Source organism: Schistocerca americana, unplaced genomic scaffold (assembly GCF_021461395.2).
Source record: "Schistocerca americana isolate TAMUIC-IGC-003095 unplaced genomic scaffold, iqSchAmer2.1 HiC_scaffold_13, whole genome shotgun sequence".
Lineage (NCBI taxonomy): Eukaryota > Metazoa > Arthropoda > Insecta > Orthoptera > Acrididae > Schistocerca > Schistocerca americana.
Window position 1 is genome coordinate 11,906,405 of NW_025725371.1, and position 72,089 is coordinate 11,978,493.

Consider the following 72,089-nt stretch of genomic DNA (forward strand, 5'->3'; position numbering starts at 1 on the left):
GACGATGAAACACAGAAATCGCATCGGAATTAAATACAAAAGGCGCAATGCCGCCTTCAGTACAAGAATAGAGGCTCTTCTTACAGTCGGTGCTTTGAGCATTCCCTGTGAGACCAATATTAGGTTCTGATACACCACTGCTGGTTCAATGTAATTCTTGGACCTTCACATTGACGATGAAACACAGATATCGCATCGGAATTAATTACAAAAGGCGCAATGCCTCCTTAAGTCAAGAATAGAGACTCTTCCTACTGTCGGTGCATTGAGCACCCCCTGTGAGACCAGTATTAGTTTCTGATACATCACTGCAGGTTCAATGTATTTCTTGGACCTTCACATTGACTATGAAACACAGAAATCGCCTCGGAGTTAAATACAAAAGGCACAATGCCGTCATAAGTACAAGAATAAAGACTCTTCTTACAGTCGGTGCTTTGAGCATTCCCTGTGAGACCAGTATTAGTTTCTGATACACCACTGCAGGTTCAATGTATTCCTTGGACTTTCACATTGACGATGAAACATAGAAATCGCATCGGAGTTAAATACAAAAGGCACAATGCCGAGTAAGGTGCAGGTTCAATGTATTCCTTGGACCTTCACATTGACGATGATACACAAAAATCGCATCGGAGTTAAATACAAAAGGCACAATTCCGCCTTAAATACAAGAATAGAGACTCTTCTTACTGTCGGTGCTTTGAGCATTCCCTGTGAGACCAGTATTAGTTTCTGATACACCACTGCAGGTTCAATGTATTCCTTCAACCTTCACATTGGCGATGAAACACAGAAATCGCATCGAAATTAGGTACACAAGGCACAATGCCGTCGTAAGTACAAGAATAGAGACTCTTCTTACAGTCGGTGTTTTGAGCATTCCCTGTGAGACCAGTATTAGTTTCCGATACACCACTGCAGGTTCAATGTATTCCTTGGACCTTCACATTGACGATGAAACAAAGAAATCGCATCGGAATTAAATACAAAAGGCGCAATGCCGCCTTAAGTACAAGAATAGAGACTCTTCTTACAGTCGGTGTTTTGAGCATTCCCTGTGAGACCAGTATTAGTTTCCGATACACCACTGCAGGTTCAATGAATTCCTTGGACCTTCACATTGACGGTGAAACACAGAAATCGCATCGTAATTAAATACAAAAGGCGGAATGCCGCCTTAAGTACAAGAATAGAGACTCTTCTTACAGTCGGTGCTTTGAGCATTCCCTGTGAGACCAGTATTAGGATCTGATATACCACTGCAGGTTCAATGTATTCCTTGGACTTTCACATTGACGATGAAACACAGAAATCGCGTCGGAGTTAAATACAAAAGGCACAATGGTGCCTGAGGTACAAGAAAAGAGATTCTTCTTACTTTCGGTGTTTTGAGCATTCCCTGTGAGACCAGTATTAGTTTCCGTAACACCACTGCAGGTTCAATGTATTCCTTGGACCTTCACATTGACGTTGAAACACAGAAATCGCATCGGAATGAAATACAAAAGGCACAATGCCGCCTTAAGTGCAGGTTCAATGTATTCCTTGGACCTTCACATTGACGAAGATACACAGAAATCGCATCGGAGTTAAATACAAAAGGCACAATGCCGCCTTAAGTACAAGAATAGTGACTCTTCTTACTGTCGGTGCTTTGAGCATTCCCTGTGAGACCAGTATTAGTTTCTGATACACCACTGCAGGTTTAATGTATTCCTTCTACCTTCACATTGACGATGAAACACAGAAATCGCATCGAAATTAAATACACAAGGCACAATGCCGTCATAAGTACAAGAATAGAGACACTTCTTACAGTCGGTGTTTTGAGCATTCCCTGTGAGACCGGTATTTGTTTCCGATACACCACTGCAGGTTCAATGTATTCCTTGGACCTTCACATTGACGATGAAACACAGAAATCGCATCGGAATTAAATACAAAAGGCGCAATGCCACCTTAAGTACAAGAATAGAGACTCTTCTTACTGTCGGTGTTTTGAGCATTCCCTGTGAGACCGGTATTAGTTTCCGATACACCACTGCAGGCTCCATGTATTCCTTGGACCTACACATTGACGATGAAACATAGAGATTGCATCGGAATTAAATACAAAAGGCGCAATGCCGCCTTAAGTACAAGAATAGAGACTCTTCTTGCAGTCGGTGTTTTAAGCATTCCCTGTAAGACCTGTATTAGTTTCCGATACACCACTGCAGGTTCAATGAATTCCTTGGACCTTCACATTGACGATGAAACACAGAAATCGCATCGGAATTAAATACAAAAGGCGCAATGCCGCCTTCAGTACAAGAATAGAGACTCTTCTTACAGTCGGTGCTTAGAGGATTCCCTGTGAGACCAGTATTAGGTTCTGATACACCACTGCTGGTTCAATGTAATTCTTGGACCTTCACATTGACGATGAAACACAGATATCGCATCGGAATTAATTACAAAAGGCGCAATGCCACCTTAAGTACAAGAATAGAGACTCTTCCTACTGTCGGTGCATTGAGCACTCCCTGTGAGACCAGTATTAGTTTCTGATACATCACTGCAGGTTCAATGTATTTCTTGGACCTTCACATTGACTATGAAACACAGAAATCGCCTCGGAGTTAAATACAAAAGGCACAATGCCGTCATAAGTACAAGAATAAAGACTCTTCTTACAGTCGGTGCTTTGAGCATTCCCTGTGAGACCAGTATTAGTTTCTGATACACCACTGCAGGTTCAATGTGTTCCTTGGACTTTCACATTGACGATGAAACATAGAAATCGCACCGGAGTTAAATACAAAAGGCACAATGCCGAGTAAGGTGCAGGTTCAATGTATTCCTTGGACCTTCACATTGACGATGATACACAAAAATCGCATCGGAGTTAAATACAAAAGGCACAATGCCGCCTTAAATACAAGAATAGAGACTCTTCTTACTGTCGGTGCTTTGAGCATTCCCTGTGAGACCAGTATTAGTTACTGATACACCACTGCAGGTTCAATGTATTCCTTCTACCTTCACATTGGCGATGAAACACAGAAATCGCATCGAAATTAAGTACACAAGGCACAATGCCGTCGTAAGTACAAGAATAGAGACTCTTCTTACAGTCGGTGTTTTGAGCATTCCCTGTGAGACCAGTATTAGTTTCCGATACACCACTGCAGGTTCAATGTATTCCTTGGACCTTCACATTGACGATGAAACACAGAAATCGCATCGGAATTAAATACAAAAGGCGCAATGCCGCCTTAAGTACAAGAATAGAGACTCTTCTTACGGTCGGTGTTTTGAGCATTCCCTGTGAGACCAGTATTAGTTTCCGATACACCACTGCAGGTTCAATGAATTCCTTGGACCTTCACATTGACGGTGAAACACAGAAATCGCATCGTAATTAAATACAAAAGGCGGAATGCCGCCTTAAGTACAAGGATAGAGACTCTTCTTAAGGTCGGTGCTTTGAGCATTCCCTGTGAGACCAGTATTAGGTTCTGATATACCACTGCAGGTTCAATGTATTCCTTGGACCTTCACATTGACGATGAAACACAGAAATCGCGTCGGAGTTAAATACAAAAGGCACAATGGTGCCTGAGGTACAAGAATAGAGATTCTTCTTACTGTCGGTGTTTTGAGCATTCCCTGTGAGACCAGTATTAGTTTCCGTAACACCACTGCAGGTTCAATGTATTCCTTGGACCTTCACATTGACGTTGAAACACAGAAATCGCATCGGAATGAAATACAAAAGGCACAATGCCGCCTTAAGTGCAGGTTCAATGCATTCCTTGGACCTTCACATTGACGATGATACACAGAAATCGCATCGGAGTTAAATACAAAAGGCACAATGCCGCCTTAAGTACAAGAATAGAGACTCTTCTTACTGTCGGTGCTTTGAGCATTCCCTGTGAGACCAGTATTAGTTTCTGATACACCACTGCAGGTTTAATGTATTCCTTCTACCTTCACATTGACGATGAAACACAGAAATCGCATCGAAATTAAATACACAAGGCACAATGCCGTCATAAGTACAAGAATAGAGACTCTTCTTACAGTCGGTGTTTTGAGCATTCCCTGTGAGACCGGTATTTGTTTCCGATACACCACTGCAGGTTCAATGTATTCCTTGGACCTTCACATTGACGATGAAACACAGAAATCGCATCGGAATTAAATACAAAAGGCGCAATGCCACCTTAAGTACAAGAATAGAGACTCTTCTTACTGTCGGTAATTTGAGCATTCCCTGTGAGACCGGTATTAGTTTCCGATACACCACTGCAGGTTCCATGTATTCCTTGGACCTACACATTGACGATGAAACATAGAGATCGCATCGGAATTAAATACAAAAGGCGCAATGCCGCCTTAAGTACAAGAATAGAGACTCTTCTTGCAGTCGGTGTTTTGAGCATTCCCTGTAAGACCTGTATTAGTTTCCGATACACCACAGCAGGTTCAATGAATTCCTTGGACCTTCACATTGACGATGAAACACAGAAATCGCATCGGAATTTAATACAAATGGCGCAATGCCGCCTTCAGTACAAGAATAGAGACTCTTCTTACAGTCGGTGCTTTGAGCATTCCCTGTGAGACCAGTATTAGGTTCTGATACACCACTGCTGGTTCAATGTAATTCTTGGACCTTCACATTGACGATGAAACACAGATATCGCATCGGAATTAATTACAAAAGGCGCAATGCCACCTTAAGTACAAGAATAGAGACTCTTCCTACTGTCGGTGCATTGAGCACTCCCTGTGAGACCAGTATTAGTTTTTGATACATCACTGCAGGTTCAATGTATTTCTTGGACCTTCACATTGACTATGAAACACAGAAATCGCCTCGGAGTTAAATACAAAAGGCACAATGCCGTCATAAGTACAAGAATAAAGACTCTTCTTACAGTCGGTGCTTTGAGCATTCCCTGTGAGACCAGTATTAGTTTCTGATACACCACTGCAGGTTCAATGTGTTCCTTGGACTTTCACATTGACGATGAAACATAGAAATCGCATCGGAGTTAAATACAAAAGGCACAATGCCGAGTAAGGTGCAGGTTCAATGTATTCCTTGGACCTTCACATTGACGATGATACACAAAAATCGCATCGGAGTTAAATACAAAAGGCACAATGCCGCCTTAAATACAAGAATAGAGACCCTTCTTACTGTCGGTGCTTTGAGCATTCCCTGTGAGACCAGTATTAGTTTCTGATACACCACTGCAGGTTCAATGTATTCCTTCTACCTTCACATTGGCGATGAAACACAGAAATCGCATCGAAATTAAGTACACAAGGCACAATGCCGTCGTAAGTACAAGAATAGAGACTCTTCTTACAGTCGGTGTTTTGAGCATTCCCTGTGAGACCAGTATTAGTTTCCGATACACCACTGCAGGTTCAATGTATTCCTTGGACCTTCACATTGACGATGAAACACAGAAATCGCATCGGAATTAAATACAAAAGGCGCAATGCCGCCTTAAGTACAAGAATAGAGACTCTTCTTACAGTAGGTATTTTGAGCATTCCCTGTGAGACCAGTATTAGTTTCCGATACACCACTGCAGGTTCAATGAATTCCTTGGACCTTCACATTGACGGTGAAACACAGAAATCGCATCGTAAATAAATACAAAAGGCGGAATGCCGCCTTAAGTACAAGAATAGAGACTCTTCTTACAGTCGGCATTTTGAGCATTCCCTGTGAGACCAGTATTAGGTTCTGATACACCACTGCAGGGTCAATGTATTCCTTGGACCTTCACATTGACGATGAAACACAGAAATCGCATCGGAGTTAAATACAAAATGCACAATGGTGCCTGAGGTACAAGAATAGAGACTCTTCTTACTGTCGGTGCTTTGAGAATTCCCTGTGAGACCAGTATTAGTTTCCGATACACCACTGCAGGTTCAATGTATTCCTTGAAACTTCACATTGAAGTTGAAACACAGAAATCGCATCGGAATTATATACAAAAGGCGCAATTCCGCCTTAAGTACAAGAATTGAGACTCTTATTACAGACTCTTAATGCTTTAAGCATTCCCTGTGAGACCAGTATTAGGTTCTGATACACCACTGCAGGTTCAATGTATTCCTTGGACCTTCACATTGACGATGAAACACAGAAATCGCATCGGAGTTAAATACAAAATGCACTATGGTGCCTGAGGTACAAGAATAGAGACTCTTCTTACTGTCGGTGCTTTGAGAATTCCCTGTGAGACCAGTATTAGTTTCCGATACACCACTGCAGGTTCAATGTATTCCTTGGACCTTCACATTGACGACGTAACACAGAAATCGCATCGGAATTAAATACAAAATGCGCAATGCCGCCTTAAGTACAAGAATAGAGACTTTTCTTACAGTCGGTATTTTGAGCATTCCCTGTGAGACCAGTATTAGTTTCCGATACACCACTGCAGGTTCAATGAATTCCTTGGACCTTCACATTGACGATGAAACACAGAAATCGCATCGGAATTAATTACAAAAGGCACAATGCCGTCATAAGTACAAGAATAGAGACTATCTTACAGTCGGTGCTTTGAGCATTCCCTGTGAGACCGTTATTACTTTCCGATACACCACTGCAGGTTCAGTGTATTCCTTGGACCTTCACATTGACGATGAAACCCAGAAATCGCATCGGAATTAAATACAAAAGGCGCAATGCCGCCTTAAGTACAAGATTAGAGACTCGTCTTACTGTCTGTGCTTTGAGCATTCCCTGTGAGACCAGTGGTAGTTTCCGATACACCACTGCAGGTTCAATGTATTCCTTGGACCTTCACATTGACGATGAAACATAGAAATCGCATCGGAATTAAATACAAAAGGCGCAATGCCGCCTTAAGTACAAGAATAGAGACTCTTCTTGCAGTCGGTGTTTTGAGCATTCCCTGTAAGACCTGTATTAGTTTCCGATACACCACAGCAGGTTCAATGAATTCCTTGGACCTTCACATTGACGATGAAACACAGAAATCGCATCGGAATTTAATACAAATGGCGCAATGCCGCCTTCAGTACAAGAATAGAGACTCTTCTTACAGTCGGTGCTTTGAGCATTCCCTGTGAGACCAGTATTAGGTTCTGATACACCACTGCTGGTTCAATGTAATTCTTGGACCTTCACATTGACGATGAAACACAGATATCGCATCGGAATTAATTACAAAAGGCGCAATGCCACCTTAAGTACAAGAATAGAGACTCTTCCTACTGTCGGTGCATTGAGCACTCCCTGTGAGACCAGTATTAGTTTTTGATACATCACTGCAGGTTCAATGTATTTCTTGGACCTTCACATTGACTATGAAACACAGAAATCGCCTCGGAGTTAAATACAAAAGGCACAATGCCGTCATAAGTACAAGAATAAAGACTCTTCTTACAGTCGGTGCTTTGAGCATTCCCTGTGAGACCAGTATTAGTTTCTGATACACCACTGCAGGTTCAATGTGTTCCTTGGACTTTCACATTGACGATGAAACATAGAAATCGCATCGGAGTTAAATACAAAAGGCACAATGCCGAGTAAGGTGCAGGTTCAATGTATTCCTTGGACCTTCACATTGACGATGATACACAAAAATCGCATCGGAGTTAAATACAAAAGGCACAATGCCGCCTTAAATACAAGAATAGAGACCCTTCTTACTGTCGGTGCTTTGAGCATTCCCTGTGAGACCAGTATTAGTTTCTGATACACCACTGCAGGTTCAATGTATTCCTTCTACCTTCACATTGGCGATGAAACACAGAAATCGCATCGAAATTAAGTACACAAGGCACAATGCCGTCGTAAGTACAAGAATAGAGACTCTTCTTACAGTCGGTGTTTTGAGCATTCCCTGTGAGACCAGTATTAGTTTCCGATACACCACTGCAGGTTCAATGTATTCCTTGGACCTTCACATTGACGATGAAACACAGAAATCGCATCGGAATTAAATACAAAAGGCGCAATGCCGCCTTAAGTACAAGAATAGAGACTCTTCTTACAGTAGGTATTTTGAGCATTCCCTGTGAGACCAGTATTAGTTTCCGATACACCACTGCAGGTTCAATGAATTCCTTGGACCTTCACATTGACGGTGAAACACAGAAATCGCATCGTAAATAAATACAAAAGGCGGAATGCCGCCTTAAGTACAAGAATAGAGACTCTTCTTACAGTCGGCATTTTGAGCATTCCCTGTGAGACCAGTATTAGGTTCTGATACACCACTGCAGGGTCAATGTATTCCTTGGACCTTCACATTGACGATGAAACACAGAAATCGCATCGGAGTTAAATACAAAATGCACAATGGTGCCTGAGGTACAAGAATAGAGACTCTTCTTACTGTCGGTGCTTTGAGAATTCCCTGTGAGACCAGTATTAGTTTCCGATACACCACTGCAGGTTCAATGTATTCCTTGAAACTTCACATTGAAGTTGAAACACAGAAATCGCATCGGAATTATATACAAAAGGCGCAATTCCGCCTTAAGTACAAGAATTGAGACTCTTATTACAGACTCTTAATGCTTTAAGCATTCCCTGTGAGACCAGTATTAGGTTCTGATACACCACTGCAGGTTCAATGTATTCCTTGGACCTTCACATTGACGATGAAACACAGAAATCGCATCGGAGTTAAATACAAAATGCACTATGGTGCCTGAGGTACAAGAATAGAGACTCTTCTTACTGTCGGTGCTTTGAGAATTCCCTGTGAGACCAGTATTAGTTTCCGATACACCACTGCAGGTTCAATGTATTCCTTGGACCTTCACATTGACGACGTAACACAGAAATCGCATCGGAATTAAATACAAAATGCGCAATGCCGCCTTAAGTACAAGAATAGAGACTTTTCTTACAGTCGGTATTTTGAGCATTCCCTGTGAGACCAGTATTAGTTTCCGATACACCACTGCAGGTTCAATGAATTCCTTGGACCTTCACATTGACGATGAAACACAGAAATCGCATCGGAATTAATTACAAAAGGCACAATGCCGTCATAAGTACAAGAATAGAGACTATCTTACAGTCGGTGCTTTGAGCATTCCCTGTGAGACCGTTATTACTTTCCGATACACCACTGCAGGTTCAGTGTATTCCTTGGACCTTCACATTGACGATGAAACCCAGAAATCGCATCGGAATTAAATACAAAAGGCGCAATGCCGCCTTAAGTACAAGATTAGAGACTCGTCTTACTGTCTGTGCTTTGAGCATTCCCTGTGAGACCAGTGGTAGTTTCCGATACACCACTGCAGGTTCAATGTATTCCTTGGACCTTCACATTGACGATGAAACATAGAAATCGCATCGGAATTAAATACAAAAGGCGCAATGCCACCTTACGTACAAGAATAGAGACCCTTCTTACAGTTGGTGCTTTGAGCATTACCTGTGAGACCAGTATTAGTTTCTGATACACCACTGCTGGTTCAATGTAACCCTTGGACCTTCACATTGTAGATGAAACACAGAAATCGCATCGGAATTAAATACAAAAGGCCCAATGCCGTCTTAAGTACAAGAATAGAGACTCTTCTTACAGTCGGTGCTATGAGCATACCCTGTGAGACCAGTATTAGTTTCCGATACACCACTGAAGGTTCAATGTATTCCTTGGACCTTCATATTGACGATGAAACCCAGAAATCGCATCGGAATTAAATTCAAAAGGCACAATGCCGCCTTAAGTACAAGAATAGAGACCATTCTTACAGTCGGTGCTTTGAGCATTCCCTGTGAGACCTGTATTAGTTTCCGAAACACCACTGCAGGTTCAATGTATTCCTTGGACGTTGACATTGACGATGAAACACAGAAATCGCATCGGAATTAAGTACAAAAGGCACAATGCCGCCTTATGTACAAGAATAGAGACTCTTCTTACGGTCGGTGCTTTGAACATTCCCTGTGAGACCAGTATTAGTTTCGATACACCACTGCAGATACAATATATTCCTTGGACCTTCACATAGGCGATGAAACACAGAAATCGCATCGGAATTAAATACAAAAGGCACAATGCCGCCTTAAGTACAAGAATAGAAGCAATTCTTACAGTCGGTGCTTTGAGCATTCCCTGTGAGACCAGTATTAGTTTCCGATACACCACTGCAGGTTCAATGTATTCCTTGGACATACACATTGACGACGAAACACTGAAATTACATCGGAATTAAATACAAAAGACTCAATGGCGCCTTAAGTACAAGAGGAGTGAGACTTCTTACAGTCTGTGCTTTTATCCTTTCATGTGAGACCAGTAATAGTTTCCGATACACCACTGCAAGTTCAATATATTCCTTGGTCCTTCACATTGAGGATGAAATATAGAAATCGAATCGGAATTAAATACAAAAGGCACAATGCCGCCTTAGGTACAAGAATATAGACTCTTCTTACAGTCGGTGCTTTGAGCATTCCCTGTGAGACCAGTATTAGTTTCTGATACGCCACTGCAGGTTCAATGTATACCTTGGATCTTCACATTGACGATGAAAAAGAGAAAACGCATCGGAATTAAATACAAAAGGCACAATGTTGCCTCAAGTACAAGAATAGAGACTCTTCTTACAGTCGGTGCTTTGAGCATTCCCTGTGAGACCAGTATTAGTTTCCAATAAACCACTGCAGGTTCAGTGTATTCCTTGGACCTTCACATTGACGATGAAAGACAGAAATCGCTTCGGAATTAAGTACAAAAGGCACAATGCCACCATAAGTACAAGAATAGAGACTCTTCTTACAGTCGGTGCTTTGAGCATTCCCTGTGAGACCAGTATTAGTTTCCGATAGACCACTGCAGGTTCAATGTATTCCTTGGAGACACACATTGACGATGAAACACTGGAATTACATCGGAATTAAATACAAAAGACTCAATGCCGCCTTAAGTACAAGAAGAGTGAGACTTCTTAGAGTCTGTGTTTTTATCGTTTCCTGTGAGACCAGTATTAGTTTCCGATACACCACTGCAGGTTCAATATATTCCTTGGTCCTTCACATTGACGATGAAACACAGAAATCGCATCGGAATTAAATACAAAAGGCACAATGCAGCCTTAAGAACAAGAATTGAGACTCTTCTTACAGTCGGTGATTTGAGCATTCCCTGTGAGACCAGTATTAGTTTCCGATACACCACTGCAGGTTCAATGTATTCCTTGGACATACACATTGACGATGGAACAGTGAAATTACATCGGAATTAAATACAAAAGGCGAAATGCTGCCTTAAGTACAAGAATAGAGACTCTTCTTACGGTCGGTGCTATGAGCATTCCCTGTGAGACCAGTATTAGTTTCTGATACACAACTGCAGGTTCAATGTGTTCCTTGGACCTTCACATTGACGATGAAACACAGAAATCGCATCGGAGTTAATTACAAAAGGCACAATGCCGCCTTAAGTACAAGAATAGAGACTCTTCTTACTGTCGGTGCTTTGAGCATTCCCTGTGAGACCAGTATTAGTTTCCGATACACCACTGCCGGTTCATTGTATTCCTTGGACCTTCTCATTGACGATGAAACACAGAAATCGCATCGGAATTAAATACAAAAGGCGAAATGCCGCATTAAGTACAAGAATAGAGACTCTTCCTACTGTCGGTGCTTTGAGCATTCCCTGTGAGACCAGTATTAGTTTCTGATACACCACTGCAGGTTCAATGTATTCCTTCTACCGTCATATTGAGGATGAAACACAGAAATCGCATCGAAACTAAATACACAAGGCAGAATGCCGTCATAAGTACAAGAATAGAGACTCTTCTCACAGTCGGTGTTTTGAGCATTCCCTGTGAGACCAGTATTCGTTTCCGATACACCACTGCAGGTTCAATTTCTTCCTTGGACCATCACATTGACGATGAAACACAGAAATCGCATCGGAATTAAATACAAAATGCACAATGCCGTCTTAAGTACAAGAATAGAGACTCTTCTTACAGTCGGTGCTTTGAGCATTCCCTGTGAGACCAGAATTAGTTTCCGATACACCACTGCAGGTTCAATGTATTCCTTGGACCTTCACATTGACGATGAAACACAGAAATCACATCGGAATTAAATACAAAAGGCGCAATGCCGCCTTAAGTGCAGGTTCAATGTATTCCTTAGACCTTCACATTGACGATGATACATAGAAATCGCATCGGAGTTAAATACAAAAGGCACAATGAAGCCTTAAGTACAAGAATAAAGACTCTTCTTACTGTCGGTGCTTTGAGCATTCCCTATGAGACCAGTATTAGTTTCTGATACACCACTGCAGCTTCAATGTGTTCCTTCTACCTTCACATTGACGATGAAACACAGAAATCGCATCGAAATTAAATACACAAGGCACAATGCCGTAATAAGTACAAGAATAGAGACTCTTCTTTCTGTCGGTGCTTTGAGCATTCCCTGTGAGACCAGTATTAGTTTCCGATACACCACTGCAGGTTCAATGTATTCCTTGGACCTTCACATTGAAATTGAAACACAGAAATCGCATTGGAATTAAATACAAAAGGCGCAATTACGCCTTAAGTACAACAATAGAGACTCTTGTTACAGTCGGTGCTTTGAGCTTTCCCTGTGAGACCAGTTTTAGTTTCTGGTACACCACTGCAGGTTCAATGTATTCCTTGGACCTTCTCATTGACGATGAAACACAGAAATCGCATTGGAATTAATTACAAAAGGCACAATGCAGTCATAAGTACAAGAATAGATACTATCTTACAGTCGGTGTTTGAGCATTCCCTGTGAGACCGGTATTACTTTCCGATACACCACTGCAGGTTCAATGTATTCCTTGGACCTTCACATTGACGATGAAACACAGAAATCGCATCGGAATTAAATACAAAAGGCGCAATGCCGCTTTAAGTACAAGATTAGAGACTCTTCTTACAGTCGGTGCTTTGAGCACTCCCTGTGAGACCAGTATTAGTTTCCGATACACCACTGCAGGTTCAATGTATTCCTTGGACCTTCACATTGACGATGAAACACAGAAATCGCATCGGAATTAAATACAAACGGCGCAATTCCGCCTTACGTACAAGAATAGAGACCCTTTTTAAAGTCGGTGCTTTGAGCATTTCCTGTGAGACCAGTATTAGTTTCTGATACACCACTGCTGGTTCAATGTATTTCTTGGACCTTCACATTGACGATGAAACACAGAAATCGCATCGGAATTAAATACAAAAGGCATAATGCCGTCATAAGTACAAGAATAGAGACTCTTCTTACAGTCGGTGCTATAAGCATTCCCTGTGAGACCAGTATTAGTTTCCGATACACCACTGCAGGTACAATGTATTCCGTGGACCTTCACATTGACGATGAAACACAAAAATCGCATCGGAATTAAATACAAAAGGCACAAAGCCGCCTTAAGTACAAGATTAGAAACTTTTCTTACAGTCGGTGCTTTGAGCATTCCCTGTGGGACCAGTATTAGTTTCCGAACCACCACTGCAGTTTCAGTGTATTCCTTGGACCTTCACATTGACGATGAAGCACAGAAATCGCTTCGGAATTAAATACAAAATGCACAATGCCACCATAAGTACATGAATAGAGACTCATCTTACAGTCGGTGCTTTGAGCATTCCCTGTGAGACCAGTATTAGTTTCCGATACACCACTGCAGGTTCAATGTATTCCTTGGACATACACATTGACGATGAAACACAGAAATCGCATCGGAATTAAATACAAAAGGCACAATGCCGCCTTAAGCACAACAATAGAGACCCTTCTTACAGTCGGTGCTTTGAGCATTCCCTGTGAGACCAGTATTATTTTCTGATACACCACTGCTGGTTCAATGTATTCCTTGGACCTTCACATTGACGATGAAACACAGAAATCGCATCGGAATAAATACAAAAGGCACAATGCCGTCATAAGTACAAGAATAGAGATTCTTCTTACAGTCGGTGCTTTGAGCATTCCCTGTGAGTCCAGTTTTAGTTTCTGATAGACCACTGCAGGTTCAATATATTCCTAAAACCTTCACATTGACGAAGAAACACAGAAATCGCATCGGAATTAAATACGAAAGGCAAAATGCCGCCTTAAGTACAAGAATACAGACTCTCCTTACAGTCGTTGTTTTGCGCATTCCCTGAGAGACCAGTATTAGTTTCCGATACACCACTGCAGGTTTAATGCATTCCTTGGACCTTCACATTGACGATGAAACACAGAAATCGCATCGGAATTAAATACAAAAGGCACAAAGCCGCCTTAAGTACAAGATTAGAAACTTTTCTTACAGTCGGTGCTTTGAGCATTCCCTGTGGGACCAGTATTAGTTTCCGAACCACCACTGCAGTTTCAGTGTATTCCTTGGACCTTCACATTGACGATGAAGCACAGAAATCGCTTCGGAATTAAATACAAAATGCACAATGCCACCATAAGTACATGAATAGAGACTCATCTTACAGTCGGTGCTTTGAGCATTCCCTGTGAGACCAGTATTAGTTTCCGATACACCACTGCAGGTTCAATGTATTCCTTGGACATACACATTGACGATGAAACACAGAAATCGCATCGGAATTAAATACAAAAGGCACAATGCCGCCTTAAGCACAACAATAGAGACTCTTCTTACAGTCGGTGCTTTGAGCATTCCCTGTGAGGCAAGTATTAGTTTCCGATACACCACTGCAGGTTCAATGTATTCCTTGGACCTTCACATTGGCGATGAAACACAGAAATCGCATCGGAATTAAATTCAAAAGGCACAATGCCGCCTTAAGTACAAGAATAGAGACCATTCTTACAGTCGGTGATTTGAGCATTCCCTGTGAGACCTGTATTAGTTTCCGATACACCACTGCAGGTTCAATGTATTCCTTGGACCTTCACATTGACGATGAAACACAGAAATCGCATCGGAATTAAGTACAAAAGCACATTGCCGCCTTATGTACAAGAATAGAGACTCTTCTTGCGGTCGGTGCTTTGAGCATTCCCTGTGAGACCAGTATTAGTTTCCGATACACCACTGCAGGTACAATATATTCCTTGGACCTTCACATTGGCGGTGAAACACAGAAATCGCATCGGAATTAAATACAAAAAGCACAATGCCGCCATAAGTACACGAATAGTGACCCGTCTTACAGTCGGTGCTTAGAGCATTCCCTGTGAGACCAGTATTAGTTTCCGATACACCACTGCAGGTTCAATGTATTGACTGGACATACACATTGACGATGAAACACTGAAATTACATCGGAATTAAATACAAAAGGCACAATGCCACCTTAAGTACAAGGATAGAGACTCTTCTTACAGTCGGTGTTTTAAGCATTCCCTGTGAGACCAGTATTAGTTTCCAATACACCACTGCAGGTTCAATGTATTCCTTGGAGATACACATTGCCGATGGAAAACAGAAAAGTATATCTGAATTAAATACAAAATGCACAATGCCGCCTTAAGTGCAAGAATAGAGACTCTTCTTACAGTCGGTGCTTTGAGGATTCCCTGTGAGACCAGTATTAGTTTCTAATAGACCACTGCAGGTTCAATGTATTCCTAGGACCTTCACATTGACGAAGAAACACAGAAATCGCATCGGAATTAAATACAAAAGGCAAAATGCCGCCTTAAGTACAAGAATACAGACTCTTCTTACAGTCGGTGTATTGCGCAGTCCCTGTGAGACCAGAATTAGTTTCCGATACACCACTCCAGGTTCAATGTATTCCTTGGACCTTCAAATTGACGATGAAACACAGAAATCGAATCGGAAAGAAATACTAATAGCAAACTGCCGCGTATGTACAAGAATAGAGACTCGTCTTACAGTCGGTGTTTTGAGCATACCCTGTGAGACCAGTATTAGTTTCCGATACACCACTGCAGGTTCAATGTATTCCTTGCACCTTCACATTGGCGATGAAACACAGAAATCGCATAGGAATTAAATACAAAAGGCACAATGCCGCCGTAAATACAAGAATAGAGACTGTTCTTACAGTCGGTGCTTTGAGCATTCCCTGTGAGACCAGTATTAGCTTCCGATACAACACTGCAGGCACAATGTATTCCTTGGACCTTCAAATTGACGATGAAACACAGAAATCGCATCGGAATTAAATTCAAAAGGCACAATGCCTCCTGAAGTACAAGAATTGGGACCCTTATTACTGTCGGTGCTCTTGGGCATTCCCTGTGAGACCAGTATTAGTTTCCGATACACGACAGCACGTTAAATGTATCCCTTGGACCTTCACATGGACGACGAAACACAGAAATCGCATCGGAATTAAATTCAAAAGGCACAATGCTGCCTTAAGTACAAAATTAGAGACCATTCTTACAGTCGGTGCTTTGAGCATTCCCTGTGAGACCAGTATTAGTTTCCGATACACCACTGCAGGTTCAATGTATTCCTTGGACCTTCACATTGACGATGAAACACAGAAATCCCATCGGAATTAAATACAAAAGGCGCAATTCCGGCTTACGTACAAGAATAGAGACCCTTCTTACAGTCGGTGCTTTGAGCATTCCCTGTGAGACCAGTATTAGTTTCTGATACACCACTGCTGGTTCAATGTACTCCTTGGACCTTCACATTGACGATGAAACACAGAAATCGCATCGGAATAAATACAAAAGGCACAATGCCGTCATAAGTACAAGAATAGAGACTCTTCTTACAGTCGGTGCTATAAGCATTCCCTGTGAGACCGGTATTAGTTTCCGATACACCACTGCAAGTTCAGTGTATTCCAAGGACCTTCACATTGACGAAGAAACACAGAAATCGCATCGGAGTTAAATACAAAAGGCACAATGCCATCTTAAGTACAAGAATAGATCCTCTTCTTACAGTCGGTGCCATGATCATTCCCTGTGACACCAGTATTAGTTTCCGATACACCACTGCAGGTTCAATGTATTCCTTGGACCTTCACATTGACGATGAAACACAGAAATCGCATCGGAATTAAATACAAAAGGCCCAATGCCGCCTTAAGTACAAGAATAGAGACTCTTCTTACAGTCGGTGCTTTGAGCATTCCCTGTGAGACCAGTATTAGTTTCTGATACACCACTGCAGGTTCAATGTATTCCTTGGACATTCACATTGACGATGAATCACAGAAATCGCATCGGAATTAAATACATAAGGCACAACGCCGCCTAAGGTACAAGAATAGAAACTCTTCTTACAGTCGGTGTTTTGAGCATTCCCTGTGAGACCAGTGTTAGTTTCCTATACACCACTGCAGGTTCAATGTATTCCTTGGACCTTCACATCGACGATGAAACACAGAAATCGCTTTGGAATTAAATTCAAAAGGCACTATGCCATCTTAAGTACAAGAATAGAGGCTCTTCTTACAGTCGGTGCTTTGAGCATTCCCTGTGAGACCAGAATTAGTTTCCGATACACTACTCCAAGTTCAATGTATTCCTTGGACCTTCACATTGACGATGAAACACAGAAATCGAATCGGAAAGAAATGCAAATAGCAAACTGCCGCGTAAGTACAAAAATAGAGACTCGTCTTAGAGTCGGTGTTTTGATCATACCCTGTGAGACCAGTATTAGTTTCCGATAAACCACTGCAGGTTCAATGTATTCCTTGCACCTTCACATTGACGATGAAACACAGAAATCGCATCGGAATTAAATACCAAAGGCACAATGCCGCCTTAAATACAAGAATAGAGACTCTTCTTTCAGTCGGTGATTTGAGCATTCCCTGTGAGACCAGTATTAGCTTCCGATACACCACTGCAGGCACAATGTATTCCTTGGACCTTCAAATTGACGATGAAACACAGAAATCGCATCGGAATTAAATTCGAAAGGCACAATGCCTCCTTAAGTACAAGAATAGAGACCCTTCTTACAGTCGGTGCTTTGGGCATTCCCTGTGAGACCAGTATTAGTTTCCGATACACGACTGCACGTTAAATGTATCGCTTGGACCTTCACATGGACGACGAAACACAGAAATCGCGTCGGAATTAAATTCAAAAGGCACAATGCTGCCCGAGGTTCAAAAATATAGACCATTCTTACAGTCGGTGCTTTGAGCATTCCCTGTGAGACCAGTATTAGTTTCCGATACACCACTGCACGTTCAGTGTATTCCTTGGACCTTCACATTGACGATGAAACACAGAAATCGCATCGGAATTAAATACAAAAGGCGCAATTCCGCCTTACGTACAAGAATAGAGACCCTTCTTACAGTCGGTGCTTTGAGCATTCCCAGTGAGACCAGTATTAGTTTCTGATACACCACTGCTGGTTCAATGTATTCCTTGGACCTTCACATTGACGATGAAACACAGAAATCGCATCTTAATTAAATACAAAAGGCACAATGCTGTCATTAGTACAAGAATAGGGACTATCTTACAGTCGGTGCTTTGAGCATTCCCTGTGAGACCGGTATTAGTTTCCGATACACCACTGCAGGTTCAATGTATTCCTTGGACCTTCACATTGACGATGAAACACAGAAATCGGATCGGAATTAAATACAAAAGGCAAAATGCCGCTTTAAGTACAAGATTAGAGACTCTTCTTACAGGTGGTGCTTTGAGCACTCCCTGTGAGACCAGTATTAGTTTCCGATACACCACTGCAGGTTCAATGTATTCCTTGGACCTTCACATTGACGATGAAACACAGAAATCGCATCGGAATTAAATACAAAAGGCGCAATTCCGCCTTACGTACAAGAATAGAGACCCTTCTTACAGTCGGTGCTTTGAGCATTCCCTGTGAGACCAGTATTAGTTTCTGATACACCACTGCTGGTTCAATCTATTCCTTGGACCTTCACATTGACGATGAAACACAGAAATCGCATCGGAATTAAATACAAAAGGCGCAATGCCGCCTTAAGTACAAGAATAGAGACTCTTCTTACAGTCGGTGCTTTGCGCATTCCCTGTGAGACCAGTATTAGTTTCCAAGACACCACTGCAGGTTCAATGTATTCCTTATATCTTCACATAGACGATGAAAAAGAGAAATCGCATCGGAATTAAATACAAAGGGCACAATGTCTCCACAAGTACAAGAATAGTGACTCTTCGTACAGTCGTTGCTTTGAGCATTCCCTGTGAGACCAGTATTAGTTTCCGATACACCACTGCAGGTTCAATGTATTGACTGGACATACACATTGACGATGAAACACTGAAATTACATCGGAATTAAATACAAAAGGCACAATGCCGCCTGAAGTACAAGAATAGAGATTCTTCTTACAGTCGGTGCTTTAAGTGAGACCAGTATCAGTTTCCAATACACCACTGCAGGTTCAATGTATTCCTTGGACATACACATTGCCGATGAAAAACAGAAATTATATCGCAATTAAATACAAAATGCACAATGCCGCCTTAAGTGCAAGAATAGAGACTCTTCTTACAGTCGGTGCTTTGAGCATTCCCTGTGAGACCAGTATTAGTTTCTGATAGACCACTGCAGGTTCAATGTATTCCTAGGACCTTCACATTGACGAAGAAACACAGAAATCGCATCGGAATTAAATACGAAAGGCAAAATGCCGCCTTAAGTACAATAATACAGACTCTTCTTACACTCGGTGTTTTGCGCATTCCCTGTGAGACCAGTATTAGTTTCCGATACACCACTGCAGGTTTAATGCATTCCTTGGACCTTCACATTGACGATGAAACACAGAAATCGCATCGGAATTAAATACAAAAGGCACAAAGCCGCCTTAAGTACAAGATTAGAAACATTTCTTACAGTCGGTGCTTTGAGCATTCCCTGTGAGACCAGTATTACTTTCCGATACACCACTGCAGTTTCAGTGTATTCCTTGGACCTTCACATTGACGATGACGCACAAAAATCGCTTCGGAATTAGATACAAAAGGCACAATGCCACCATAAGTACATGAATAGAGACTCATCTTACAGTCGGTGCTTTGAGCATTCCCTGTCAGACCAGTATTAGTTTACGAAACACCACTGCAGGTTCAATATATTCCTTGGACATACACATTGACGATGAAACACAGAAATCGCATCGGAATTAAATACAAAAGGCAAAATGCCGCCTTAAGCACAACAATAGAGACTCTTCTTACAGTGGGTGCTTTGAGCATTCCCTGTGAGACAAGTATTAGTTTCCGATACACCACTGCAGGTTCAATGTATTCCTTGGACCTTCACATTGGCGATGAAACACAGAAATCGCATCGGAATTAAATTCAAAAGGCACAATGCCGCCTTAAGTACACGAATAGAGACCATTCTTACAGTTGGTGCTTTGAGCATTCCCTGTGAGACCTGTATTAGTTTCCGATACACCACTGCAGGTTCAAGGTATTCCTTGGACCTTCACATTGACGATGAAACACAGAAATCGCATCGGAATTAAGTACAAATGGCACAATGCCGCCTTATGTACAAGAATAGAGACTCTTCTTACGGTCGGTGCTTTGAGCATTCCCTGTGAGACCAGTATTAGTTTCCGATACACCACTGCAGGTACAATATATTCCTTGGACCTTCACATTGGCGATGAAACACAGAAATCGCATCGGAATTAAATACAAAACGCACAATGCCGCCTTAAGTACAAGAATAGAGACCCTTCTTACAGTCGGTGCTTTGAGCATTCCCTGTGAGACCAGTATTAGTTTCCGATACACCACTGCAGGTTCAATGTATTCCTTGGACATACGCAATGACGACGAAACACTGAATTTACATCGGAATTAAATACAAAAGACTCAATGCCGCCGTAAGTACAAGAGGAGTGAGACTTCTTAGAGTCTGTGTTTTATCCTTTCCTGTGAGACCAGTATTAGTTTCCGATACACCACTGCAAGTTGGATGTATTCCTTTGTCCTTCACATTGACGATGAAAAAGAGAAATCGCATTGGAATTAAATACAAAGGGCACAATGGCGCCTCAAGTACAAGAATAGTGACTCTTCGTACAGTCGGTGCTTTGAGCATTCCCTGTGAGACCAGTAATAGTTTCCGATACACCACTGCAGGTTCAATGTATTGACTGGACATACACATTGACGATGAAACACTGAAATTACATCGGAATTAAATACAAAAGGCAAAATGCCGCATTAAGTACAAGAATAGAGACTCTTCTTACAGTCGGTGCTTTAAGCATTCCCTGTGAGACCAGTATTAGTTTCCAATACACCACTGCAGGTTCAATGTATTCCTTGGACATACACATTGCCGATGGAAAACAGAAATTATATCGGAATTAAATACAAAATGCACAATGCCGCCATATGTGCAAGAATAGAGACTCTTCTTACAGTCGGTGCTTTGAGGATTCCCTGTGAGACCAGTATTAGTTTCTGATAGACCACTGCAGGTTCAATGTATTCCTAGGACCTTCACATTGACGAAGAAACACAGAAATCGCATCGGAATTAAATACAAAAGGCAAAATGCCGCCTTAAGTACAAGAATACAGACTCTTCTTACAGTCGGTGTTTTGTGCATTCCCTGTGAGACCAGTATTAGTTTCCGATACACCACTGCAGGTTTAATGCATTCCTTGGACCTTCACATTGACAATGAAACACAGAAATCGTATCGGAATTAAATACAAAAGGCACAAAGCCGCCTTAACTACAAGATTAGAAACTTTTCTAACAGTCGGTACTTTGAGCATTCCCTATGAGACCAGTATTAGTTTCCGACACACCACTGGAGTTTCAGTGTATTCCTTGGACCTTCACATTGACGATGAAACACAGAAATCGCTTCGGAATTAAATACAAAAGGCACAATGCCACCATAAGTACAAGAATAGAGACTCTTCTTACAGTCGGTGCTTTCAACATTCCCTGTGAGACCAGTATTAGTTTCCGATACACCACTGCAAGTTCAATGTATTCCTTGGACATACACATTGACGATGAAACACTTTAATTACATCGGAATTAAATACAAAAGTCTCAATGCCGCCTTAAGTACAAGAAGAGTGAGACTTCTTAGAGTCTGTGTATTTATTCTTTCCTGTGAGACCAGTATTAGTTTCCGATACACCACTGCAGGTTCTATGTATTCCTCGGTCCTTCACATTGACGATGAAACACAGAAATCGCATCGGAATTAAATACAAAAGGCACAATGCCGCCATAAATACAAGAATAGAGACTCTTCTTACAGTCGGTGCTTTGAGCATTCCCTGTGAGACCAGTATTAGCTTCCGATACACCACTGCAGGCACAATGTATTCCTTGGACCTTCAAATTGACGATGAAACACAGAAATCGCATCGGAATTAAATTCAAAAGGCACAATGCCTCCTTAAGTACAAGAATAGAGACCCTTCTTACAGTCGGTGCTTTGAGCACTCCCTGTGAGACCAGTATTAGTTTCCGATACAAGACTGCACGTTAAATGTACCCTTGGACCTTCACATGGACGATGAAACACAGAAATCGCATCGGAATTAAATTCAAAAGGCACAATGCTGCCTTAAGTACAAAAATAGAGACCATTCTTACAGTCGGTGCTTCGAGCATTCCCTGTGAGACCAGTATTAGTTTCCGATACACCACTGCAGGTTCAGTGTGTTCCTTGGACCTTCACATTGACGATGAACCACAGAAATCGCATCGGAATTAAGTACAAAAGGCACAATGCCGCCTTATGTACAAGAATAGAGACTCTTCTTACGGTCGGTGGTTTGAGCATTCCCTGTGAGACCAGTATTAGTTTTCGATACACCACTGCACGCACAATGTATTCCTTGGACCTTCACATTGACGAAGAAACACAGAAAACGCATCGGAATGAAATACAAAAGGCAAACTGCCGCGTAAGTACAAGAATAGAGGCTCGTCTTACAGTCAGTGTTTTGAGCATTCTCTGTGAGACCACTATTAGTTTCCGATACACCACTGCAGGTTCAATGTATTCCTTGGACCTTCACATTGACGATGAAACACAGAAATCGCATCGGAATTAAATACAATAGGCACAATGACGCCTTAAATACAAGAATAGAGACTCTTCTTACAGTCGGTATTTTGAGTATTCCCTGTGAGACCAGTATTAGTTTCCGATACACCACTGCAGGTTCATTGTATTCCATGGACATACACATTGACGATGAAACACTGAAATTACATCGGAATTAAATACAAAAGGAACAATTCCGCCATAAGTGCAAGAACAGTGAGACTTCTTAGAGTCTGTGCTTTGATCCTTTCCTGTAAGACCAGTATTAGTTTACGATACACCACTGCCGGTTCAATGTATTCCTTGGTCCCTCACATTGACGATGAAACACAGAAATCGCATCGGAATTAAATAAAAAAGGCACAATGCCGCCTTAAGTACAAGAATAGAGACTCTTCTTACAGTCGGTGCTTTGAGCATTCCCTGTGAGACCAGTATTAGTTTCCGATACACCACTGCAGTTTCAATGTATTCCTTGGACATACACATTGACGATGGAACACTGAAATTACATCGGAATAAAATACAAAAGGCACAATGCCGCCTTGAGTGCAAGAATAGAGACTCTACTTACAGTCGGTGATTTGAGCATTCCCTGCGCGACCAGTATTTGTTTCCGATACACCACTGCAGGTTCAATGTATTCCTTGGACCTTCACATTGGCGATGAAACACAGAAATCGCATCGGAATTAAATACAAAAGGCACAATGCCGCCTTAAGTACAAGAATAGAGACTCCTCTTACAGTCGGTGCTTTGAGCATTCCCTGTGAGACCAGTATTAGTTTCCGATACACCACTGCAGGTTCAATGTATTCCTTCGACTTTCACATTGACGATGAAACACAGAAATCGCATCTGAATTATATACAAAAGGCACAATGCCGCCTTAAGTACAAGAATAGAAACTCTTCTTACAGTCGATGCTTTGAGCATTCCCTGTGAGACCAGTATTAGTTTCCGATACACCACTGCAGGTTTAATGTATTCCTTGGACCTACACATTGACGATGAAACACTGAAATTACATCGGAATTAAATACAAAAGACACAATGCCGCCTTAAGTACAAGAAGAGGGAGAGTTCTTAGAGTCTGTGTTTTTATCCTTTCCTGTGAGACCAGTATTAGTTTCCTCTACACCACTGCAGGTTCAATGTATACCTTGGTCCTTCATATTGACGATTAAATACAGAAATCGAATCGGAATTAAATACAAAAGGCAAAATGCCGCCTTAAGTACAAGAATATAGACTCATCTTACAATCGGTGATTTGAAAATTCCCTGTGAGACCAGTATTAGTTTCCGATTCACCACTGCAGGTTCAATGTATTCCTTGGACATACAAATTGACGATGAAACAACGAAATTACATCGGAATTAAATACAAAAGGCCCGATGCCGTCTTAAGTACAAGAATAGAGCCTCATCTTACAGTCGGTGTTTTGAGCATTCCCTGTGAGACCAGTGTTTGTTTCCGATACACCACTGCAGGTTCAATGTATTCCTTAGACCTTCACATTGACGATGAAACACAGAAATCGCATCGGAGTTAAAAACAAAAGGCACAATGCCGTATTAAGTACAAGAATAGAAACTCTTCTTACAGTCGATGTTTTGAGCATTCCCTGTGAGACCAGTGTTAGTTTCCGATACACCACTGCAGGTTCAATGTATTCCTTGGACCTTCACATTGACGAAGAAACACAGAAATCGCATCGGAGTTAAAAACAAAAGGCACAATGCCGTATTAAGTACAATAATAGAGCCTCTTCTTACAGTCGGTGCCATGAGCATTCCCTGTGAGACCAGTATTAGTTTCCGATACACCACTGCAGGTTCAATGTATTCCTTGGACCTTCACATTGACGATGAAACACAGAAATCGCATGGGAATTAGATTCAAAAGGCCCAATGCCGCCTTAGGTACAAGAATAGAGACTCTTCTTACAGTCGGTGCTTTGAGCATTCCCTGTGAGACCAGTATTACTTTCTGATACATCACTGCAGGTTTCCATGTATTCCTTGGACCTTCACATTGACGATGAAACACAGAAATCGCATCGGAGTTAAATACAAAAGGCACAATGCCGCCTTAAGTACAAGAATAGAGACTCTTCTTACTGTCGGTGTTTTGAGCATTCCCTGTGAGACCAGTATTAGTTTCCGATACACCACTGCCGGTTCATTGTATTCCTTGGACCTTCACATTGACCATGAAACACAGAAATCGCATCGGAATTAAATACAAAAGGCGCAATGCCGCCTTAAGTACGAGAACAGAGACTCTTCTTACAGTCGGTGCTTTGAGCATTCCCTGTGAGAGCAGTATTAGCTTCTGATACACCACTGCAGGTTCAATGTATTCCTTGGACCTTCACATTGACGATGAAACACAGAAATCGCATCGGAATTAAATACAAAAGGCACAATGCCGCCTTAATAACAAGAATAGAAACTCTTCTTACAGTCGGTGTTTTGAGCATTCCCTGTGAGACCAGTTTTAGTTTCCGATACACCACTGCCGGTTCATTGTATTCCTTGGACCTTCACATTGACGATGAAACACAGACATCGCATCGGAATTGAATACAAAAGGCGCAATGCTGCCTTATGTACAAGAATAGAGACTCTTCTTACAGTCGGTGCTTTGAGCATTCCCTGTGAGACCAGTATTAGTTTCTGATACACCACTGCAGGCTCAATGTATTCCTTGAACCGTCACATTGGCGATGAATCACAGAAATCGCATCGGAATTAAATACAAAAGGCACAATGCCGCCTTAGGTACAAGAATAGAAACTCTTCTTACAGTCGGTGTTTTGAGCTTTCCCTGTGAGACCAGTGTTAGTTTCCGATATACCACTGCAGGTTCAATATATTTTTTGGACCTTCACATTGACGATGAAACACAGAAATCGCATCGGAATTAAATACAAAAGGCAAAATGCCGCCTTAAGTACAAGAATGCAGACTCTTCTTGCAGTCGGTGCCTTGCGCATTCCCAGTGAGACCAGTATTAGTTTCCGATACACCACTGCAAGTTTAAAGTGTTCCTTGGACGTACACATTGACGATGAAACACTGAAATTACAACGGAATTAAATACAAAAGACTCAATGCCGCCTTAAGTACAGGAAGAGTGAGAGTTCTTAGAGTCTGTGTTTTTATCCATTCCTGTGAGACCAGTATTAGTTTCCGCTACATCACTCCAGGTTCAATGTATTCCTTGGTCCTTCATATTAACGATTAAATACAGAAATTGAATCGGAATTAAATACAAAATTCACAATGCCGCCTTTAGTACAAGAATAAGGACTCTTCTTACAATCGGTGATTTGAGCATACCGTGTGAGACCAGTATTAGTTTCCGATACACCACTGCAGGTTCAATGTATTCCTTGGACATACACATTGACGATGAAACACCGAAATTACATCGGAATTAAATACAAAAGGCACAATGCCGCCTTAAATGCAAGAAGAGTGAGAGTTCTTAGAGTCTGTGATTTGATCCTTTCGTGTGAGACCAGTTTTAGTTTCCGATACACCACTGCAGGTGCAATGTATTTGTTGGACCTTCACATTGACGATGAAACACAGAAATCGCATCGGAATTAAATACAAAATGCTCAATGCCGCCTTCATTACAAGAATAGAGACTCTCCTTACAGTCGGTGCTTTGAGCATTCCGAGTGAGACCAGAATTATTTTCCGATACACCACTGCAGGTTCAAAGTATTCCTTGGACATACACATTGACGATGAAACACAGAAATCGCATAGGAATTAAATACAAAAGGCACAATGCCGCCTTAGGTACAAGAATAGAAACTCTTCTTACAGTCGGTGTTTTGAGCATTCCCTGTGAGACCAGTGTTAGTTTCCGATACACCACTGCAGGTTCAATGTATTCCTTGGACCTTTACATTGATGATGAAACACAGAAATCGCATCGGAATTAAATACAAAAGGAACAATTCCGCCTTAAGTACAAGAATAGAAACTCTTCTTACAGTCGGTGTTTTGAGCATTTCCTGTGAGACCAGTGTTAGTTTCCGATACACCACTGCAGGTTCAATGAATTCCTTGGACCTTCACATTGACGAAGAAACACAGAAATCGCATCGGAGTTAAATACAAAAGGCACAATGCCGTCTTAAGTACAAGAATAGAGCCTCTTCTTACAGTCGGTGCCATGAGCATTCCCTGTGAGTCCGGTATTAGTTTCCGATACACCACTGCATGTTCAATGTATTCCTTGGACCTTCACATTGACGATGAAACACAGACATCGCATCGGAATTAAATACAATAGGCCCAATGCCGCCTTAGGTACAAGAATAGAGACTCTTGTTACAGTAAGTGCTCTGAGCATTCCCTGTGAGACCAGTATTAGTTTCTGATACACCACTGCAGGTTCAATGTATTCCTTTGAGGTTCACATTGACAATGAAACACAGAAATCGCATCGGAGTCAAATACAAAAGGCACAATGCCGCCTTAAGTACAAGAATAGAGACTCTTCATACTGTCGGTGCTTTGAGCATTCCCTGTGAGACCAGTATTAGTTTTCGATACACCACTGCCGGTTCATTGTATTCCTCGGACCTTCACATTGACGATGAAACACAGAAATCGCATAGGAATTAAATACAAAAGGCGCAATGCCACCTTAAGTACAAGAATAGAGACTCTTCTTACAGTCGGTGCTTTGAGCATTCCCTGTGAGATCAGTATTAGTTTCTGATACACCACTGCAGGTTCAGGGTATTCCTTGGACCTTCACATTGACGATGAAACACAGAAATCGCATCGGAATTAAATACAAAAGGCACAATGCCGCCTTAAGTACAAGAATAGAAACTCTTCTTACAGTCGGTGTTTTGAGCATTCCCTGTGAGACCAGTTTTAGTTTCCGATACACCACTGCCGGTTCATTGTATTCCTTGGACCTTCACATTGACGATGAAACACAGAAATCGCATCGGAATTAAATACAAAAGGCGCAATGCTGCCTTATGTACAAGAATAGAGACTCTTCTTACAGTCGGTGTTTTGAGCATTCGCTGTGAGATCAGTATTAGTTTCTGATACAGCACTGCAGGTTCAATGTATTCCTTGGACCGTCACATTGACGATGAAACACAGAAATCGCATCGGAATTAAATACAAAAGGCACAATGCCGCCTTAGGTACAAGAATAGAAACTCTTCTTACAGTCGGTGTTTTGAGCATTCCCTGTGAGACCAGTATTAGTTTCCGATACACCACTGCCGGTTCATTGTATTCCTTGGACCTTCACATTGACGATGAAACACAGAAATCGCATCGGAATTAAATACAAAAGGCGCAATGCCGCCTTAAGTACGAGAACAGGGACTCTTCTTACAGTCGGTGCTTTGAGCATTCCCTGTGAGACCAGTATTAGCTTCTGATACACCACTGCAGGTTCAATGTATTCCTTGGACCTTCACATTGACGATGAAACACAGAAATCGCATCGGAATTAAATACATAAGGCACAATGCCGCCTTAATAACAAGAATAGAAACTCTTCTTACAGTCGGTGTTTTGAGCATTCCCTGTGAGACCAGTTTAGTTTCCGATACACCACTGCCGGTTCATTGTATTCCTTGGACCTTCACATTGACGATGAAACACAGACATCGCATCGGAATTGAATACAAAAGGCGCAATGCTGCCTTATGTACAAGAATAGAGACTCTTCTTACAGTCGGTGCTTTGAGCATTCCCTGTGAGACCAGTATTAGTTTCTGATACACCACTGCAGGCTCAATGTATTCCTTGAACCGTCACATTGGCGATGAATCACAGAAATCGCATCGGAATTAAATACAAAAGGCACAATGCCGCCTTAGGTACAAGAATAGAAACTCTTCTTACAGTCGGTGTTTTGAGCATTCCCTGTGAGACCAGTGTTAGTTTCCGATATCCCACTGCAGGTTCAATATATTCCTTGGACCTTCACATTGACGATGAAACACAGAAATCGCATCGGAGTTAAATACAAAAGACGTAATGCCGCCTTAAGTACAAGAATAGAGACTCTTCTTACAGTCGGTGCTTTGAGCATTCCCTGTGAGACCAGTGTTAGTTTCTGATACACCACTGCAGGTTCAATGTATTCCTTGGACCTTCACATTGACGATGAAACACAGAAATCGCTTCGGAATTAAATACAAAAGGCAAAATGCTGCCTTAAGTACAAGAATGCAGACTCTTCTTGCAGTCGGTGCCTTGCGCATTCCCAGTGAGACCAGTATTAGTTTCCGATACACCACTGCAAGTTTAAAGTATTCCTTGGACGTACACATTGACGATGAAACACTGAAATTACATCGGAATTAAATACAAAAGACTCAATGCCGCCTTAAGTACAGGAAGAGTGAGAGTTCTTAGAGTCTGTGTTTTTATCCATTCCTGTGAGACCAGTATTAGTTTCCGCTACATCACTCCAGGTTCAATGTATTCCTTGGTCCTTCATATTAACGATTAAATACAGAAATTGAATCGGAATTAAATACAAAAGGCACAACGCCGCCTTTAGTACAAGAATAAGGACTCTTCTTACAATCGGTGATTTGAGCATACCGTGTGAGACCAGTATTAGTTTCCGATACACCACTGCAGGTTCAATGTATTCCTTGGACATACACATTGACGATGAAACACCGAAATTACATCGGAATTAAATACAAAAGGCACAATGCCGCCTTAAGTGCAAGAAGAGTGAGAGTTCTTAGAGTCTGTGATTTGATCCTTTCGTGTGAGACCAGTTTTAGTTTCCGATACACCACTGCAGGTGCAATGTATTTGTTGGACCTTCACATTGACGATGAAACACAGAAATCGCATCGGAATTAAATACAAAATGCTCAATGCCGCCTTCATTACAAGAATAGAGACTCTCCTTACAGTCGGTGCTTTGAGCATTCCGAGTGAGACCAGAATTATTTTCCGATACACCACTGCAGGTTCAAAGTATTCCTTGGACATACACATTGACGATGAAACACAGAAATCGCATCGGAATTAAATACAAAAGGCACAATGCCGCCTTAGGTACAAGAATAGAAACTCTTCTTACAGTCGGTGTTTTGAGCATTCCCTGTGAGACCAGTGTTAGTTTCCGATACACCACTGCAGGTTCAATGTATTCCTTGGACCTTCACATTGATGATGAAACACAGAAATCGCATCGGAATTAAATACAAAAGGCACAATTCCGCCTTAAGTACAAGAATAGAAACTCTTCTTACAGTCGGTGTTTTGAGCATTTCGTGTGAGACCAGTGTTAGTTTCCGATACACCACTGCAGGTTCAATGAATTCCTTGGACCTTCACATTGACGAAGAAACACAGAAATCGCATCGGAGTTAAATACAAAAGGCACAATGCCGTCTTAAGTACAAGAATAGAGCCTCTTCTTACAGTCGGTGCCATGAGCATTCCCTGTGAGTCCGGTATTAGTTTCCGATACACTACTGCATGTTCAATGTATTCCTTGGACCTACACATTGACGATGAAACACAGACATCGCATCGGAATTAAATACAATAGGCCCAATGCCGCCTTAGGTACAAGAATAGAGACTCTTGTTACAGTCGGTGCTCTGAGCATTCCCTGTGAGACCAGTATTAGTTTCTGATACACCACTGCAGGTTCAATGTATTCCTTTGAGGTTCACATTGACAATGAAACACAGAAATCGCATCGGAGTCAAATACAAAAGGCACAATGCCGCCTTAAGTACAAGAATAGAGACTCTTCATACTGTCGGTGCTTTGAGCATTCCCTGTGAGACCAGTATTAGTTTTCGATACACCACTGCCGAATCATTGTATTCCTCGGACCTTCACATTGACGATGAAACACAGAAATCGCATAGGAATTAAATACAAAAGGCGCAATGCCACCTTAAGTACAAGAATAGAGACTCTTCTTACAGTCGGTGCTTTGAGCATTCTCTGTGAGATCAGTATTAGTTTCTGATACACCACTGCAGGTTCAGGGTATTCCTTGGACCTTCACATTGACGATGAAACACAGAAATCGCATCGGAATTAAATACAAAAGGCACAATGCCGCCTTAAGTACAAGAATAGAAACTCTTCTTACAGTCGGTGTTTTGAGCATTCCCTGTAAGACCAGTTTTAGTTTCCGATACACCACTGCCGGTTCATTGTATTCCTTGGACCTTCACATTGACGATGAAACACAGAAATCGCATCGGAATTAAATACAAAAGGCGCAATGCTGCCTTATGTACAAGAATAGAGACTCTTCTTACAGTCGGTATTTTGAGCATTCGCTGTGAGATCAGTATTAGTTTCTGATACACCACTGCAGGTTCATTGTATTCCTTGGACCGTCACATTGACGATGAAACACAGAAATCGCATCGGAATTAAATAGAAAAGGCACAATGCCGCCTTAGGTACAAGAATAGAAACTCTTCTTACAGTCGGTGTTTTGAGCATTCCCTGTGAGACCAGTGTTAGTTTCCGATACACCACTGCAGGTTCAATGTATTCCTTGGACCTTCACATTGACGATGAAACACAGAAATCGCATCATAATTAAATACAAAAGACGCAATGCCGCCTTAAGTATAAGAATAGAGACTCTTCTTACAGTCGGTGCTTTGAGCATTCCCTGTGAGACCAGTATTAGTTTCTGATATACCACTGCAGGTTCAATATATTCCTTGGACCTTCACATTGACGATGAAACACAGAAATCGCATCGGAATGAAATACAAAATGCTCAATGCCGCCTTCAGTACAAGAATAGAGACTCTTTTTACAGTCGGTGCTTTGAGCATTCCGTGTGAGACCAGAATTATTTTCCGATACACCACTGCAGGTTCAAAGCATTCCTTGGACATACACATTGACGATGAAACACAGAAATCGCATCGGAATTAAATACAAAAGGCACAATGCCGTCTTAAGTACAGGAATAGAGACTCTTCTTACAGACGGTGCTTTGAGCATTACCTGTGAGACCAGTATTAGTTTCCGATACACCACTGCAGGTTCAATGTATCCCTAGAACCTTCACATTGACGAAGAAACACAGAAATCGCATCGGAGTTAAATACAAAAGGCACAATGCCGTCTTAAGTACAAGAATAAATAGTCTTCTTACAGTCGGTGTTTTGAGCATTTCCTGAGAGACCAGTGTTAGTTTCCGGTACACCACTGCAGGTTCAATGTATTCCTTGGACCTTCACATTAACGATGAAACACAGAAATCGCATCGGAATTAAATTCAAAAGGCACTATGCCATCTTAAGTACAAGAATAGAGACTCTACTTACAGTCGGTGCCTTGAGCATTCCCTGTGAGACCAGTAATAGTTTCCGATACACCACTGAAGGTTCAATGTATTCCTTGGAGCTTGACATTGACGATGAAACGCAGAAATCGCATCGGAATTAAATACAAAAGGCACAATGCCGCCTTAAGTACAAGAACAGAGACTCTTCTTACAGTCGGTGCTTTGAGCATTCCCTGTGAGACCAGTATTAGTTTCCGATACACCACTGCAGGTTCAATGTATTCCTTGGACCCTCACATTGACGATGAAACGCAGAAATCGCATTGGATATAATTACAAAAGGCGCAGTGCCGCCATAAGTACAAGAATAGAGACTCTTCTTAAAGTCGGTGCTTTAAACATTCCCTGTGAGGCCAGTATTAGTTTCTGATACACCACTGCAGGTTCAATGTATTCCTTGGACCTTTACATTGACGATGAAACACAGAAATCGCATCGGAGTTAAATACAGAATGCACAATGCCGCCTTAAGTACAAGAATAGAGACTCTTCTTACTGTCGGTGCCTTAAGCATTCCCTATGAGACCAGTATTAGTTTCTGATACACCACTGCAGGTTCAATGTATTCCTTGGACCTTCACATTGACGATGAAACACAGAAATCGCATCGGAATTAAATACAAAAGGCCAATGCCGCCTTAAGTACAAGAATAGAGACTTTTCTTACAGTCGGTGCTTTGAGCATTCCCTGTGAGACCAGTATTAGTTTCCGATACACCACTGCAGGTTCAATGTATTCCTTGGACCTTCATATTGACGATGAAACATAGAAATCGCATCGGAATTAAATTGAAAAGGCGCAATGCCGGCTTAAGCACAAGAATAGAGACTCTTCTTACAGTCGGTGCTTTGAGCATTCCCTGTGAGACCAGTATTACTTTCTGATACACCACTGCATGTTCAATGTATTCCTTGGACCTTCACATTGACGATGAAACACAGAAATCGCATCGGAATTAAATACAAAAGGCACAATGCCGCCTTAAGTACAAGAATAGAAACTCTTCTTACAGTCGGTGTTTTGAGCATTCCCTGTGAGACCAGTTATAGTTTCCGATACACCACTGCCGGTTCATTGTATTCCTTGGACCTTCACATTGACGATGAAACACAGAAATCGCATCGGAATTAAATACAAAAGGCGCAATGCTGCCTTATGTACAAGAATAGAGACTCTTCTTACAGTCGGTGTTTTGAGCATTCGCTGTGAGATCAGTATTAGTTTCTGATACACCACTGCAGGTTCAATGTATTCCTTGGACCGTCACATTGACGATGAAACACAGAAATCGCATCGGAATTAAATACAAAAGGCACAATGCCGCCTTCGGTACAAGAATAGAAACTCTTCTTACAGTCGGTGTTTTGAGCATTCCCTGTAAGACCAGTGTTAGTTTCCGATACACCACTGCAGGTTCAATGTATTCCTTGGACCTTCACATTGACGATGAAACACAGAAATCGCATCGGAATTAAATACAAAATGCTCAATGCCGCCTTCAGTACAAGAATAGAGACTCTTTTTACAGTCGGTGCTTTGAGCATTCCGTGTGAGACCAGAATTATTTTCCGATACACCACTGCAGGTTCAAAGTATTCCTTGGACATACACATTGACGATGAAACACAGAAATCGCAACGGAATTAAATACAAAAGGCACAATGCCGTCTTAAGTACAGGAATAGAGACTCTTCTTACAGTCGGTGCTTTGAGCATTACCTGTGAGACCAGTATTAGTTTCCGATACACCACTGCAGGTTCAATGTATCCCTAGGACCTTCACATTGACGAAGAAACACAGAAATCGCATCGGAGTTAAATACAAAAGGCACAATGCCGTCTTAAGTACAAGAATACAGACTCTTCTTACAGTCGGTGTTTTGAGAATTTCCTGTGAGACCAGTGTTAGTTTCCGGTACACCACTGCAGGTTCAATGTATTCCTTGGACCTTCACATTAACGATGAAACACAGAAATCGCATCGGAATTAAATTCAAAAGGCACTATGCCATCTTAAGTACAAGAATAGAGACTCTACTTACAGTCGGTGCTTTGAGCATTCCCTGTGAGACCAGTATTAGTTTCCGTTACACCACTGATGGTTCAATGTATTCCTTGGAGCTTGACATTGACGATGAAACGCAGAAATCGCATCGGAATTAAATACAAAAGGCACAATGCCGCCTTAAGTACAAGAACAGAGACTCTTCTTACAGTCGGTGCTTTGAGCATTCCCTGTGAGACCAGTATTAGTTTCCGATACACCACTGCAGGTAAAATGTATTCCTTGGACCCTCACATTGACGATGAAACGCAGAAATCGCATGGGAATTAATTACAAAAGGCGCAATGCCGCCATAAGTACAAGAATAGAGACTCTTCTTACAGTCGGTGCTTTAAACATTCCCTGTGAGGCCAATATTAGTTTCTGATACACCACTGCAGGTTCAATGTATTCCTTGGACCTTTACATTGACGATGAAACACAGAAATCGCATCGGAGTTAAATACAGAATGCACAATGCCGCCTTAAGTACAAGAATAGAGACTCTTCTTACTGTCGGTGCCTTAAGCATTCCCTATGAGACCAGTATTAGTTTCCGATACACCACTGCAGGTTCAATGTATTCCTTGGACCTTCACATTGACGATGAAACACAGAAATCGCATCGGAATTAAATACAAAAGGCCTATGCCGCCTTAAGTACAAGAATAGAGACTCTTCTTACAGTCGGTGCTTTGAGCATTCCCTGTGAGACCAGGATTAGTTTCCGATACACCACTGCAGGTTCAATGTATTCCTTGGACCTTCATATTGACGATGAAACATAGAAATCGCATCGGAATTAAATTGAAAAGGCGCAATGCCGGCTTAAGCACAAGAATAGAGACTCTTCTTACAGTCGGTGCTTTGAGCATTCCCTGTGAGACCAGTATTAGCTTCTGATACACCACTGCAGGTTCAATGTATTCCTTGGACCTTCACATTGACGATGAAACACAGAAATCGCATCGGAATTAAATACAAAAGGCACAATGCCGCCTTAAGTGCAAGATTAGAAACTCTTCTTACAGTCGGTGTTTTGAGCATTCCCTGTGCGACCAGTTTTAGTTTCCGATACACCACTGCCGGTTCATTGTATTCCTTGGACCTTCACGTTGACGATGAAACACAGAAATCGCATCGGAATTGAATACAAAAGGCGCAATGCTGACTTATGTACAAAAATAGAGACTCTTCTTACAGTCGGTGCTTTGAGCATTCCCTGTGAGACCAGTATTAGTTTCTGATACACCACTGCAGGCTCAATGTATTCCTTGAACCGTCACATTGGCGATGAAACACAGAAATCGCATCGGAATTAAATACAAAAGGCACAATGCCGCCTTAGGTACAAGAATAGAAACTCTTCTTACAGTCGGTGTTTTGAGCATTCCCTGTGAGACCAGTGTTAGTTTCCGATATACCACTGCAGGTTCAATATATTCCTTGGACCTTCACATTGACGATGAAACACAGAAATCGCATCGGAGTTAAATACAAAAGACGTAATGCCGCCTTATGTACAAGAATAGAGACTCTTCTTACAGTCGGTGTTTTGAGCATTCGCTGTTAGATCAGTATTAGTTTCTGATACACCACTGCAGGTTCAATGTATTCCTTGGACCGTCACATTGACGATGAAACACAGAAATCGCATCGGGATTAAATACAAAAGACGCAATGCCGCCTTAAGTATAAGAATAGAGACTCTTCTTACAGTCGGTGCTTTGAGCATTCCCTGTGAGACCAGTATTAGTTTCTGATATACCACTGCAGGTTCAATATATTCCTTGGACCTTCACATTGACGATGAAACACAGAAATCGCATCGGAATTAAATACAAAAGGCGCAATGCTGCCTTATGTACAAGAATAGAGACTCTTCTTACAGTCGGTGTTTTGAGCATTCGCTGTGAGATCAGTATTAGTTTCTGATACACCACTGCAGGTTCAATGTATTCCTTGGACCGTCACATTGACGATGAAACACAGAAATCGCATCGGAATTAAATACAAAAGGCACAATGCCGCCTTCGGTACAAGAATAGAAACTCTTCTTACAGTCGGTGTTTTGAGCATTCCCTGTGAGACCAGTGTTAGTTTCCGATACACCACTGCAGGTTCAATGTAGTCCTTGGACCTTCACATTGACGATGAAAAACAGAAATCGCATCGGAATTAAATACAAAAGACGCAATGCCGCCTTAAGTATAAGAATAGAGACCCTTCTTACAGTCGGTGCTTTGAGCTTCCCTGTGAGACCAGTATTAGTTTCTGATATACCACTGCAGGTTCAATATATTCCCTGGACCTTCACATTGACGATGAAACACAGAAATCGCATCGGAATTAAATACAAAATGCTCAATGCCGCCTTCAGTACAAGAATAGAGACTCTTTTTACAGTCGGTGCTTTGAGCATTCCGTGTGAGACCAGAATTATTTTCCGATACACCACTGCAGGTTCAAAGTATTCCTTGGACATACACATTGACGATGAAACACAGAAATCGCAACGGAATTAAATACAAAAGGCACAATGCCGTCTTAAGTACAGGAATAGAGACTCTTCTTACAGTCGGTGCTTTGAGCATTACCTGTGAGACCAGTATTAGTTTCCGATACACCACTGCAGGTTCAATGTATCCCTAGGACCTTCACATTGACGAAGAAACACAGAAATCGCATCGGAGTTAAATACAAAAGGCACAATGCCGTCTTAAGTACAAGAATACAGACTCTTCTTACAGTCGGTGTTTTGAGAATTTCCTGTGAGACCAGTGTTAGTTTCCGGTACACCACTGCAGGTTCAATGTATTCCTTGGACCTTCACATTAACGATGAAACACAGAAATCGCATCGGAATTAAATTCAAAAGGCACTATGCCATCTTAAGTACAAGAATAGAGACTCTACTTACAGTCGGTGCTTTGAGCATTCCCTGTGAGACCAGTATTAGTTTCCGTTACACCACTGAAGGTTCAATGTATTCCTTGGAGCTTGACATTGACGATGAAACGCAGAAATCGCATCGGAATTAAATACAAAAGGCACAATGCCGCCTTAAGTACAAGAACAGAGACTCTTCTTACAGTCGGTGCTTTGAGCATTCCCTGTGAGATTAGTATTAGTTTCCGATACACCACTGCAGATTCAATGTATTCCTTGGACCCTCACATTGACGATGAAACGCAGAAATCGCATGGGAATTAATTACAAAAGGCGCAATGCCGCCATAAGTACAAGAATAGAGACTCTTCTTACAGTCGGTGCTTTAAACATTCCCTGTGAGGCCAATATTAGTTTCTGATACACCACTGCAGGTTCAATGTATTCCTTGGACCTTTACATTGACGATGAAACACAGAAATCGCATCGGAGTTAAATACAGAATGCACAATGCCGCCTTAAGTACAAGAATAGAGACTCTTCTTACTGTCGGTGCCTTAAGCATTCCCTATGAGACCAGTATTAGTTTCCGATACACCACTGCAGGTTCAATGTATTCCTGGGACCTTCACATTGACGATGAAACACAGAAATCGCATCGGAATTAAATACAAAAGGCCAATGCCGCCTTAAGTACAAGAATAGAGACTCTTCTTACAGTCGGTGCTTTGAGCATTCCCTGTGAGACCAGTATTAGTTTCCGATACACCACTGCAAGTTCAATGTATTCCTTGGACCTTCATATTGACGATGGAACATAGAAATCGCATCGGAATTAAATTGAAAAGGCGCAATGCCGGCTTAAGCACAAGAATAGAGACTCTTCTTACAGTCGGTGCTTTGAGCATTCCCTGTGAGACCAGTATTAGCTTCTGATACACCACTGCAGGTTCAATGTATTCCTTGGACCTTCACATTGACGATGAAACACAGAAATCGCATCGGAATTAAATACAAAAGGCACAATGCCGCCTTAAGTACAAGAATAGAAACTCTTCTTACAGTCGGTGTTTTGAGCATTCCCTGTGCGACCAGTTTTAGTTTCCGATACACCACTGCCGGTTCATTGTATTCCTGGGACCTTCACATTGACGATGAAACACAGAAATCGCATCGGAATTGAATAGAAAAGGCGCAATGCTGCCTTATGTACAAAAATAGAGACTCTTCTTACAGTCGGTGCTTTGAGCATTCCCTGTGAGACCAGTATTAGTTTCTGATACACCACTGCAGGCTCAATGTATTCCTTGAACCGTCACATTGGCGATGAAACACAGAAATCGCATCGGAATTAAATACAAAAGGCACAATGCCGCCTTAGGTACAAGAATAGAAACTCTTCTTACAGTCGGTGTTTTGAGCATTCCCTGTGAGACCAGTGTTAGTTTCCGATATACCACTGCAGGTTCAATATATTCCTTGGACCTTCACATTGACGATGAAACACAGAAATCGCATCGGAGTTAAATACAAAAGACGTAATGCCGCCTTAAGTACAAGAATACAGACTCTTCTTACAGTCGGTGCTTTGAGCATTCCCTGTGAGACCAGTATTAGTTTCTGATACACCACTGCAGGTTCAATATATTTCTTGGACCTTCACATTGACGATGAAACACAGAAATCGCATCGGAATTAAATACAAAAGGCAAAATGCCGCCTTAAGTACAAGAATGCAGACTCTTCTTGCAGTCGGTGCCTTGCGCATTCCCAGTGAGACCAGTATTAGTTTCCGATACACCACTGCAGGTTTAAAGTATTCCTTGGACATACACATTGACGATGAAACACTGAAATTACATCGTAATTAAATACAAAAGACTCAATGCCGCCTTAAGTACAGGAAGAGTGAGAGTTCTTAGAGTCTGTGTTTTTATCCATTCCTGTGAGGCCAGTATTAGTTTCCGCTACATCACTCCAGGTTCAATGTATTCCTTGGTCCTTCATATTAACGATTAAATACAGAAATCGAATCGGAATTAAATACAAAAGGCACAATGCCGCCTTAAATACAAGAATAAGGACTCTTCTTACAATCGGTGATTTGAGCATACCGTGTGAGACCAGTATTAGTTTCCGATACACCACTGCAGGTTCAATGTATTCCTTGGACATACACATTGACGATGAAACACCGAAATTACATCGGAATTAAATACAAAAGGCACAATGCCGCCTTAAGTGCAAGAAGAGTGAGAGTTCTTAGAGTCTGTGATTTGATCCTTTCGTGTGAGACCAGTTTTTGTTTCCGATACACCACTGCAGGTGCAATGTATTCCTTGGACCTTCACATTGACGATGAAACACAGAAATCGCATCGGAATTAAATACAAAAGGCGCAATGCTGCCTTATGTACAAGAATAGAGACTCTTCTTACAGTCGGTGTTTTGAGCATTCGCTGTGAGATCAGTATTAGTTTCTGATACACCACTGCAGGTTCAATGTATTCCTTGGACCGTCACATTGACGATGAAACACAGAAATCGCATCGGGATTAAATACAAATGACGCAATGCCGACTTAAGTATAAGAATAGAGACTTTTCTTACAGTCGGTGCTTTGAGCATTCCCTGTGAGACCATTATTATTTTCTGATATACCACTGCAGGTTCAATATATTCCTTGGACCTTCACATTGACGATGAAACACAGAAATCGCATCGGAATTAAATACAAAATGCTCAATGCCACCTTCGGTACAAGAATAGAGACTCTTTTTACAGTCGGTGCTTTGAGCATTCCGTGTGAGACCAGAATTATTTTCCGATACACCACTGCAGGTTCAAAGTATTCCTTGGACATACACATTGACGATGAAACACAGAAATCGCATCGGAATTAAATACAAAAGGCGCAATGCCGTCTTAAGTACAGGAATAGAGACTCTTCTTACAGTCCGTGCTTTGAGCAATACCTGTGAGACCAGTATTAGTTTCCGATACACCACTGCAGGTTCAATGTATCCCTAGGACCTTCACATTGACGAAGAAACACAGAAATCGCATCGGAGTTAAATACAAAAGGCACAATGCCGTCTTAAGTACAAGAATACAGACTCTTCTTACAGTCGGTGTTTTGAGCATTTCCTGTGAGACCAGTGTTAGTTTCCGGTACACCACTGCATGTTCAATGTATTCCTTGGACCTTCACATTAACGGTGAAACACAGAAATCGCATCGGAATTAAATTCAAAATTCACTATGCCATCTTAAGTACAAGAATAGAGACTCTACTTACAGTCGGTGCTTTGAGCATTCCCTGAGAGACCAGTATTACTTTCCGACACACCACTGCAGGTTCAATGTATTCCTTGGACCTTCACATTGACGATGAAACACAGAAATCGCATCGGAATTAAAAACAAATGGCACAATGCCGCCTTAAGTACAAGAACAGAGACTCTTCTTACAGTCGGTGCCATGAGCATTCCCTGTGAGAGCAGTATTAGTTTCCGATACACCACTGCAGATTCAATGTATTCCTTGGACCTTCACATTGACGTTGAAACACAGAAATCGCATCGGAATTAAATACAAAAGGCGCAATGCCGCCTTAAGTACAAGAATAGAGACTCTTCTCACAGTCGGTGCTTTGAGCATTCCCTGTGAGACCAGTATTAGTTTCTGATACGAAACTGCAGATTCAATGTATTCCTTGGACCTTCACATTGACGTTGAAACACAGAAATCGCATCGGAATTAAATACAAAAGGCGCAAGGCCGCCTTAAGTACAAGAATAGAGACTCTTCTCACAGTCGGTGCTTTGAGCATTCCCTGTGAGACCAGTATTAGTTTCTGATACGAAACTGCAGGTTCAATGTATTCCTTGGACCTTCACATTGACGATGAAACACAGAAATCGCATCGGAATTAATTACAAAAGGCAAATGCCGTCATAAGTACAAGAAGAGAGACTCTTCTTACAGTCGGTGCTTTGAGCATTCCCTGTGAGACCAGTATTATTTTCCGATACACCACTGCAGGTTCAAAGTATTCCTTGGACATACACATTGACGATGAAACACAGAAATCGCATCGGAATTAAATACAAAAGGCACAATGCCGTCTTAAGTACAGGAATAGAGACTCTTCTTACAGTCGGTGCTTTGAGCATTACCTGTGAGACCAGTATTAGTTTCTGATACACCTCAGCAGGTTCAATGTATTCCTAGGACCTTCACAATGACGAAGAAACACAGAAATCGCATCGGAGTGAAATACAAAAGGCACAATGCCGTCTTAAGTACAAGAATAGAGACTCTTCTTACAGTCGGTGTTTTGAGCATTTCCTGTGAGACCAGTGTTAGTTTCCGATACACCACTGCAGGTTCAATGTATTCCTTGCACCTTCACATTGACGATGAAACACAGAAATCGCGTCGGAGGTAAATACAAAAGGCACAATGCCGCCTTAAGTACAAGAATAGAGACTCCTCTTACTGTCGGTGCTCTGAGCATTCCCTGTGAGACCAGTATTAGTTTCCGATACACCACTGCAGATTCAATGTATTCCTTGGACCTTCACATTGACGTTGAACACAGAAATCGCATCGGAATTAAATACAAAAGGCGCAATGCCGCCTTAAGTACAAGAATAGAGACTCTTCTCACAGTCGGTGCTTTGAGCATTCCCTGTGAGACCAGTATTAGTTTCTGATTCAAAAATGCAAGTTCAATGTATTCCTTGGACCTTCACATTGACGATGAATCGCAGAAATCGCATCGGAATTAATTACAAAAGGCAAATGCCGTCATAAGTACAAGAATAGAGACTCTTCTTACAGTCGGTGTTTGAGCATTCCCTGTGAGACCAGTATTAGTTTCCGATACACCACTGCAGGTTCAGTGTATTCCTTGGACCATCACATTGACGATGAAACACAGAAATCGCATCGGAATTTAATACAAAAGGTGCAATGCCGCCTTAAGTACAAGAATAGAGACTCTTCTTACAGTCGGTGCTTTCAGCATTCCCTGTGAGACCAGTATTAGTTTCCGATACACCTCAGCAGGTTCATTGTATTCCTAGGACCTTCACATTGACGAAGAAACACAGAAATCGCATCTGAATGAAATACAAAAGGCAAACTGCCGCGTAAGTACAAGAATAGAGACCCTTCTTACAGTCGATGCTTTCAGCATTCCCTGTGAGACCAGTATTAGTTTCCGATACACCACTGCAGGTTCAATGTATTCCTAGGACCTTCACATTGACGAAGAAACACAGAAATCGCATCGGAGTTAAATCCAAAAGGCACAATGCCGTCTTAAGTACAAGAATAGAGACTCTTCTTATAGTCGGTGCCATGAACATTCCCTGTGAGTCCAGTATTAGTTTCCGATACACCTCAGCAGGGTCAATGTATTCCTTGGACCTTCACATTGACGATGAAACACAGAAAACGCATCGGAACTAAATACAGAAGGCCCAATGCCGCCATAAGTACAAGAATCGAGACTCTTCTTGCAGTCGGTGTTTTGAGCATTTCCTGTGAGACCAGTGTTAGTTTCCGATACACCACTGCAGGTTCAATGTATTCCTTGGACCTTCACATTGACGATGAAACACAGAAATCGAATCGGAATTAAATACAAAAGGCGCAATGCCGCCATAAGTACAAGAATAGAGACTCTTCTTACAGTCGGTGCTTTGAGCATTCCCTGTGAGACCAGTATTAGTTTCCGATACACCACTGCAGGTTCAATGTATTCCTTGGACCTTCATATTGACGATGAAACATAGAAATCGCATCGGAATTAAATTGAAAAGGCGCAATGCCGCCTTAAGCACAAGAATAGAGACTCTTCTTACAGTCGGTGCTTTGAGCATTCCCTGTGAGACCAGTATTACTTTCTGATACACCACTGCAGGTTCAATGTATTCCTTGGACCTTGACATTGACGATGAAACACAGAAATCGCATCGGAATTATGTACAAAAGGCACAATGCCGTCATCAGTACAAGAATAGAGACTCTTCTTACAGTCGGTGCTTTGAGCATTCCCTGTGAGACCAGTATTAGTTTCCGACACACCACTGCAGGTTCAATGTATTCCTTGGACATACACATTGACGATGAAACCCAGATATCGCATCGGAATTAAATTCAAAAGGCGAACTGCCGCGTAAGTACAAGAATAGAGACTCTTCTTACAGTCGGTGCTTACAGCATTCCCTGTGAGACCAGTATTAGTTTCCGATACACCACTCCAGGTTCAATGTATTCCTTGGACATACACATTGACGATGAAACACAGAAATCGCATCGGAATGAAATACAAAAGGCAAACTGCCGCGTAAGTACAAGAATAGAGACTCTTCTCACAGTCGGTGCTTTCAGCATTCCCTGTGAGACCAGTATTAGTTTCCGATACACCTCAGCAGGTTCAATGTATTCCTAGGACCTTCACATTGACGATGAACCACAGAAATCGCATCGGAATTAAATACAAAAGGCACAATGACGGCTTAAGTACAAGAATAGAGACTCTTCTTACAGTCGGTGCTTTGAGCATTCCCTGTGAGACCAGTATTAGTTTCCGATACACCACTCCAGGTTCAATGTAATCCGTGGACATTCACATTGACGATGAAACACAGAAATCGCATCGGAATGAAATACAAAAGGCGAACTGCCGCGTAAGTACAAGAATAGAGACTCTTCTTACAGTCGGTGCTTTCAGTATTCCCTGTGAGACTAGTATTAGTTTCCGATACACCTCAGCAGGTTCAATGTAATCCTAGGACCTTCACATTGACGATGAAACACAGAATTCGCATCGGAATTAAATACAAAAGGCACAATGTCGCCCTAAGTACAAGAATAGAAACTCTTCTCACAGTCGGTGCTTTGAGCATTCCCTGTGAGACCAGAATTAGTTTCCGATACACCACTCCAGGTTCAATGTATTCCTTGGACCTTTACATTGACGATGAAACACTGAAATCGCATCGGAATGAAATACAAAAGGCAAACTGCCGCGTAAGAAAAGAATAGAGACTCTTCTTACAGTCGGTGCTTTCAGCATTCCCTGTGAGACCAGTATTAGTTTCCGATACACCTCAGCAGGTTCAATGTATTCCTAGGACCTTCACATTGACGATGAAACACAGAAATCGCATTGGAATTAAATACAAAAGTCACAATGTCGCCTTAAGTACAAGAATAGAGACTCTTCTTACAGTCGGTGCTTTGAGCATTCCCTGTGAGACCAGAATTAGTTTCCGATACACCACTGCAGGTTCAATGTATTCCTTGGACCTTCACATTGACGATGAAACACAGAAATCGCATCGGAATGAAATACAAAAGGCAAACTGCCGCGTAAGTACAAGAATAGAGACTCTTTTTACAGTCGGTTCTTTCAGCATTCACTGTGAGACCTGTATTAGTTTCCGATACATCTCAGCATGTTCAATGTATTCCTAGGACCTTCACATTGACGATGAAACACAGAAATCGCGTCGGAATTAAACACAAAAAGCGCAATGCCGCCTTAAGTACAAGAATAGAGACTGTTCTTACAGCCGGTGTTTTGAGCATTCCCTGTGAGACCAGAATTAGATTCCGATACACCACTACAGGTTCAATGTATTCCTTGGACATTCACATTGACGATGAAACACAGAAATCGCATCGGAATGAAATACAAAAGGCAAACTGCCGCGTAAGTACAAGAATAGAGACTCTTCTTACAGTCGGTGCTTTCAGCATTCCCTGTGAGACTAGTAATAGTTTCCGATACACCTCAGCAGGTTCAATGTAATCCTAGGATCTTCACATTGACGATGAAACACAGAAATCGCAACGGAATTAAATACAAAAGGCACAATGTCGCCTTAAGCACAAGAATAGAGACTCTTCTTACAGTCGGTGCTTTGAGCATTCCCTGTGAGACCAGAATTAGTTTCCGATACACCACTCCACGTTCAATGTATTCCTTGGACCTTCACATTGACGATGAAACACAGAAATCGCATCGGAATGAAATACAAAAGGCAAACTGCCGCGTAAGTACAAGAATAGAGACTCTTCTTACAGTCGGTGCTTTCAGCATTCCCTGTGAGACCAGTATTAGTTTCCGATACACCTCAGCAGGTTCAATGTATTCCTAGGACCTTCACATTGACGATGAAACACAGAAATCGCATCGGAATTAAATACAAAAGGCACAATGTCGCCTTAAGTACAAGAATAGAGACTCTTCTTACAGTCGGTGCTTTGAGCATTCCCTGTGAGACCAGTATTAGTTTCCGATACACCACTGCAGGTTCAATGTATTCCTTGGACCTTCACATTGACGATGAAACACAGAAATCGCATCGGAATGAAATACAAAAGGCAAACTGCCGCGTAAGTACATGAATAGAGACTCTTCTTACAGTCGGTGCTTTCAGCATTCCCTTTGAGACCAGTATTAGAGTCCAATACACCTCGGCAGTTTCAATGTATTCCTAGGACCATCACATTGACGATGAAACACCGAAATCGAATCGGAATTAAATACCAAAGGCACAATGCCGTCTCAAGAAAAGAATAGAGACTCTTCTTACAGTCGGTGCTTTGAGCATTCCCTGTGAGACCAGAATGTGTTTCCGATACACCACTCCAGGTTCAATGTATTCCTTGGACATTCACATTGACGATGAAACACAGAATTCGCATCGGAATGAAATACAAAAGGCAAACTGCCGCGTAAGTACAAGAATAGAGACACTTCTTACAGTTGGTGCTTTCAGCATTCCCTGTGAGAGCAGTATTAGTTTCCGATACACCTCAGCAGGTTCAATGTATTCCTAGGTCCTTCAGATTGACGTTGAAACACAGAAATCGCATCGGAATTAAATACTAAAGGAACAATGTCGCCTTAAGTACAAGAATAGAGACTGCTCTTACAGTCGGTGCTTTGAGCATTCCCTGTGAGACCAGTATTAGTGTCCGATACACCACTGCAGGTTCAATGTAATCCTAGGACCTTCACATTGTCGATGAAACACAGAAATCGCACCGGAATTAAATACAAAAGGCACACTGTCGCCTTAAGTACAAGAATAGAGACTCTTCTTACAGTCGTTGCTTTGAGCATTCCCTGTGAGACCAGTATTAGTATCCGATACACCACTCCAGGTTCAATGTATTCCTTGGACATTCACATTGACGATGAAACACAGAAATCGCATCGGAATGAAATACAAAAGGCAATCTGCCGCGTAAGTACAAGAATAGAGACTCTTCTCGCAGTCGGTGCTTTCAGCATTTCCAGGGAGACCAGTATTAGTTTCCGATACACCTCAGCAGGTTCAATTAATTCCTAGGACCTTCACATTGACGATGAAACACAGAAATCGCACCGGTATTAAATACAAAAGGCGCAATGCCGCCTTAAGCACAAGAATAGAGACTCTTCTTACAGTCGGCGCTTTGAGCATTCCCTGTGAGACCAGAATTAGTTTCCGATACACCAGTCCAGGTTCAATGTATTCCTTGGACATTCACATTGACGATGAAACACAGAAATCGCGTCGGAATGAAATACTAAAGGCAAACTGCCGCGTAAGTACAAGAATAGAGACTCTTCTTACAGTTGGTGCTTTCAGCACTCCCTGTGAGACCAGTATTAGTTTCCGATACACCTCAGCAGGTTCAATGTAGTCCTAGGACCTTCACATTGACGATGAAACACAGAAATCGCTTTGGAATTAAATACAAAAGGCACAATGTCGCCTTAAGTACAAGAATACAGACTCTTCTTACAGTCGGGGCTTTGAGCATTCCCTGTGTGACCAGAATTAGTTTCCGATACACCACTCCAGGTTCAATGTATTCCTTGGACCTTCACATTGACGATGAAACACAGAAATCGCATCGGAATGAAATACAAAAGGCAAACTGCCACGTAAGTACAAGAATAGAGACTCTTCTTACAGTCGGTGCATTCAGCATTCCCTGTGAGACCAGTATTAGTTTCCGATACACCTCAGCAGGTTCAATGTATTCCTAGGACCTTCACATTGACGATGAAACACAGAAATCGCACCGGAATTAAATACAAAAGGCGCAATGCTGCCTTAAGTACAAGAATAGAGACTCTTCTTACAGTCGGCGCTTTGAGCATTCCCTGTGAGACCAGAATTAGTTTCCGATACACCAGTCCAGGTTCAATGTATTCCTTGGACATTCACATTGACGATGAAACACAGAAATCGCGTCGGAATGAAATACAAAAGGCAAACCGACGCGTAAGTACAAGAATAGAGACTCTTCTTACAGTTGGTGCTTTCAGCACTCCCTGTGAGACCAGTATTAGTTTCCGATACACCTCAGCAGGTTCAATGTAGTCCTAGGACCTTCACATTGACGATGAAACACAGAAATCGCTTCGGAATTAAATACAAAAGGCACAATGTCGCCTTAAGTACAAGAATACAGACTCTTCTTACAGTCGGGGCTTTGAGCATTCCCTGTGTGACCAGAATTAGTTTCCGATACACCACTCCAGGTTCAATGTATTCCTTGGACCTTCACATTGACGATGAAACACAGAAATCGCATCGGAATGAAATACAAAAGGCAAACTGCCACGTAAGTACAAGAATAGAGACTCTTCTTACAGTCGGTGCTTTCAGCATTCCCTGTGAGACATGTATTAGTTTTTGATACATCTCAGCAGATTCAATGTATTCCTAGGACCTTCACATTGACGATGAAACACAGAAATCGCGTTGGAATTAAATACAAAAAGCGCAATGCCACCTTAAGTACAAGAATAGGGACTCTTCTTACAGTCGGTGCTTTCAGCATTCCCTTTGAGACCAGTATTAGTTTCCGATACACCACAGCAGTTTCAATGTATTCCTAGGACCTTCACATTGACGATGAAACACAGAAATCGCATCGGAATTAAATACAAAAGGTACAATGCCGCCTTAAGTAAAAGAATACAGACTCTTCTTACAGTCGGTGCTTTGAGCATTCCAAGTGAGACCAGAATTAGTTTCCGATACACCACTCCAGGTTCAATGTATTCCTTGGACATTCACATTGACGATGAAACACAGAATTCGCATCGGAATGAAATACAAAAGGCAAACTGCCGCGTAAGTACAAGAATAGAGACCCTTCTTACAGTCGGTGCTTTCAGCATTCCCTGTGAGACCAGTATTAGTTTCCGATACACCTCAGCAGGTTCAATGTATTCCTAGGAACATCAGATTGACGTTGAAACACAGAAATCGCATCGGAATTAAATAAAAAAGGCACAATGTCGCCTTAAGTACAAGAATAGGGACTCTTCTTACAGACGGTGCTTTGAGCATTCCCTGTGAGACCAGTATTAGTTTCCGATACACCACTGCAGGTCCAATGTTATCCTAGGACCTCCACATTGACGATGAAACACAGAAATCGCATCGGAATTAAATACAAAAGGCACAATGTCGCCTTAACTACAAGAATAGAGTCTCTTCTTACAGTCGGTGCTTTGAGCATTCTCTGTGAGACCAGTATTAGTTTCCGATACACCACTCCAGGTTCAATGTATTCCTTGGACATTCACATTGACGATGAAACACAGAAATCGCATCGGAATGGAATACAAATGTCAAACTGCCGCGTTAGTACAAGAATAGAGACTCTTCTTACAGTCGGTGCTTTCAGCATTCCCTGTGAGACCAGTATTAGTTTCCGATACACCTCAGCGGGTTCAATGTATTCCTAGGACCTTCACATTGACGATGAAACACAGAAATCGCATCGGAATTAAATACAAAAGGCACAATGTCGCCTTAAGTACAAGAATAGTGACTCTTCTTACACTCGGTGCTTTGAGGATTCCCTGTGAGACTAGTATTAGTTTCCGATACACAACTGCAGGTTCAATGTATTCCTTGGACATTCACATTGACGATGAAACACAGAAATCGCATCGGAATGAAATACAAACGGCAAGCTGCCGCGTAAGTACAAGAATAGACACTCTTCTTACAGTCGGTGCTTTGAGCATTCCCTGTGTGACCAGTATTAGTTTCCGATTCACCACTGCATGTTCAATGTATTCCTTCGACCTTCATTTTGACGATGAAACACAGAAATCGCATTGGAATTAAATACAAAGGCACAATGCAGCATTAAGTACAAGAGTAGAGACTCTTCTTACAGTCGGTGCTTTGAGCATTCCCTGTGAGACCAGTATTAGTTTCCGATACACCACTGCAGGTTCAATGTATTCCTTGCACCTTCACATTGACGATGAAACACAGAAATCGCATCGGAATTAAATACAAGAGGCGCAATGCCGCCTGAAGTACAAGAATAGAGACTCTTCTTACAGTCGGTGCTTTGAGCATTCCCTTTGAGACCAGTATTAGTTTCTGATACACCACTGCAATTTTTGAATGTATTCCTTGGAACTTCACATTGACGATGAAACTTAGAAATCGCATCGGAATTAATTACAAAAGGCACAATGCCGTCATAAGTACTAGAATAGAGACTCTTCTTACAGTCGGTGCTTTGAGCAATCCCTGTGAGACCAGTATTAGTTTCCGATACACCACTGCATGTTCAATGTATTCCTTGGACCTTCACATTGACGATGAAACACAGAAATCGCATCGGAATTAAATACAAAAGGCACAATGCAGCATTAAGTACAAGAATATAGATTCTTCTTACAGTCGGTGCTTTGAGCATTCCCTGTGAGACCAGTATTAGTTTCCGATACACCACTGCAGGTTCAATGTATTCCTTGGACCTTCACATTGACGTTGAAACACAGAAATCGCATCGGAATTAAATACAAATGGCGCATGGCCGCCTTAAGTACAAGAATAGAGACTTTTCTTACAATCGGGTCTTTGAGCATTCCCTGTGAGACCAGTAGTAGTTTCCGATATACCACTGCAGGTTCAATGTACTCCTTGCACCTTCACATTGACGATGAAACACAGAAATCGCATCGGAATTAAATACAAAAGGCTCAATGCCGTCTTAAGTACAATAATAGAGACTCTTCTTACAGTCGGTGCTATGAGCATTCCCTGTGAGACCAGTATTATTTTCCGATTCACCACTGCAGGTTCAATGTATTCTTTGGACCTTCACATTGACCATGAAACACAGAAATCGCATCGGAATTAAATACAAAAGGCGCAATGCCGCCTTAAGTACAAGAATAGAGACTCCTCTTACAGTCGGTGCTTTCAGCATTCCCTGTGAGACCGGTATTAGTTTCCGATACACCTCAGCAGGTTCAATGTATTCCTAGGACTTACATATTGACGATGAAACACAGAAATCACATCGGAATTAAATAGAAAAGGCACAATGCCGTCTTAAGTACAAGAATAGAGACTCTTCTTACAGTCGGTGCTTTCAGCATTCCCTTTGAGACCAGTATTAGTTTCCGATACACCTCAGCAGTTTCAATGTATTCCTAGGACCTTCACATTGACGATGAAACACAGAAATCGCATCGGAATGAAATACAAAAGGCAAACTGCCGCGTAAGTACAAGAATAGAGACTCTTCTTACAGTCGGTGCTTTCAGCATTCCCTGTGAGACCAGTATTAGTTTCCGATACACCTCAGATTGTTCAATGTATTCCTAGGACCTTCACATTGACGATGAAACACAGAAATCGCATCTGAAATAAATACAAAAGGCACAATGTCGCCTTAAGTACAAGAATAGAGACTCTTCTTACAGTCGGTGCTTTGAGCATTCCCTGTGAGACCAGTATTAGTTTCCGATACACCACTGCAGGTTCAATGTATTCCTTGGACCTTCACATTGACGTTGAAACACAGAAATCGCATCGGAATTAAATACAATTGGCGCAATGCCGCCTTAAGTACAAGAATAGAGACTCTTCTTACAGTCGGTGCTTTGGGCATTCCCTGTGAGACCAGTATTAGTTTCTGATACACCACTGCAGGTTCAATGCATTCCTTGGACCTTCACATTGACGATGAAACACAGAAATCGCATCGGAATTAATTACAAAAGGCACAATGCCGTCATAAATACAAGAATAGAGACTCTTCTTACAGTCGGTGCTTTGAGCATTCCCTGTGAGACCAGTATTAGTTTCCGATACACCACTGTAGGTTCAATGTATTCCTTGGACCTTCACATTGACGATGAAACACATAAATCGCATCGGAATTAAATACAAAAGGTGCAATGCCGCCTTAAGTACAAGAATAGAGACCCTTCTTACAGTCGGTGCTATGAGCATTCCCTGTGAGACCAGTATCAGCTTCCGATACACCACTGCAGGTTCAATGTATTCCTTGGACCTTCACATTGACGATGAAACACAGAAATCGCATCGGAATTAAATACAAAATGCGCAATGCCGCCTTTAGAATAAGAATAGAGACTCTTCTTACAGTCGGTGCTTTGATCATTCCCTTTGAGACCAGTATTAGTTTCTGATACACCACTGCAGGTTCAATGTATTCCTTGGACCTTCACATTGACGATGAAACATAGAAATCGCATCGGAATTAATTACAAAAGGCACAATGCCGTCATAAGTACTAGAATAGAGACTCTTCTTACAGTCGGTGCTTTGAGCATTCCCTGTGAGACCTGTATTAGTTTCCGATACACCACTGCAGGTTCAATGTATTCCTTGGACCTTCACATTGACGATGAAACACAGAAATCGCATCGGAATTAAATACAAAAGGTGCCATGCCGCCTTAAGTACAAGAATAGAGACTTATCTTACAGTCGGTGCTTTGAGCATTCCCTGTGAGACCAGTATTAGTTTCCGATACACCACTGCAGGTTCAATGTACTCCTTGGACCTTCACATTGACGTTGAAACACAGAAATCGCATCGGAATTAAATACAAAAGGCGCAATGCCGCCTTAAGTACAAGAATAGAGACTCTTCTTGCAGTCGGTGCTTTGGGCATTCCCTGTGAGACCAGTATTCGTTTACGATACACCTCAGCAGGTTCAATGTATCCCTAGGACCTTCACATTGACGATGAAACACAGAAATTGCATCTGAATTAAATACAAAAGGCACAATGTCGCCTTAAGTACAAGAATAGAGACTCTTCTTACAGTCGGTGCTTTGAGCATTCCCTGTGAGACCAGTATTAGTTTCCGATACACCACTCCAGGCTCAATGTATTCCTTGGACATTCACATTGACGTTGAATCACAGAAATCGCATCGGAATGAAATACAGAAGGCAAACTGCCGCGTAAGTACAAGAATAGAGACTCTTCTCGCAGTCGGTGCTTTCAGCATTCCCTGTGAGACCTGTATTAGTTTCCGATACACCACTGCAGGTTCAATGTATTCCTTGGACCTTCACATTGACGATGAAACACAGAAATCGCATCGGAATTAAATACAAAAGGTGCCATGCCGCCTTAAGTACAAGAATAGAGACTTATCTTACAGTCGGTGCTTTGAGCAATCCCTGTGAGACCAGTATTAGTTTCCGATATACCACTGCAGGTTCAATGTATTCCTTGCACCTTCACATTGACGATGAAACACAGAAATCGCATAGGAATTAAATACAAACGGCTCAATGCCGTCTTAAGTACAATAATAGAGACTCTTCTAACAGTCGATGCTATGAGCATTCCCTGTGAGACCAGTATTAGTTTCCGATACACCACTGCAGGTTCAATGTATTCTTTGGACCTTCACATTGACCATGAAACACAGAAATCGCATCGGAATTCAATACAAAAGGCCCAATGCCGCCTTAAGTACAAGAATAGAGACTCTTCTTACAGTCGGTGCTTTGAGCATTCCCTGTGAAACCAGTATTAGTTTCCGATACACCACTGCAGGTTCAATGTATTCCTTGGACCTTCACATTGACAATGAAACACAGAAATCGCATCGGAATTAAATACAAAAGGCACAATGCCGTCTTAAGTACAAGAATAGAGACTCTTCCTACAGTCGGTGCTTTCAGCATTCCCTGTGAGACCAGTATTAGTTTCCGATACACCTCAGCAGGCTCAATGTATTCCTTGGACCTTCACATTGACGATGAAACACAGAAATGGCATCGGAATTAAATACAAAAGGTGCCATGCCGCCTTAAGTACAAGAAAAGGGACTTTTCTTACAGTCGGTGTTTTGAGCATTCCCTGTGAGACCAGTATTAGTTTCCGATATACCACTGCAGGTTCAATGAATTCCTTGCACATTCACATTGACGATGAAACACAGAAATCGCATCGGAATGAAATAAAAAAAGGCAAATTGCCGCGTAAGTACAAGATTAGAGACACTTCTTACAGTCGGTACTTTCAGCATTCCCTGTGAGACCAGTATTAGTTGCCGATACACCTCAGCAGGTTCAATGTATTCCTAGGACCTTCACATTGACGATGAATCACAGAAATCGCATCGGAATTAAATACAAAATGCGCAATGCCGCCTTCAGTACAAGAATAGCGACTCTTCTTACAGTCGGTGCTTTGAGCATTCCCTGTGAGACCAGAATTAGTTTCCGAGACACCACTCCAGGTTCAATGTATTCCTTGGACCTTCACATTGACGATGAAACACAGAAATCGCATCGGAATGAAATACAAAAGGCAAACTGTCGCGTAAGTACAAGAATAGAGACTCTTCTCGCAGTCGGTGCTTTCAGCATTCCCTGTGAGACCAGTAATAGTTTCCGATACACCTCAGCAGGTTCAATGTATTCCTGGGACCTTCACATTGACGAAGAAATACAGAAACGGCATCGGAATTAAATACAAAAGGCACAATGTCGCCTTAAGTACAAGAATAGAGACACTTCTTACACTCGGTGCTTTGAGCATTCCCTGTGAGACCAGTATTAGTTTCCCATACACAACTGCAGGTTCAATGTATTCCTTGGACCTTAACATTGACGATGAAACACAGAAATCGCATCGGAATGAAATACAAAATGCAAACTGCCGCGTAAGTACAAGAATAGAGACTCTTCTTACAGTCGGTGCTTTCAGCATTCCCTGTGAGACCGGTATTAGTTTCCGATACACCACTGCAGGTTCAATGTATTCCTTGGACCTTCACATTGACGATGAAACACAGATATCGCATCGGAATTGTATACAAAAGGCACAGTGCTGCATTAAGTACAAGAATAGAGACTCTTCTCACAGTCGGTGCTTTGAGCATTCCCTGTGAGACCAGTATTAGTTTCCGATACACCACTGCAGGTTCAATGTACTCCTTAGACCTTCACATTGACGTTGAAACACAGAAATCGCATCGGAATTAAATACAAAATGCGCAATGCCGCCTTAAGTACAAGAATAGAGACTCTTCTTATAGTCGGTGCTTTGAGCATTCCCTGTGAGACCAGTATTAGTTTCCGATAAACAACTGCGGGTTCAATGTATTCCTTGCACCTTCACATTGACGATGAAACACAGAAATCGCATCGGAATTAAATACAAAAGGCGCAATGCCGCCTTAAGTACAAGAATAGAGACTCTTCTTACAGTCGGTGCTTTGGGCATTCCCTGTGAGACCAGTATCAGTTTCCGATACACCTCAGCAGGTTCAATGTATTCCTAGGACCTTCACATTGACGATGAAACACAGAAATCGCATCTGAATTAAATACAAAAGGCACAATGTCGCCTTAAGTACAAGAATAGAGACTCTTCTTACAGTCAGTGCTTAGAGCATTCCCTGTGAGACAAGTATTGGTTTCCGATACACCACTCCAGGTTCAATGTATTCCTTGGACCTTCACAGAGACGATGAAACACAGAAATCGCATCGCAATGAAATACAAGAGGCAAACTGCCGCGAAAGTACAAGAATAGAGACTCTTCTCGCAGTCGGTGCTTTCAGCATTCCCTGTGAGACCAGTATTAGTTTCCGATACACCTCAGCAGGATCAATGTATTCCTGGGACCTTCACATTGACGAAGAAATACAGAAATGGCATCGCAATTAAATACAAAAGGCACAATGTCGCCTTAAGTACAAGAATAGAGACTCTTCTTACACTCGGTGCTTTGAGCATTCCCTGTGAGACCAGTATTAGTTTCCCATACACAACTGCAGGTTCAATGTATTCCTTGGACCTTCACATTGACGATGAAACACAGATATCGCATCGGAATTAAATACAAATGACGCAATGCCGCCTTAAGTACAAGAATAGAGACTCTTCTTACAGTCGGTGCTTTGAGGATTCCCTGTGAGACCAGGATTAGTTTCCGATACACCATTTCAGGTTCAATGTATTCCTTGGACATTCACATTGACGATGATACACAGATATCGCATCGGAATGAAATACAAAAGGCACAACGCCGTCTTAAGTACATGAATAGAGACTCTTATTACAGTCGGTGCTTTCAGCATTCTCTGTGAGACCAGTATTAGTTTCCGATACACCACTGCAGGCTCAATGTGTTCCTTGGACCTTCACATTGTCATTGAGGCACAGATATCGCGTCGGAATTATATACAAAAGGCACAATGCAGCATTAAGTACATGAATAGAGACTCTTCTTACAGTCGGTGCTTTGAGCATTCCCTGTGTCACCAGTATTAGTTTCCGATACACCACTGCAGGTTCAATGTACTCCTTGGACCTTCACATTGACGTTGAAACACAGAAATCGCATCGGAATTAAATACAAAAGGCGCAATGCCGCCTTAAGTACAAGAATAGAGACTCTTCTTACAGTCGGTGCTTTGGGCATTCCCTGTGAGACCAGTATTAGCTTCTGATACACCACTGCAGGTTCAATGTATTCCTTGGACCTTTACATTGACGATGAAACACAGAAATCGAATCGGAATTATATACAAAAGGCACAATGCAGCATTAAGTACAAGAATAGAGACTCTTCTTACAGTCGGTGCTTTGAGCATTCCCTGTGAGACCAGTATTAGTTTCCGATACACCACTGCAGGTTCAATGTATTCCTTGGACCTTCACACTGACGATGAAACCCAGAAATCGCATCGGAATTAAATACAAAAGGTGCAATGCCGCCTTAATTACAAGAATAGAGACTCTTCTTACAGTCGGTGCTTTGAGCATTCCCTGTGAGACCAGGATTAGTTTCCGATACACCACTGCAGGTTCAATGTATACCTTGCACCTTCACATTGACGATGAAACACATAAATCGCATCGGAAATAAATACAAAAGGCGCAATGCCGCCTTAAGTACAAGAAAAGAGTCTCATCTTACAGTCGGTGCTTTGAGCATTCCCTTTGAGACCAGTATTAGTTTCTGATATACCACTGCAGGTTCAATGTATTCCTTGGACCTTCACATTGACGATGAAACATAGAAATCGCATCGGAATTAATTACAAAAGGCACAATGCCGTCATAAGTACAAGAATAGAGACTCTTCTTACAGTCGGTGCTTTGAGCATTCCCTGTGAGACCAGTATTAGTTTCCGATACACCACTGCAGGTTCAATGTATTCCTTGGACCTTCACATTGACGATGAAACACAGAAATCGCATCGGAATTAAATACAAATGATGCCATGCTGCCTTAAGTACAAGAATAGAGACTTTTCATACAGTCGGTGCTTTGAGCATTCCCTGTGAGACCAGTATTAGTTTCCGATATACCACTGCAGGTTCAATGTATACCTTGCACCTTCACATTGACGATGAAACATAGAAATCGCATTGGAATTAAATACAAAAGGCTCAAAGCCGTCTTAAGTACAATAATAGAGACTCTTCTTACAGTCGGTGCTATGAGCATTCCCTGTGAGACCAGTATTAGTTTCCGATACACCACTGCAGGTTCAATGTATTCGTTGGACCTTCACATTGACAACGAAACACAGAAATCGCATCGGAATTAAATACAAAAGGCACAATGCCGTCTTAAGTACAAGAATAGAGACTCTTCCTACAGTCGGTGCTTTCAGCATTCCCTGTGAGACCAGTATTAGTTTCCGATACACCTCAGCAGGTTCAATGTATTCCTTGGACCTTCACATTGACGATGAAACACAGAAATCGCATCGGAATGAAATACAAAAGGCAAACTGCCGCGTAAGTACAAGGTTAGAGAGACTTCTTACAGTCGGTGCTATCAGCATTCCCTGTGAGACCAGTATTAGTTTCCGATAAACCTCAGCAGGTTCAATGTATTCCTAGGACCTTCACATTGACGATGAAAAACAGAAATCGCATCGGAATTAAATAAAAATGCGCAATGCCGCCTTAAGTACAAGAATAGAGACTCTTCTTACAGTCGGTGCTTTGAGCATTCCATGTGAGACCAGAATTAGTTTCCGATACACCACTCTAGGTTCAATGTATTCCTTGGACATTCACATTGACGATGAAACACAGAAATCGCATCGGAATGAAATACAAACGGCAAACTGCCGCGTAAGTACAAGAATAGAGACTCTTCTTACAGTCGGTGCTTCCACCATTCCCTGTGAGACCAGTATTTGTTTCCGATACTCCTCAGCAGGTTCAATGTATTCCTAGGACCATCATATTGACGATGAAACACAGAAATCGCATCGGAATTAAATACAAAAGGCACAAAGTTGCCTTAAGTACATGAATAAAGACTCTACTTACAGTCGGTGCTTTGAGCATTCCCTATGAGACCAATATTAGTTTCCGATACACCACTGCAGGTTCAATGTATTCCTAGGACCTTCACATTGACGATGAAACACAGAAATCGCATCGGAATTAAATACAAAATGTACAATGTCGCCTTAAGTACAAGAATAGAGACTCTTCTTAAAGTCGGTGCTTTGAGCATTCCCTGTGAGGCCAGTATTAGCTTCCGATACACCACTCCAGGTTCAATGTATTCCTTGGACATTCACATTCACCATGAAACACAGAAATCGCATCGGAATGAAATACAAAAGGCAAACTGCCGCGTAAGTACAAGAATAGAGACTCTTCTTACAGTCGGTGCTTTCACCATTCCCTGTGAGACCAGTATTAGTTTCCGAAACACCTCAGCAAGTTCAATGTATTCCTAGGACCTTCACATTGATAATGAAACACAGAAATCGGTTAGGAATTAAATACAAAGGGCACAATGTCGCCTTAAGTACAAGAATAGAAACTCTTCTTACAGTCGGTGCTTTGAGCATTCCCTATGAGACCAGTATTAGCTTCCGATACACCTCAGCAGGTTCAATGTATTCCTAGGACCTTCACATTGACGATGAAACACAGAAATCGCATCGGAATTAAATACAAAAAGCACAATGTCGCCTTAAGTACAAGAATAGAGACTCTTCTTACTGTCGGTGCTTTGAGCATTCCCTGTGACACCAAAATTAGTTTCCGATACACCACTCCAGGTTCAATGTATTCCTTGGCCCTTCACATTGACAATGATACACAGAAATCTCATCGAAATGAAATACAAAAGACAAACTGCCGTGTAAGTACAAGAATTGAGACTCTTCTTACAGTCGGTGATTTGAGCATTCCCTGTGAGACCAGTATTAGTTTCCGATACAACACTGCAGGTTCAATGTATTCCTTGCACCTTCACATTGACGATGAAACACAGAAATCGCATCGGAATTAAATACAAAAGGCGCAATGCCGCCTAAAGTACAAGAATAGAGACCATTCTTACAGTCGGTGCTTTCAGCATTCCCTGTGAGACCAGTATTCGTTTCCGATACACCTCAGCAGGTTCAATGTATTCCTAGGACCTTCACATTGATGATGAGACACAGAAATCGCATCGGAATTAAATACAAAGGGCACAATGTCGCCTTAAGTACAAGAATAGAGACTCTTCTTACAGTCGGTGCTTTGAGCATTCCCTATGAGACCAGTATTAGTTTCCGATACACCACTCCAGGTTCAATGTATTCCTTGGACATTCACATTGACGATGAAACACAGAAATCACATCGGAATGAACTACAAACGGCAAACTGCCGCGTAATTAAAAGAATAGGGACTCTTCTTACAGTCGGTGCTTTCAGCTTTCCCTGTGAGACCAGTATTAGTTTCCGATACACCTCAGCAGGTTCAATGTATTCCTAGGACCTTCACATTGACGATAAAACACAGAAATCGCATCGGAATTAAATACAAAAAGCACAATGTCGCCTTAAGTACAAGAGTAGAGACTCTTCTTACTGTCGGTGCTTTGAGCATTCCCTGTGAGACGAGAATTAGTTTCCGATACACCACTTCAGGTTCAATGTATTCCTTGGCCCTTCACATTGACGATGATACACAGAAATCGCATCGAAATGAAATACAAAAGGCAAACTGCCGCGTAAGTACAAGAATAGAGACTCTTCTTACAGTCGGTGCTTTCAGCATTCCCTGTGAGACCAGTATTAGTTTCCGATACAACTCATCAGGTTCGATGTATTCCTAGGACCTTCACATTGACGATGAAACACAGAAATCGCATCGGAATTTAATACAAAAGGCACAATGTCGCCTTAAGTACTTGAATAGAGACTGTTCTTACAGTCGGTGCTTTGAGCATTCCCTGTGAGACCAGTATTAGTTTCCGATACACCACTGTGGGTTCAATGTATTCCTTGGACCTTCACATTGACGATGAAACACAGAAATCGCATCGGAATTAAATAGAAAATGCGCAATGCCGCATGAAGTACAAGAATAGAGACTCTTCTTACAGTCGGTGCTTTGAGCATTCCCTGTGAGACCAGAATTAGTTGCCGATACACCACTCCAGGTTCAATGTATTCCTTGGACATTCACATTGACGATGAAACACAGATATCGCATCGGAATGAAATACAAAAGGCAAACTGCCGTGTAAGTACAAGAATAGAGACTCTTCTTACAGTCGGTACATTCAGCATTACCTGTGAGACCAGTATTAGCTTCCGATACACCTCTGCAGGTTCAATGTATTCCTAGGACCTTCACATTGACGATGAAACACAGAAATCGCATCGGAATTTAATACAAATGGCACAATGTCGCCTTAAGTACAAGAACAGAGACTCTTCTTACAGTCGGTGCTTTCAGCATTCCCTGTGAGACCAGTATTAGTTTCCGATACACCACTACAGGTTCAATGTATTCCTTGGACCTTCACAGTGACGATGAAACACAGAAATCGCATCGGAATTAAATACAAAAGCACAATGCCGTCTTAAGTACAAGAATAGAGACTCTTCTTACAGTCGGTGCTTTCAGCATTCCCTGTGAGACCAGTATTAGTTTCCGATACACCTCAGCAGATTCAGTGTATTCCTAGGACCTTCACATTGACGATGAAACACAGAAATCGCATCGGAAATAAATACAAAAGGCACAATGCCGCCTTAAGTACAAGAGTAGAGACTCTTCTTACAGTAGGTGCTTTGAGCATATCCTGTGAGACCAGGATTAGTTTCGGATACACAACTGCAGGCACAATGTATTCCTTGGACCTTCACATTGACGATGAAACACAGAAATCGCATCGGAATTAAATTCAAAAGGCACAATGGCGCCTTAAGTACAAGAATAGAGACCCTTCTTATAGTCGGTGCCTTGAGCATTCCCTGTGAGACCAGTATTAGTTTCCGATACACCACTGCAGGTTAAATGTATCCCTTGGACCTTCACATTGACGATGAAACACAGATATCGCATTGGAATTAAATTCAAAAGGCACAATGCCGCCTTAAGTACAAGAATAGAGACCATTCTTACAGTCGATGCTTTGTGCATTCCCTGTGAGACCAGTATTAGTTTCCGATACACCACTGCAGTTTCAATGTATTCCTTGGACCTTCACATTGACGATGAAACACAGAAATCGCATCGGAATTAAATACAAAAAGCACAATGTCGCCTTAAGTACAAGAATAGAGACTCTTCAAACTGTCGGTGCTTTGAGCATTCCCTGTGAGACCAGAATTAGTTTCCGATACACCACTCCAGGTTCAATGTATTCCTTGGCCCTTCACATTGACGATGATACACAGAAATCGCATCGAAATGAAATACAAAAGGCAAACTGCCGCGTAAGTACAAGAATAGAGACTCTTCTTACAGTTGGTGCTTTCAGCATTCCCTGTGAGACCAGTATTAGTTTCCGATACAACTCAGCAGGTTCAATGTATTCCTAGGACCTTCCCATTGACGATTAAACACAGAAATCGCATCGGAATTAAATACAAAAGGCACAATGTCGCCTTAAGTACAAGAATAGAGACTCTTCTTACAGTCGGTGCTTTGAGCATTCCCTGTGAGACCAGTATTAGTTTCCGATACACCACTGCAGGTTCAATGTATTCCTTGGACCTTCACATTGAGGATGAAACACAGAAATCGCATCGGAATTAAATACAAAAAGCACAATGTCGCCTTAAGTACAAAAATAGAGACTCTTCTTACTGTCGGTGCTTTGAGCATTCCCTGTGAGACCAGAATTAGTTTCCGATACACCACTCCAGGTTCAATGTATTCCTTGGCCCTTCACATTGACGATGATACACAGAAATCGCATCGAAATGAAATACAAAAGGCAAACTGCCGCGTAAGTACGAGAATAGTGACTCTTCTTACAGTTGGTGCTTTCAGCATTCCCTGTGAGACCAGTATTAGTTTCCGATACAACTCAGAAGGTTCATTGTATTCCTAGGACCTTCACATTGACGATGAAACACAGAAATCGCATCGGAATTAAATACAAAAGGAACAATGTCGCCTTAAGTACAAGAATAGAGACTCTTCTTACAGTCGGTGCTATGAGCAATCCCTGTGAGACCACTATTAGTTTCCGACACACCACTGCAGGTTCAATGTATTCCTTGGACCTTCACATTGAGGATGAAACACAGAAATCGCATCGGAATTAAATACAAAAAGCACAATGTCGCCTTAAGTACAAGAATAGAGACTCTTCTTACTGTCGGTGCTTTGAGCATTCCCTGTGAGACCAGAATTAGTTTCAGATACACCACTCCAGGTTCAATGTATTCCTTGGCCCTTCACATTGACGATGATACACAGAAATCGCATCGAAATGAAATACAAAAGGCAAACTGCCGCGTATGTACAAGAATAGAGACTCTTCTTACAGTTGGTGCTCTCAGCATTCCCTGTGAGACCAGTATTAGTTTCCGATACAACTCAGCAGGTTCATTGTATTCCTAGGACCTTCACATTGACGATGAAACACAGAAATCGCATCGGAATAAAATACAAAAGGCACAATGTCGCCTTAAGTACAAGAATAGAGACTCTTCTTACAGTCGGTGCTTTGAGCATTCCCTGTGAGACCAGTATTAGTTTCCGATACACCACTGCAGGTTCGATGTATCCCTTGGACCTTCACATTGACGATGAAATACAGATATCGCATTGGAATTAAATTCAAAAGGCACAATGCCGCCTTAAGTACAAGAATAGAGACTATTCTTACAGTCGATGCTTTGTGCATTCCCTGTGAGACCAGTATTAGTTTCCAATACACCACTGCAGGTTCAATGTATACCTTAGACCTTCACATTGACGATGAAACACAGAAATCGCATCGGAATTAAATACAAAAAGCACAATGTCGCCTTAAGTACAAGAGTAGAGACTCTTCAAACTGTCGGTGCTTTGAGCATTCCCTGTGAGACCAGAATTAGTTTCCGATACACCACTCCAGGTTCAATGTATTCCTTGGCCCTTCACATTGACGATGATACACAGAAATCGCATCGAAATGAAATACAAAAGGCAAACTACCGCGTAAGTACAAGAATAGAGACTCTTCTTACAGTTGGTGCTTTCAGCATTCCCTGTGAGACCAGTATTAGTTTCCGATACAACTCAGCAGGTTCAATGTATTCCTAGGACCTTCCCATTGACGATGAAACACAGAAATCGCATCGGAATTAAATACAAAAGGCACTATGTCGCCTTAAGTACAAGAATAGAGACCACTCTTACAGTCGATGCTTTGTGCATTCCCTGTGAGACCAGTATTAGTTTCCGATACACCTCAGCAGGTTCAATGTATTCCTAGGACCTTCACATTGATGATGAAACACAGAAATCGCATCGGAATTAAATACAAAGGGCACAATGTCGCCTTAAGTACAAGAATAGAGACTCTTCTTACAGTCGGTGCTTTGAGCATTCAATATGAGACAAGTATTAGTTTCCGATACACCACTCCAGGTTCAATGTATTCCTTGGACATTCACATTGACGATGAAACACAGAAATCACATCGGAATGAACTACAAAAGGCAAACTGCCGCGTAATTACAAGAATAGAGACTCTTCTTACAGTCGGTGCTTTCAGCTTTCCCTGTGAGACCAGTATTAGTTTCCGATACACCTCAGCAGGTTCAATGTATTCCTAGGACCTTCACATTGACGATAAAACACAGAAATCGCATCGGAATTAAATACAAAAAGCACAATGTCGCCTTAAGTACAAGAATAGAGACTCTTCTTACTGTCGGTGCTTTGAGCATTCCCTGTGAGACGAGAATTAGTTTCCGATACACCACTTCAGGTTCAATGTATTCCTTGGCCCTTCACACTGACGATGATACACAGAAATCGCATCGAAATGAAATACAAAAGGCAAACTGCCGAGTAAGTACAAGAATAAAGACTCTTCTTACAGTCGGTGCTTTCAGCATTCCCTGTGAGACCAGTATTAGTTTCCGATAAAACTCATCAGGTTCAATGTCTTCCTAGGACCTTCACATTGACGATGAAACACAGAAATCGCATCGGAATTAAATACAAAAGGCACAATGTCGCCTTAAGTACAAGAATAGAGACTGTTCTTACAGTCGGTGCTTTGAGCATTCCCTGTGAGACCAGTATTAGTTTCCGATACACCACTGTAGGTTCAATGTATTCCTTGGAGTTTCACATTGACGATGAAACACAGAAATCGCATCGGAATTAAATACAAAATGCGCAATGCCGCATTAAGTACAAGAATAGTGACTCTTCTTACAGTCGGTGCTTTGAGCATTCCCTGTGAGACCAGAATTAGTTCGCATTCGGGAGGACGACGGTTCAATCCCGCGTCCGGCCATCCTGATTTAGGTTTTCCGTGATTTCCCTAAATCGCTCCAGGCAAATGCCGGGATGGTTCCTCTGAAAGGGCACGGCCGACTTCCTTCCCTAATCCGATGAGACCGATGACCTCGCTGTTTGGTCTCTTTCCCAAAAACCAACCAACCAACCAACCAACCAGAATTAGTTTCCGATACACCACTCCAGGTTCAATGTCTTCCTTGGACATTCACATTGACGATGAAACACAGATATCGCATCGGAATGAAATACAAAAGGCAAACTGCCGCGTAAGTACAAGAATAGAGACTCTTCTTACAGTCGGTGCTTTCAGCATTACCTGTGAGACCAGTATTAGCATCCGATACACCTCTGCAGGCTCAATGTATTCCTAGGACCTTCACATTGACGATGAAACACAGAAATCGCATCGGAATTTAATACAAATGGCACAATGTCGCCTTAAGTACAAGAACAGAGACTCTTCTTACAGTCGGTGCTTTGAGCATTCCCTGTGAGACCAGTGTTTGTTTCCGATACACCACTGCAGGTTCAATGTATTCCTTGGACCTTCACAGTGACGATGAAACACAGAAATCGCATCGAAATTAAATACAAAAGCACAATGCCGTCTTAAGTACAAGAATAGAGACTCTTCTTACAGTCGGTGCTTTCAGTATTCCCTGTGAGACCAGTATTAGTTTCCGATACACCTCAGCAGATTCAATGTATTCCTAGGACCTTCACATTGACGATGAAACACAGAAATCGCATCGGAAATAAATACAAAAGGCACAATGCCGCCTTAAGTACAAGAATAGAGACTCTTCTTACCGTAGGTGCTTTGAGCATATCCTGTGAGACCAGTATTAGTTTCCGATACACCACTGCAGGCACAATGTATTCCTTGGACCTTCACACTGATGATGAAACACAGAAATCGCATCGGAATTAAATTCAAAAGGAACAATGGCGCCTTAAGTACAAGAATAGAGACCCTTCTTATAGTCGGTGCTATGAGCATTCCCTGTGAGACCAGTATTAGTTTCCGATACACCACTGCAGGTTAAATGTATCCCTTGGACCTTCACATTGACGATGAAACACAGATATCGCATTGGAATTAAATTCAAAAGGCACAATGCCGCCTTAAGTACCAGAATAGAGACCATTCTTACAGTCGATGCTTTGTGCATTCCCTGTGAGACCAGTATTAGTTTCCGATACACCACTGCAGGATCAATGTATTCCTTGGACCTTCACATTGACGATGAAACACAGATATCGCATCGGAATTAAATACAAAAAGCACAATGTCGCCTTAAGTACAAGAATAGAGACTCTTCAAACTGTCGGTGCTTTGAGCATTCCCTGTGAGACCAGAATTAGTTTCCGATACACCACTCCAGGTTCAATGTATTCCTTGGCCCTTCACATTGACGATGATACACAGAAATCGCATCGAAATGAAATACAAAAGGCAAACTGCCGCGTAAGTACAAGAATAGAGACTCTTCTTACAGTTTTTGCTTTCAGCATTCCCTGTGAGACCAGTATTAGTTTCCGATACAACTCAGCAGGTTCAATGTAATCCTAGGACCTTCCCATTGACGATGAAACACAGAAATCGCATCTGAATTAAATACAAAAGGCAAAATGTCGCCTTAAGTACAAGAATAGAGACTCTTCTTACAGTCGGTGCTTTCAGCATTCCCTGTGAGACCACTATTAGTTTCCGATACACCACTGCAGGTTCAATGTATTCCTTGAACCTTCACATTGAGGATGAAACACAGAAATCGCATCGGAATTAAATACAAAAAGCACAATGTCGCCTTAAGTACAAGAATAGAGACTCTTCAAACTGTCGGTGCTTTGAGCATTCCCTGTGAGACCAGAATTAGTTTCCGATACACCACTTCAGGTTCAATGTATTCCTTGGCCCTTCACATTGACGATGATACACAGAAATCGCAACGAAATGAAATACAAAAGGCAAACTGCCGCGTAAGTACAAGAATAGAGACTCTTCTTACAGTCGGTGCTTTCAGCATTCCCTGTGAGACCAGTATTAGTTTCCGATACAACTCATCAGGTTCAATGTATTCCTAGGACCTTCACATTGACGATGAAACACAGAAATCGCATCGGAATTAAATACAAAAGGCACAATGTCGCCTTAAGTACTTGAATAGAGACTGTTCTTACAGTCGGTGCTTTGAGCATTCCCTGTGAGACCAGTATTAGTTTCCGATACACCACTGTAGGTTCAATGTATTATTTGGACCTTCACATTGACGATGAAACACAGAAATCGCATCGGAATTAAATAGAAAATGCGCAATGCCGCATAAAGTACAAGAATAGAGACTCTTCTTACAGTCGGTGCTTTGAGCATTCCCTGTGAGACCAGAATTAGTTGCCGATACACCACTCCAGGTTCAATGTATTCCTTGGACATTCACATTGACGATGAAACACAGATATCGCATCGGAATGAAATACAAAAGGCAAACTGCCGTGTAAGTACAAGAATAGAGACTCTTCTTACAGTCGGTACTTTCAGCATTACCTGTGAGACCAGTATTAGCTTCCGATACACCTCTGCAGGTTCAATGTATTCCTACGACCTTCACATTGACGATGAAACACAGAAATCGCATCGGAATTTAATACAAATGGCACAATGTCGCCTTAAGTACAAGAATAGAGACTCTTCTTACAGTCGGTGCTTTCAGCATTCCCTGTGAGACCAGTATTAGTTTCCGATACACCTCAGCAGATTCAATGTATTCCTAGGACCTTCACATTGACGATGAAACACAGATATCGCATCGGAAATAAATACAAAAGGCACAATGCAGCCTTAAGTACAAGAGTAGAGACTCTTCTTACAGTAGGTGCTTTGAGCATATCCTGTGAGACCAGTATTAGTTTCCGATACACAACTGCAGGCACAATGTATTCCTTGGACCTTCACATTGACGATGAAACACAGAAACCGCATCGGAATTAAATTCAAAAGGCACAATGGCGCCTTAAGTACAAGAATAGAGACCCTTCTTATAGTCGGTGCCTTAAGCATTCCCTGTGAGACCAGTATTAGTTTCCGATACACCACTGCAGGTTAAATGTATCCCTTGGACCTTCACATTGACGATGAAACACAGATATCGCATTGGAATTAAATTCAAAAGGCACAATGCCGCCTTAAGTACAAGAATAGAGACCATTCTTACAGTCGATGCTTTGTGCATTCCCTGTGAGACCAGTATTAGTTTCCGATACACCACTGCAGTTTCAATGTATTCCTTGGACCTTCACATTGACGATGAAACACAGAAATCGCATCGGAATTAAATACAAAAAGCACAATGTCGCCTTAAGTACAAGAATAGAGACTCTTCAAACTGTCGGTGCTTTGAGCATTCCCTGTGAGACCAGAATTAGTTTCCGATACACCACTCCAGGTTCAATGTATTCCTTGGCCCTTCACATTGACGATGATACACAGAAATCGCATCGAAATGAAATACAAAAGGCAAACTGCCGCGTAAGTACAAGAATAGAGACTCTTCTTACAGTTGGTGCTTTCAGCGTTCCCTGTGAGACCAGTATTAGTTTCCGATACAACTCAGCAGGTTCAATGTATTCCTAGGACCTTCCCATTGACGATTAAACACAGAAATCGCATCGGAATTAAATACAAAAGGCACAATGTCGCCTTAAGTACAAGAATAGAGACTCTTCTTACAGTCGGTGCTTTGAGCATTCCCTGTGAGACCAGTATTAGTTTCCGATACACCACTGCAGGTTCAATGTATTCCTTGGACCTTCACATTGAGGATGAAACACAGAAATCGCATCGGAATTAAATACAAAAAGCACAATGTCGCCTTAAGTACAAAAATAGAGACTCTTCTTACTGTCGGTGCTTTGAGCATTCCCTGTGAGATCAGAATTAGTTTCCGATACACCACTCCAGGTTCAATGTATTCCTTGGCCCTTCACATTGACGATGATACACAGAAATCGCATCGAAATGAAATACAAAAGGCAAACTGCCGCGTAAGTACGAGAATAGAGACTCTTCTTACAGTTGGTGCTTTCAGCATTCCCTGTGAGACCAGTATTAGTTTCCGATACAACTCAGCAGGTTCATTGTTTTCCTAGGACCTTCACATTGACGATGAAACACAGAAATCGCATCGGAATTAAATACAAAAGGAACAATGTCGCCTTAAGTACAAGAATAGAGACTCTTCTTACAGTCGGTGCTATGAGCAATCCCTGTGAGACCACTATTAGTTTCCGACACACCACTGCAGGTTCAATGTATTCCTTGGACCTTCACATTGAGGATGAAACACAGAAATCGCATCGGAATTAAATACAAAAAGCACAATGTCGCCTTAAGTACAAGAATAGAGACTCTTCTTACTGTCGGTGCTTTGAGCATTCCCTGTGAGACCAGAATTAGTTTCCGATACACCACTCCAGGTTCAATGTATTCCTTGGCCCTTCACATTGACGATGATACACAGAAATCGCATCGAAATGAAATACAAAAGGCAAACTGCCGCGTATGTACAAGAATAGAGACTCTTCTTGCAGTTGGTGCTTTCAGCATTCCCTGTGAGACCAGTATTAGTTTCCGATACAACTCAGCAGGTTCATTGTATTCCTAGGACCTTCACATTGACGATGAAACACAGAAATCGCATCGGAATTAAATACAAAAGGCACAATGTCGCCTTAAGTACAAGAATAGAGACTCTTCTTACAGTCGGTGCTTTGAGCATTCCCTGTGAGACCAGTATTAGTTTCCGATACACCACTGCAGGTTCAATGTATCCCTTGGACCTTCACATTGACGATGAAACACAGATATCGCATTGGAATTAAATTCAAAAGGCACAATGCCGCCTTAAGTACAAGAATAGAGACTATTCTTACAGTCGATGCTTTGTGCATTCCCTGTGAGACCAGTATTAGTTTCCAATACACCACTGCAGGTTCAATGTATACCTTAGACCTTCACATTGACGATGGAACACAGAAATCGCATCGGAATTAAATACAAAATGCACAATGTCGCCTTAAGTACAAGAGTAGAGACTCTTCAAACTGTCGGTGCTTTGAGCATTCCCTGTGAGACCAGAATTAGTTTCCGATACACCACTCCAGGTTCAATGTATTCCTTGGCCCTTCACATTGACGATGATACACAGAAATCGCATCGAAATGAAATACAAAAGGCAAACTGCCGCGTAAGTACAAGAATAGAGACTCTTCTTACAGTTGGTGCTTTCAGCATTCCCTGTGAGACCAGTATTAGTTTCCGATACAACTCAGCAGGTTCAATGTATTCCTAGGACCTTCCCATTGACGATGAAACACAGAAATCGCATCGGAATTAAATACAAAAGGCACAATGTCGCCTTAAGTACAAGAATAGAGACCATTCTTACAGTCGATGCTTTGTGCATTCCCTGTGAGACCAGTATTAGTTTCTGATACACCTCAGCAGGTTCAATGTATTCCTAGGACCTTCACATTGATGATGAAACACAGAAATCGCATCGGAATTAAATACAAAGGGCACAATGTCGCCTTAAGTACAAGAATAGAGACTCTTCTTACAGTCGGTGCTTTGAGCATTCCCTATGAGACAAGTATTAGTTTCCGATACACCACTCCAGGTTCAATGTATTCCTTGGACATTCACATTGACGATGAAACACAGAAATCACATCGGAATGAACTACAAAAGGCAAACTGCCGCGTAATTACAAGAATAGAGACTCTTCTTACAGTCGGTGCTTTCAGCTTTCCCTGTGAGACCAGTATTAGTTTCCGATACACCTCAGCAGGTTCAATGTATTCCTAGGACCTTCACATTGACGGTAAAACACAGAAATCGCATCGGAAATAAATACAAAAAGCACAATGTCGCCTTAAGTACAAGAATAGAGACTCTTCTTACTGTCGGTGCTTTGAGCATTCCCTGTGAGACGAGAATTAGTTTCCGATACACCACTTCAGGTTCAATGTATGCCTTGGCCCTTCACATTGACGATGATACACAGAAATCGCATCGAAATGAAATACAAAAGGCAAACTGCCGCGTAAGTACAAGAATAAAGACTCTTCTTACAGTCGGTGCTTTCAGCATTCCCTGTGAGACCAGTATTAGTTTCCGATAAAACTCATCAGGTTCAATGTCTTCCTAGGACCTTCACATTGACGATGAAACACAGAAATCGCATCGGAATTAAATACAAAAGGCACAATTTCGCCTTAAGTACAAGAATAGAGACTGTTCTTACAGTCGGTGCTTTGAGCATTCCCTGTGAGACCAGTATTAGTTTCCGATACACCACTGTAGGTTCAATGTATTCCTTGGACCTTCACATTGACGATGAAACACAGAAATCGCATCGGAATTAAATACAAAAAGCACAATGTCGCCTTAAGTTCAAGAATAGAGACTCTTCAAACTGTCGGTGCTTTGAGCATTCCCTGTGCGACCAGAATTAGTTTCCGATACACCACTCCAGGTTCAATGTATTCCTTGGCCCTTCACATTGACGATGATACACAGAAATCGCATCGAAATGAAATACAAAAGGCAAACTGCCGCGTAAGTACAAGAATAGAGACTCTTCTTACAGTGTTTGCTTTCAGCATTCCCTGTGAGACCAGTATTAGTTTCCGATACAACTCAGCAGGTTCAATGTATTCCTAGGACCTTCCCATTGACGATGAAACACAGAAATCGCATCGGAATTAAATACAAAAGGCAAAATGTCGCCTTAAGTGCAAGAATAGAGACTCTTCTTACAGTCGGTGTTTTGAGCATTCCCTGTGAGACCACTATTAGTTTCCGATACACCACTGCAGGTTCAATGTATTCCTTGGACCTTCACATTGAGGATGAAACACAGAAATCGCATCGGAATTAAATACAAAAAGCACAATGTCGCCTTAAGTACAAGAATAGAGACTCTTCAAACTGTCGGTGCTTTGAGCATTCCCTGTGAGACCAGAATTAGTTTCCGATACACCACTCCAGGTTCAATGTATTCCTTGGCCCTTCACATTGACGATGATACACAGAAATCGCATCGAAATGAAATACAAAAGGCAAACTGCCGCGTAAGTACAAGAATAGAGACTCTTGTTACAGTTGGTGCTTTCAGCATTCCCTGTGAGACCAGTATTAGTTTCCGATACAACTCAGCAGGTTCATTGTATTCCTAGGACCTTCACATTGACGATGAAACACAGAAATCGCATCGGAATTAAATACAAAAGGCACAATGTCGCCTTAAGTACAAGAATAGAGACTCTTCTTACAGTCGGTGCTTTGAGCATTCCCTGTGAGACCAGTATTAGTTTCCGATACACCACTGCAGGTTCAATGTATTCCTTGGACCTTCACATTGAGGATGAAACACAGAAATCGCATCGGAATTAAATACAAAAAGCACAATGTCGCCTTAAGTACAAGAATAGAGACTCTTCTTACTGTCGGTGCTTTAAGCATTCCCTGTGAGACCAGAATTAGTTTCCGATACACCACTCCAGGTTCAATGTATTCCTTGGCCCTTCACATTGACGATGATACACAGAAATCGCATCGAAATGAAATACAAAAGGCAAACTGCCGCGTAAGTACAAGAATAGAGACTCTTCTTACAGTT